Below are 72089 nucleotides of genomic sequence, written 5' to 3' on the forward strand. Positions count from 1 at the left end.
CTAAGTTGACTCTGATACCCAAGACTCTGATACCTTGTCCCTGACTCTGATCACTTATGCGCTCTGATTATTCGTTTTTCATCTATGTCATAAGCTTTTCACTCTGAACTCTTATATTTTTTTAGCTCAGAATCTAGACTTTACTAACGTTTTCATCAAGTATTAGATTCAGGGGGAGCTAAGCTCAGAATCAAGCAGTGACTTGAATTCAGAATGAGCAAGATAAACTATTCACATCAGGATAAGTCTTATTCTATATCTCTAAACTCTGAGTGAATTCAGTTTAATGTTTAAGAATTGTTCATCAAAAATCTTAGTTTTGTCATCATCAAAAAGGGGGAGATTGTAAGATCAAGTTTTGATCTAGTAGTACAACTCTATGTTTTGATGATTACAAGTTAACCTTTTAATATGAACAATTGTTGTACTCTAACGTGTTTTTCTGAGTGTGCTATTTACAGGCTCTGACCTCAACTCAATCTCACACAAATCAGAAGCACTGTGTATAAAGGGTAACCCAAGCAACGCTTTCGCATTCACCATGTTCAGTATGAACAGTGGAAAAGCTTCAGAAGTTCTGAAGCTATACAAACTCTGATGTGGACTCAGTCGCTAGAAGCTCTGAAGATCCAGAAGTTCTGACAACCAAGAAACACTGAAGGTTCAGATGTTCTGATGGTGTAGAAGACTCTGAAGATCCAGAAGCTGAATAGTGGAAACTCTGAAGTCCAGAAGCAAGAAACTCTGAAGGCCATGTTCTTCCCTCTGAGTTCAGAATCAGAAGATACAATGGTCAGAGGATCTGTGCTTTCCCTCTGACTCTGATCAACCGGCTTCACAAGTTCCAATATGAAGTATTCCCCTGATCAGAAGTCTCCTAGGTTAAAAGGTCAAGTCGCTATCCAAGTACAAAAGCAAGTGTACCTTCCTGACGACCTACCTAACGTTCTCAGCCACAGCAGAAGCTGGATTTTCCAGAACTGCCCTCCAACGGTAGCATTTCCCATGCAACGCTCAACCCTAATCCTTGGAGTATATATAGAGGCTGAAGATTGAAAGAAGCGGCTAGAAGCAATACACACGCGCAAGACATATTCAAAAATATTCTAAGCTTTCTTTCATCTTGAAATTCATTGTGTTTACTATAAGCTTTTTAGAAGCACCTTCTTTGTAAACAAGAACTTCATATACAGTTGTATAGTTTGCCTTTAGGAGATCAAGGTTGATCGGATCCTAGAGAAGACTAAGAGAGTGAATCTTAGTGTGAGCTAAGTCAGTGTAATTGTTAGTCACTTGTAGGTTTCAAGTGCAGTCGTAACTCTTACCTGATTAGTGGATTGCCTTCATTCTAAGAAGGAAGAAATCACCTTAACGGGTGGACTGGAGTAGCTTGAGTGATTTATCAAGTGAACCAGGATAAAATCCTTGTGTGCTTTTCAATCTCTTATCTTTAGCACTTAAGTTCTCGAAAGATTTGCCAAAATCTTTAAGGTGGAAGTTTTGTACTGAAAACGTTATTCAAACCCCCCCTTTCTACCGTTTTTCATACCTTCAGGAACGCCTCAGGTCTACTCTTGAAGATAGGCCTCCCAAAAGTCCTATAACCACTAATAAATTCAATCTTAGGGATACTTTCAAGCGTCTTGAGAAATCTACGGTCAAGCCCGTCACTATTCAAGACCTCCAATCTGAAGTCAATTCCCTTAAGACTGAGGTTAAAAGCCTCAAACAAATCCAAAGCAGTCAGCAGCTTATTTTGGAGAAACTGACTAGAAATTATGAGGAAGATGATTCTTCTGTACCTGATTCCAATCCAGCTCCTAACGACAACTGCGAGGACTTTCTGGAAAATATTAACCAGGTCACCATTCAGAAATTCTTCATCCATGTCAAAATCCTTATTGGTGATTTTATTCTCGAAATCCCTGCCCTCTTTGACACAGGGGCAGATTCCAGTTGTATTTCGGAGGGACTCATTCCCACCAGATATTTTGAGAAAACAACTGAGAAGCTCAGCGCTGCCGAAGGATCTAGACTAAAAATCAAGTATAAAATCCCCTCAGCTATCATCAAAAATGGTAGTCTTGAAATCGAAACTCCATTTCTGTTAGTCAGAAATTTGAGTCAAAAAATCATTATAGGGACCCCTTTCATTAAGAAGCTCTTCCCCTATAATACTGACGTAGATGGCATTACTGTCCAGCACCTTGGACAGCCGATTTTATTCAAATTCTCTGAACCCCCCATAGAAAAGACTTTGAATGTCATATCCTACAAGGAGAAGCAGATTAACTTCCTCAAGGAAGAAATCTCTTACAAAACCATTGAGGTTCAATTGCAACAACCTTTTGTCAAATCAAGGATTGAGAATATTTTGGAAGATATTCAATCTCACATCTGTTCTGATCAACCCAACGCCTTTTGGGAAAGGAAGAGCCATATGGTGGAACTTCCTTATGAAAAAGATTTTTCAGACAAACAGATTCCAACCAAGGCTAGGCCTATTCAAATGAATGAAGAACTTCTTCATTTCTTCCAAAAGGAGATTAATGATCTTCTTGAAAAGAAGCTTATTTGCAGGAGTAAGAGCCCTTGGTCCTGTGCAGTCTTCTATGTCAACAAGCAAGCTGAGATAGAACGTGGAACCCCTAGGCTGGTCATCAACTACAAACCTCTCAATCAAGCTCTTTGTTGGATTAGATATCCTATTCCCAACAAGAAAGATCTCCTGGCTAGGCTTCATGAGGCCAAGATCTTTTCAAAATTCGACATGAAGTGTGGATTTTGGCAAATCCAATTACAAGAAAAGGATAGGTATAAAACTGCTTTCACTGTCCCTTTTGGATACCAAGAGGGGGTCGGAAGCAGAAGGAGGGGGATGAGAAGAGGATTAAGAGAAGTAGGACGCCACCACGGAGGGGCTTTTTGCAGAAAATTAAATTGCAGAAATTAAAAACAGGAATTAAAACAGGAGGCTCAACCTTCCATAAACAGAAAAATAAAACTAAAACAGGAGGCTCAGCCTTCCATAAACAGAAAAATAAAACTTGAACAAGATATATATTACATAAACATAGATTACAAAACTGAAACTTAAAAACTGAAAAACTGAAACTTAAAAACTGAAAAGATTGAAAGAAAGGAAAACTGAAGGAGAACTTACAGAAGGAATTCTCTCAGTGTTTCTCTCTCTAAACTCTCTATCTAAGCTCTACCAAACTCTGATTAACAAGGTTCAGAATGAGCCTATTTAAAGAAAAGATTGGACACTGTTTGAATAGTTCCGGTAGACGGTACTATTTGACTGGCACTATTTGCTACAGTAAAAAGTCAATTTTACTGTTGCTACAGTACAAAAATTGAATTATTACAGAATAAAATGATTACAAGACGACAAACTTAGCAGAAGTCATCATCATCTGATTCTGTGGTTTGGACAAAATCTGACGACCCAAGAGAGGATGGCTCGGAGACTTTGTGTTGAGGGGCCTTTGAAGATGAGGCCTGCTCAATTGGCTCCTTCAATAATTGAAGAGCAGATTGAAGATTTCTTAGCAAGTCTTCTTCTGTTGAAGCTCCTGCAAGGGCCGCTGTGATGTGGGCCTTTTGATTTAGCAAGAGGCTGGTTTGCGGACTTGCATGCTTGAGATATTTCTGGTTGTTTTTGAACCATTGAATTACTTTATCCTTGTGAGCTTTGGAAGCATCAAAAGCCTTCCACCACTTGATGAGGGCATGTTTGTTGAGAATTGGTTGGGGTTTGGCTTTAAGACCGTACCTCCAAGAGAATACCCAAGAAAGGGAAAAGATTGTATAAAAGTTTAAACAATCAGGATAATTGTTAAACTCTTTGTCCCAATGTTTCAGGAAAAGATTGTATCCCTCCAGAACTTCAGGGGGAAAGATTTCAGTAGTTGGACCAAAGAAGCTCCACCAGGAATGGAACTGTGAGACCCAAGTTTTTGAGTTGGAATAAACCGAATAAAATTTCTTTTCACGATTAATTTGATGTAACGTGAAGGGAAAACCTGAACAAGGGGTAAATGGATGGAATGAATTTGTGAAGGAGAAAGTTCAAGAAAAGCTAAAGATTGTATCAAAGTCGATAAGAGTTATAGCACGACTAATATTCGCATTTAAAACCTAGGACAAGAACTTTAGGAAACAAAACTATGTTCCAGCTTTGGAACACTATAGGAATATAATTTCCAACAAACTTCCAGCTTTGGAACACTATAGGAAACTTTTCCAAAAATCTTCTAGAGGAAAATAAGACTTTCTCTTATTCCTTTCCAAAACGAGCGTTTCGATACGAAACTCTAGGATGTACGAACGTCTGATTCCGATACTCGGAAGTTTGCCGAAACGGAATCCCTGATAGTTCAGAAACCCTAAAATCGACGGACGATGGAGACTTTTCTACTCGGGGCTTCAAATAAAGATTTCATCCGCGGACGCTCACTCTAATCGACGTTCCAAATCTTTCTTCAGAAGGAAGTTTCTGCATCCGAGGTCAATATCATAAAGTGCATAAAGTGCATTTTTAATGCCGGTAAGCATTAAAAACAAGCCTCGAAAACCAAAAATCATACTGATATTTCTTTGAAGAATTAGAAGATTCAGCGGGAAGAATATTGTGTCTAAAATACGTTGGAATCAGTAGGAAAAATCGGAATCGCGAAATTTTCATTTTTCCGCGTTTTCCATTTCCTATATATAGTATGAAAAATGAAAAAAAAAAACAAAAAAATTGCCATTTGGAGAGGGAGTGGCCGAGAGCTTGGAGGAGAGAAAGAGGAGAAGTGATTTTCGCCGTTTCTTGCCCGATTGCTTCACCGTTCGTTGCTAATCGAAGACATCGAGGTATAGTTACTATCTCTCACTTCTGATCGTCAGATCTGTCGACTTCTTCTATGTCTTTCTGTGCTCAAAGTTTTGAGCTTTTTGTAAAACTGTTCAAATAAGCTGATTTCAGTGTCTAAACTTATTCCCTGCATGCTTCTGAGCGTGTTCTGCGGATTAGATTTTGTCAGATGTCGACGAAATGCCGCCGGAATCAATTTTTGCATCAAATACCCATTTCTGGGCAAAGTTTCGTTCTTTACGCTTAAAACTGACGATTGAGCTTAGTGCTAGTAGGATTAGTCGTCATAAACGTCGTTGTTGACATTCCCATCCAATTTGTTTTTCGAAAATTCAGTTTTGAAATTCTGAGCTAAAAATATTGACCAAAATACCCCTGCGACAGTTTTTAACCCGATAATTTTTCTGAGAGTTTCCCTGGCCTGGATATCGCCTAAGAATACCTAGGAATTGATTTAGATCGAAGAAAAAGTTCGAAAACCCTATTTTCCATAGTGGCCGAAACCTATTTGCTTGGGTACCGTGTCCAAAAATAATTTTTGGGTCTCTATGACCTGAGCCATTGCGTAGCTCTTTCAATTGTCGAAATTTTGGCGCCGGTTTCGTGTCATTCCGAGTTCTGTAGCTCGAGTTATGCACGTTTTAGCGAATAAAGTGTTTTTGCACAAAACTTGAATCGAGTCAAAACTCATCCATTCGGGGAAAGCCCTTTCATTCGTGCCTAAGTGTTGTACTCTGAAGTTTCTTGAGCTTTGTCTAACTCTAGTTAGTATTGTTTCGATTATGTCGACTTAATTTGATTGATTTCTGCTTTGTTTGCTCTAAGGTTCGTTTGTGGAAACCTTGGGCTTGACTGAACAAGCTTGTGAGCGAGACCTGCACCGCGAGACTAGAACAAATCGAGGTTAGGGCAACTTACTTACTAGCTATTTCCTTGTAGGCGTCGATCAATTCGACTGGGTTATTGTGTTGATATTGAATATTGCTTGGATATTGTTTATCGCTTTATGGAAAAATGTTTTCTGAGAGGCTTCGGCCGTTTGCTGGTTAATCTAGGATGTGTTGGAATATGCTGTTTATGCTTATTGATTGTGCTGATTTAGTTATGCTATTCCACTTATATCTGTGATACTGATGAGTGAGGATAACGGGCAAGTCATGCCGAATTTTATGAGATTTTTGAGAGAGTTCGAAAGGACGAACGGAGTTCGGACCTTGTTATGTTTTAATGGATCGAGACCTTCTCAAGGAATTGTTTGGGATTATGGGATCCCTGAAACTTATAGGAAGTATTATAAGATTAAAAGAAACCTATTTTCTCAAGGAAAACTCATAAGACATTAATCAATCTCTAAAACCATTGAATAATGGTAACAACCTTAGATAAGAGCTTGGAGCTTGAATATTAGTTTGAAAGATGAGAAGGGTCGCCGAGTCCAAGTTTAGAAGAAACTTACAAGTTTCCGAGTATGTTGATACTCTTTTGCTCGATGAGCAGTTTATTGTTTGGCTATCTAAAGTTTAGCCGGAAATTATAAGTTTCCAAGTACTTCGGTACTCTTCGCTCGATGAGCAGTTTATTGTTTGGCTATCTAAAGTTTAGCCGGGAACTATGAGTTCCAAGTTCATTCTTTCTTCTTTTGATTAATTCATTTTGTCGCATAATCGACATTATCTTCGGCTTAACGGGCGCGAATCCTTATGTTCAACCCGACGGGTTGGACCGATTCGGCAATAATCGTTTGACACGCGTGAATCCTTATATTCAATCCGAGGGATTGGATCGATTCGGCGGTAGTCACTCGGGCACGCGTGAATCCTTATATTCAATCCGATGGATTGGATCGATTCAGCCATCGCCATATAAACTCGCGTGAGTCCGTGAGTTCAATCCGAGGGATTGGACCGATTCAGCGATAATATTTCGACACGCGCGGATCCTTATATTCAATCCGAGGGATTGGATCGATTCGGCGATAGTCATTAGACGCGCGCAACGTCCGTATGTTCGACTCTAATGAGAGAACCGACTTGGCGTTGTCATTTTTTGCGTGTGCGAGTCCTTGTGTTCGACCCAATGGGTTGGATCGACTTGACATGCCTATTTTTGGGATCAACGTTTGAATTGACATTGCATGCATACATGCGCCCAATATGGAATTGTTGAGATAATGCTTATTGTATTGTTGAGATATTATTCATTGAATTGTTATTAGAGCCTTGATAACATGCTAAGTATATACCTTAGGGTAGGCAATACAGAACATATAAATATATATATACAACATATATATATACATACCCCCTTATTCTTCACATGCTGTTTGTATTATCTACTATATTCCGTGAGTTGACCCTAGCGCCGTGGCTTTGTTTGTATGTTTGTGTTTGGGCGGTCGGCCTGCTGCCAGACGTTCAACAGATGATTCAAGAAGGTTCGTCGTTCGGGGAGGACCCGGAGCGAAATGACTACTACTGAGCCTTCGACGTGGACCCGGACTTCATGGAAGATCAGATGAGGGTCGAAGATAGTGGTGTAGGATATGGGTGGTTAGAGTTACTGATTTTGGTTGTCATGGTCATAGCTCTGATTCATCAGTTGTATTTTGGGGCAGGGTAGGTTCCCGACTATTAGCTTTTTGTGTGATTCTCTTCCATGAGGATCACAGGGAGTTTGTCGGGCGTAGGAAGTCTTTTGGAGGCCGTTTGGGGCTAATTTATTTTCTTGGAGGACTGTAGTTATAAAGCTTGTGACTCTGACTATGAGCCGCACTTATTTGCCCGCGGGCACTACTTTCAATTACTTAATATTACTTTCCGTCACTTGAGGACACTCGTGACGATGTTTTTAGTTGCAGCAAGGGCTGTGCTTATTTTGTATATCAATCGCTGTTAATTGCGATTGGGTTGAGACCTTATTTCGACAAGTCTTTTTATTTAAACAAAACAAAAAAAAAACCTGCTTTTCCGCTTTATTTTATTTTTGAGTTACTAAAGTGACGCCACCGAAATCGGGGTGTTACATTGTGGTATCAGAGCTTGTCGAGTCTTTCGGGAGTCTTTGGGGAATAGGTCTTCTGTGCTAGGTTGTGTGAATCTGCAAAGAGTAAAAAATTGATTGTCTGCCAAGCGATTTTTCGCTTAGAATTGATTGAAGTTAGTACTTAATCATATTGTATAGTTATGCTAGATGCTATCTTATGGTTAGTACTAACTGTTTGTTTAACTAAACAGAACATGGAGAACATGAACCAACTCGCTGGGGCAATGACTGCTATGGCCCAGGCAATGACAAATCAAACTGCGGAGAACGCTCAGTTGCGTGCTGACAAAGCTGAACGTGAGCGACATAAGCGTGAGAGGGAGGTAGCCCTGGACCAGAATAGGGGATTGAATGATTTTAGAAGGCAGGATCCACCCAAGTTCACAGGTGGGACTGACCCGGACAATGCGGATCTATGGATCCAAGAGATTGAGAAGATTTTCGAAGTACTACAGACTAGTGAAGGGGCCAAGGTGGGCCTGGCAACTTATCTGCTGCTGGGCGATGCTGAGTACTGGTGGAGGGGTACCAGAGGAATGATGGAAGCAAATAATGTGGAAGTGAACTGGGCTTCATTTCGTGCTGCTTTTCTGGAGAAGTATTTTCCAGATAGTGCTCGTGACGAGCGTGAGGCACAGTTTCTGACTCTTCGTCAGGGTAGCATGTCCATTCCGGAATATGCTGCTAAGCTGGAATCGTTGGCCAAACACTTTCGATTCTTCCGCAATGGGGTTGATGAACCCTACATGTGCAAACGCTTTGTGAATGGGCTAAGGCCTGACATTGAGGACTCAGTGAAACCGTTGGGAATCATGCGCTTCCAGTCCTTGGTTGAGAAAGCCACAGAAGTGGAGTTAATGAAGAACAAGAGGTTGAATCGTGCTGGAACTGGAGGACCAGTAAGGTCAGGTCCTCAGAACTATAAAGGAAGAGGTAAATTCCAACAGAAGAAGCCGTATCAACGCCCTTTGAGGGAAGGTTTTACCTCGGGGCAGTATAAGCCCATAAATGCTACCGGAGGAACAGGAAACAAGACTTCGGGCCAAGGAGTAACGTGTTACAGGTGCAAGAAGGTGGGGCACTACTCTAACAAGTGTCCAGACGGGGGACCTCTATGTTTCAATTGCAACCGTCCGGGGCATCAAGCCAAGGATTGCAATGTAACCAGGGTTGAGCCATCTGTGCCTACGGTGAGAGGAAGACATCCTGCTGCACGGGGAGGAGTCTATGTCTCGTGCGGCGAGGGAGCTGGTAGACTAGTCAGAGGAGAGCGCACGAACGATGGTAACCTTCTAACTATTCCTTCTCATTCTAGGATAACATGCTTTATTACTCTCGTAGAACGTGCAACACACCTAACTTGCCTTTACTGTCGAGCTTTGACTTTATAGTTATTACGCCTAATAATACTTTATTTGACCGTTGCTCGTGTTTAAACTATAGAAGTTACACGAGGTTTAGAATAACGCGTTAAGCCTAGAAAAGTAGTATGGCACCGATGCGTTTAACAAAGGAGCTAGAAGCTGAAGAATGAATCTCCGAGAGATTCCGTATGGATAGTATACGTATGGTGTCGAGAGTGTGTAGTTCCGTAGCGGCATCATTGAGGATTTAATATCAGGGTAATTGTGACTACTGGATGATAGGAACTCATTGACTGTTCCAGTGGGTTTTTCTAAATTTCACCTTCGATGTATTAGGCTTGATCAACTTAATATTGAGGGGGTGATATTCGGAATCAGAACTGGTAATGGACTTTGATAGAAGGATGTGTAAGATGAATTTGAATTGATCGAGGTTTAGTCGGATTTGGGAGGAAAGTTCGTGTTAAGCACTTGATTGTAAAAGATTAAGATTTAAATCTTTGGAAGTTGATGATTGTCGTATATAAATTAATTGGTTAGTTCGTGTGATTACTCCAAGTAGAGGTAGACTAAGTCAAGAGATTTAATGTTGGAAAAATATTAGGTATTTTCTCGGAAGTTATGAAGTCATAGGTTATGTGATTACTGAGTGGAATTGTTAGAGACTAAATAGGTTGGATTTAATCAGGTTATAGATGATAGCTTGATAGTAGCAAGATTGAGAAGAATTAACTTTGAACTAGATTGTTGTAGTCGAGTTCGAGGAATAAGTTTTGCTAAGTGCATGATTAATTTGTGGAGACATTATAGTCTTAAGAGATGAATTTTCACTTGAAAAGTGTTGAAGGGTCAAAGGACATTACCGATGCAAACTAGATAAAAGTTTAGATTTTAAGCCCATGAAGTTTAACTTGAATGTGTAAGACTTAGAGAATTGTCAGGAGTTTGCTGGAGTGACTAAGTGTTGAATCAATGATTAAGTTAGAAAAAGAAAGTTTTAGCATAAGTTGAATACTTGGGATTGTTGACATGGATTTCAGGAAAACATGCTAAGATTACTAAGTGAGATTTACTAAGTTGGATTGAAATCTTAGGGTTAAGATTGACCTTGAGAGTTGAGAATCACGTACGAGTAGGAGATCTTATGGTTGTAGGTGTGATAATAGGATTTGAATCTTAGAAGATTAGAGATCTGAAGATGAGTTGCGGGTTGAGACCATTGAGGTACAGTATAAGAGAGATCTTGAAGTAAAGGAATTCGGAGTTGTGTAGAGTGTTAAGGTTGGTTATAAGTTGGTGATCGATTGATGTTGATTATGGGATTGCGGACATAATGAACCATGTGATAAGATTTGAATGATGTTAGCATAGTAAGTTATGATTATGGATATCAGGATCAAGTTGTGAGTGTGAAAGCATGACGACACTTATCAGGTCGTTTGTGTAAGCGAAGGAGTTTTAGTTTTAAGAAATGGATATTCACTTAAGAAGTATTGAAGGATTAAAGGCCATTAGAGGACCAAACTTGGTGAAGGTTTAGGTTTTAAATCTATGGATTTCTGTCTAAGGTGTGTAGGACTCGAAGTTTGTCAGAACTTGATTGAGAGATTAAGAAATTGATTGACGAGATGGTGATTGAGATACAGAAAGGAAAGTGCTAGTATTAAGATGAATACTTGAAGTCGTTATATTTGGGCAAGTTTCATAGAGTCTAAGAGTGAATGGAACCTTGTTATGGATTATGATGAGGTATACTAGAGTTAACCAATGAATTCTACTAAGTTGAATGAGGATCCTAGGGCTAAGGTTGACCTAGTGAGCTGAGATTCATGTACGCATAAGGAATTTAGTGGTGTTAGCGGTTACGATAACAGTTAAATCTCGGGAGGTTGAAGGATCGGATGATAAAATGACTAGTTAAGTCCTTTGAGGTATAGTTATGATTTAATCTTCTAGGGGATGAGTTCTGATTTGTGCGAAGTGTTAAGGATTTCAATAAGTGTAAATTAGTTTGAGTAAGGAAAGTTTTGAAGAAAGAGATGTCAATAATGGGTTGTTAGATATTAAGATGAAGATTTGCTTATAAGTTGTTGATAAGTTGATGTTAAAGGGAATGAGTCTAGTGATGCACTAGGTATTAAGGCTCAAGTCGAGGTTTAATTTGAAGGGTGACTAAGTAGAAGATTGATTTCATGGTGCTATATGGGAGTTAGATGAAGAGACCAAGGAATAATATTCGGAGTTTTTGCTGAACCCTAAGTTTCGAGGACGAAACTTTCTTTTTGGAGGGTAGTAATGTGAGACCCAAGTTTTTGAGTTGGAATAAACCGAATAAAATTTCTTTTCACGATTAATTTGATGTAACGTGAAGGGAAAACCTGAACAAGGGGTAAATGGATGGAATGAATTTGTGAAGGAGAAAGTTCAAGAAAAGCTAAAGATTGTATCAAAGTCGATAAGAGTTATAGCACGACTAATATTCGCATTTAAAACCTAGGACAAGAACTTTAGGAAACAAAACTATGTTCCAGCTTTGGAACACTATAGGAATATAATTTCCAACAAACTTCCAGCTTTGGAACACTATAGGAAACTTTTCCAAAAATCTTCTAGAGGAAAATAAGACTTTCTCTTATTCCTTTCCAAAACGAGCGTTTCGATACGAAACTCTAGGATGTACGAACGTCTGATTCCGATACTCGGAAGTTTGCCGAAACGGAATCCCTGATAGTTCAGAAACCCTAAAATCGACGGACGATGGAGACTTTTCTACTCGGGGCTTCAAATAAAGATTTCATCCGCGGACGCTCACTCTAATCGACGTTCCAAATCTTTCTTCAGAAGGAAGTTTCTGCATCCGAGGTCAATATCATAAAGTGCATAAAGTGCATTTTTAATGCCGGTAAGCATTAAAAACAAGCCTCGAAAACCAAAAATCATACTGATATTTCTTTGAAGAATTAGAAGATTCAGCGGGAAGAATATTGTGTCTAAAATACGTTGGAATCAGTAGGAAAAATCGGAATCGCGAAATTTTCATTTTTCCGCGTTTTCCATTTCCTATATATAGTATGAAAAATGAAAAAAAAAAACAAAAAAATTGCCATTTGGAGAGGGAGTGGCCGAGAGCTTGGAGGAGAGAAAGAGGAGAAGTGATTTTCGCCGTTTCTTGCCCGATTGCTTCACCGTTCGTTGCTAATCGAAGACATCGAGGTATAGTTACTATCTCTCACTTCTGATCGTCAGATCTGTCGACTTCTTCTATGTCTTTCTGTGCTCAAAGTTTTGAGCTTTTTGTAAAACTGTTCAAATAAGCTGATTTCAGTGTCTAAACTTATTCCCTGCATGCTTCTGAGCGTGTTCTGCGGATTAGATTTTGTCAGATGTCGACGAAATGCCGCCGGAATCAATTTTTGCATCAAATACCCATTTCTGGGCAAAGTTTCGTTCTTTACGCTTAAAACTGACGATTGAGCTTAGTGCTAGTAGGATTAGTCGTCATAAACGTCGTTGTTGACATTCCCATCCAATTTGTTTTTCGAAAATTCAGTTTTGAAATTCTGAGCTAAAAATATTGACCAAAATACCCCTGCGACAGTTTTTAACCCGATAATTTTTCTGAGAGTTTCCCTGGCCTGGATATCGCCTAAGAATACCTAGGAATTGATTTAGATCGAAGAAAAAGTTCGAAAACCCTATTTTCCATAGTGGCCGAAACCTATTTGCTTGGGTACCGTGTCCAAAAATAATTTTTGGGTCTCTATGACCTGAGCCATTGCGTAGCTCTTTCAATTGTCGAAATTTTGGCGCCGGTTTCGTGTCATTCCGAGTTCTGTAGCTCGAGTTATGCACGTTTTAGCGAATAAAGTGTTTTTGCACAAAACTTGAATCGAGTCAAAACTCATCCATTCGGGGAAAGCCCTTTCATTCGTGCCTAAGTGTTGTACTCTGAAGTTTCTTGAGCTTTGTCTAACTCTAGTTAGTATTGTTTCGATTATGTCGACTTAATTTGATTGATTTCTGCTTTGTTTGCTCTAAGGTTCGTTTGTGGAAACCTTGGGCTTGACTGAACAAGCTTGTGAGCGAGACCTGCACCGCGAGACTAGAACAACTCGAGGTTAGGGCAACTTACTTACTAGCTATTTCCTTGTAGGCGTCGATCAATTCGACTGGGTTATTGTGTTGATATTGAATATTGCTTGGATATTGTTTATCGCTTTATGGAAAAATGTTTTCTGAGAGGCTTCGGCCGTTTGCTGGTTAATCTAGGATGTGTTGGAATATGCTGTTTATGCTTATTGATTGTGCTGATTTAGTTATGCTATTCCACTTATATCTGTGATACTGATGAGTGAGGATAACGGGCAAGTCATGCCGAATTTTATGAGATTTTTGAGAGAGTTCGAAAGGACGAACGGAGTTCGGACCTTGTTATGTTTTAATGGATCGAGACCTTCTCAAGGAATTGTTTGGGATTATGGGATCCCTGAAACTTATAGGAAGTATTATAAGATTAAAAGAAACCTATTTTCTCAAGGAAAACTCATAAGACATTAATCAATCTCTAAAACCATTGAATAATGGTAACAACCTTAGATAAGAGCTTGGAGCTTGAATATTAGTTTGAAAGATGAGAAGGGTCGCCGAGTCCAAGTTTAGAAGAAACTTACAAGTTTCCGAGTATGTTGATACTCTTTTGCTCGATGAGCAGTTTATTGTTTGGCTATCTAAAGTTTAGCCGGAAATTATAAGTTTCCAAGTACTTCGGTACTCTTCGCTCGATGAGCAGTTTATTGTTTGGCTATCTAAAGTTTAGCCGGGAACTATGAGTTCCAAGTTCATTCTTTCTTCTTTTGATTAATTCATTTTGTCGCATAATCGACATTATCTTCGGCTTAACGGGCGCGAATCCTTATGTTCAACCCGACGGGTTGGACCGATTCGGCAATAATCGTTTGACACGCGTGAATCCTTATATTCAATCCGAGGGATTGGATCGATTCGGCGGTAGTCACTCGGGCACGCGTGAATCCTTATATTCAATCCGATGGATTGGATCGATTCAGCCATCGCCATATAAACTCGCGTGAGTCCGTGAGTTCAATCCGAGGGATTGGACCGATTCAGCGATAATATTTCGACACGCGCGGATCCTTATATTCAATCCGAGGGATTGGATCGATTCGGCGATAGTCATTAGACGCGCGCAACGTCCGTATGTTCGACTCTAATGAGAGAACCGACTTGGCGTTGTCATTTTTTGCGTGTGCGAGTCCTTGTGTTCGACCCAATGGGTTGGATCGACTTGACATGCCTATTTTTGGGATCAACGTTTGAATTGACATTGCATGCATACATGCGCCCAATATGGAATTGTTGAGATAATGCTTATTGTATTGTTGAGATATTATTCATTGAATTGTTATTAGAGCCTTGATAACATGCTAAGTATATACCTTAGGGTAGGCAATACAGAACATATAAATATATATATACAACATATATATATACATACCCCCTTATTCTTCACATGCTGTTTGTATTATCTACTATATTCCGTGAGTTGACCCTAGCGCCGTGGCTTTGTTTGTATGTTTGTGTTTGGGCGGTCGGCCTGCTGCCAGACGTTCAACAGATGATTCAAGAAGGTTCGTCGTTCGGGGAGGACCCGGAGCGAAATGACTACTACTGAGCCTTCGACGTGGACCCGGACTTCATGGAAGATCAGATGAGGGTCGAAGATAGTGGTGTAGGATATGGGTGGTTAGAGTTACTGATTTTGGTTGTCATGGTCATAGCTCTGATTCATCAGTTGTATTTTGGGGCAGGGTAGGTTCCCGACTATTAGCTTTTTGTGTGATTCTCTTCCATGAGGATCACAGGGAGTTTGTCGGGCGTAGGAAGTCTTTTGGAGGCCGTTTGGGGCTAATTTATTTTCTTGGAGGACTGTAGTTATAAAGCTTGTGACTCTGACTATGAGCCGCACTTATTTGCCCGCGGGCACTACTTTCAATTACTTAATATTACTTTCCGTCACTTGAGGACACTCGTGACGATGTTTTTAGTTGCAGCAAGGGCTGTGCTTATTTTGTATATCAATCGCTGTTAATTGCGATTGGGTTGAGACCTTATTTCGACAAGTCTTTTTATTTAAACAAAACAAAAAAAAAAAACCTGCTTTTCCGCTTTATTTTATTTTTGAGTTACTAAAGTGACGCCACCGAAATCGGGGTGTTACAGGAACCAAATTGGAAAGGAATATTTGTTGGTCCATTTGAAGTAAATGAGCCAAGAATGCTTGAAATTTTGGTTTTGCAGGCCAAGGATTGTAAATTCCCAAGCTTTGATGTAATCCCAATAATTAAAACCTATAAGGTCAAAATTCTGGGAAAATTTTCTGTAGGTGTTTGGATTAGGTCCAAAGTCAGTGGGACGAAGGACACGGAGAATTTGGAGTGTGGAGTGGGTAATTAGGGAGTTGTCATTTTTATCCCTAAAATGCTTAATATCCACACTGTTTGTATCAACCAAGATAAACTCATAGAATCTCTGGGTTTTGTTTGGGTGGATTGGATCAAGATAACCAGGGAAAAGTTTAGTACCAATTTTATTGGCGAGGTTCCCTCCTGAATGGTCCCACCATTCTGGTTCAATCAAGGTTTGGAATTTGGAGATAGTTTTGGTCAAATATTCCGATTTTGGGTTAGATTGGGTAACTGGGCTAGATTGGGCAACAACAACAGGTTTCTTTCCATCATGAGTTGCTAAGCTTTTTGTTCTTTCAATAAAAGATTGGAGGGATTGGGGATCTAGGTCATCATCTTTATCAGCGATGCTGGCCCAAGATTTATTCGGAAGTTTAGTGAGGCCTTGAGGTATTTCATCTAAGCCTAATTGTTTGAAGGCGAGGAATGTTTCAATGGGCAAAGCATAGTCAGCTTTGGTTTGCTTTGGTTGTGAAGATTGGATTTGAGCAGTGGGCTCAGATTTTTGGACAGTGGGTCCAGATTGGTGGGCAGTGGGCCCAGATAAGATTAAAGAGTCAGAGATTATAATACCTTTGCCTTTTTCTCTGCCTCTTCCTTTTCCTCGGGAGGAGGATCCTCCTCTGGAGGACATCTTAAGATCTTCCCTGCAAATACTCACGAGTAAGAAAATCAGGGAGAGAATTGGTAGATCCTTTTATATATTCAATATCAAAGTCAAAAACACTTAATATAGCTTGCCATCTGGCAAAGATATGTTTTGAAGCTAAGTTTTTGACATCTTTTTGTAAGATTTCTTTCGCAGATTTGCAGTCCACACGGACCAAGAATTTTTGATTGATCAAATCAGATTGAAATTTTGAAATAGATAAAACGATTGCTAAAACTTCTTTCTTGACAGTAGAATAATTCTGCTGAGCAGGATTCCAATGTTTTGAAGTAAAAGCAATAATTTGTTCTTTGTCAAAAACCTTTTGTTTCAAAATACCACCAAAGCCAATATCAGAGGCATCAGTTTCAATAATTTTGAAAGCTTGAGGGTTAGGGAGATAAAGACAAGGGAGATTCTTGACACGAAGTTTGATTTGTTTGACCACATTGGTATGAATATCGGACCAAGGTGGAGGATCCTTCTTGAGTCTATCATGAAGGGGTTTGATTATGGTACTGAGTTGAGGACAGAAGTCCGCAACATAATTGAGACAACCCAGGAATCTTTGTAGTTGGGTTTTGTCAATGATTTGATCAGGGAATTTATCAGTGAACTCGATGGCTCTATTGATAGGAATGATTGTTCCTTGGTGGATATTGTGACCAAGGAATCTAATTTTGGTTTGGAACAAGCTAACTTTGGTTTTGGAAACAGCCAGGCCATTTCTTTTGATAACAGAGATGAAAGTATTGAGATGTTTGAAGTGTTGATCTATGGTTTGAGAAAAGATAAGAACATCATCAATGTAGACAATCGTGAATTTGGAATATGGATTGAAGATTTCGTTCATAATCCTTTGGAATTCAGAAGGGGCATTCTTTAGCCCAAAAGGCATAACGTTCCACTCATATTGTCCAAAAGGGACAGTGAAAGCAGTTTTATACCTATCCTTTTCTTGTAATTGGATTTGCCAAAATCCAGACTTCATGTCGAATTTTGAAAAGATCTTGGCGTCATGAAGCCTAGCCAGGAGATCTTTCTTGTTGGGAATAGGATATCTAATCCAACAAAGAGCTTGATTGAGAGGTTTGTAGTTGATGACCAGCCTAGGGGTTCCACGTTCTATCTCAGCTTGCTTGTTGACATAGAAGGCTGCACAGGACCAAGGGCTCTTACTCCTGCGAATAAGCTTCTTTTCAAGAAGATCATTAATCTCCTTTTGGCAGAAATGAAGAAGTTCTTCATTCATTTGAATAGGCCTAGCCTTGGTTGGAATCTGTTTGTCTGAAAAATCTTTTTCATAAGGAAGTTCCACCATATGGCTCTTCCTTTCCCAAAAGGCGTTGGGTAGATCAGAACAGATGTTAGATTGAATATCTTCCAAAATATTCTCAATCCTTGATTTGACAAAAGGTTGTTGCAATTGAACCTCAATGGTTTTGTAAGAGATTTCTTCCTTGAGGAAGTTAATCTGCTTCTCCTTGTAGGATATGACATTCAAAGTCTTTTCTATGGGGGGTTCAGAGAATTTGAATAAAATCGGCTGTCCAAGGTGCTGGACAGTAATGCCATCTACGTCAGTATTATAGGGGAAGAGCTTCTTAATGAAAGGGGTCCCTATAATGATTTTTTGACTCAAATTTCTGACTAACAGAAATGGAGTTTCGATTTCAAGACTACCATTTTTGATGATAGCTGAGGGGATTTTATACTTGATTTTTAGTCTAGATCCTTCGGCAGCGCTGAGCTTCTCAGTTGTTTTCTCAAAATATCTGGTGGGAATGAGTCCCTCCGAAATACAACTGGAATCTGCCCCTGTGTCAAAGAGGGCAGGGATTTCGAGAATAAAATCACCAATAAGGATTTTGACATGGATGAAGAATTTCTGAATGGTGACCTGGTTAATATTTTCCAGAAAGTCCTCGCAGTTTTCGTTAGGAGCTGGATTGGAATCAGGTACAGAAGAATCATCTTCCTCATAATTTCTAGTCAGTTTCTCCAAAATAAGCTGCTGACTGCTTTGGATTTGTTTGAGGCTTTTAACCTCAGTCTTAAGGGAATTGACTTCAGATTGGAGGTCTTGAATAGTGACGGGCTTGACCGTAGATTTCTCAAGACGCTTGAAAGTATCCCTAAGATTGAATTTATTAGTGGTTATAGGACTTTTGGGAGGCCTATCTTCAAGAGTAGACCTGAGGCGTTCCAAATAGATTTTCTTTTCCTCAGGATCAGGGATAGAATTAATTCAGAGACCTCATAATCCGAAGGATTAGATTCTTCTTCATCAGAAGTTTGAATGAGAAGATTGTTGATCTTGTCTTCGATCTCAGGTTCAAGATGAAGCTCAGAGATTCTCTTTTTGAGTCTGCAATACCTGCTAATATGGCCCGGCTTGCCGCAGTTGTAGCAGGTAACATCTTTTCCTTGAGAGGGTCTAGTCTCAGGAGGGTTCTTTGGAATTTGCGAAGATTGGGGTTTTGATCTAGGTTTGGGTTTCCTATGATCATTCCTGCTAGATCTCTTTCTCCATTGTTGTTTGGGAGGAGGATCTTGCTTTCTGGGTTTAGGTTTCTTGGGACAACCTTGAATACCAAATTGTTCGCAGAAAGTACCCAAATCCCTGCGATTCTGAGACTTCTCCTTAGTGAGTTGCTGTTGGATTTTGTCGTCCTGACAGATTTTGAGAGCAACTCTTTGAATGATAGCTATGAGCTGTCCATAACTAAGGGTATGATAAGGGATTTCTCCCCCCGGATTTTGGCTTCTAAGTTTCTCACGAACTTTGTCGCCAAAAGATTTAGGAAGACCGGCCAAGAATTTCTCTTTCCAGAAAGCTTGTTGGCTGTCTTCTCGGGTGTAAACCCTGGTCAAGAAGGTATCCTTATACCATCTAAAATCACCCAAAGATTTACACTTCAGATTGGACAAAAGATCACCAGATCTATCCTTGATGAGGGAAGGATCTCCAACAAAATGTTGGGCTATGGTAAAGATTAAGGAGTTGACAGCATCAGAGATGAATTTGCCATCTTCCATGATAGGATTACCTTCTTCATCAGTCTTGACAGCAGTCAAGATCTGATCCTTTTCGTCTTGAGTGAGATAATTATCCCACCAACCTTTGAGCTGGCCACAGAAACCAGCAACCAAAACTTCAACTATAAGAGATTCAGGACAATTGTTGGCGGTAACATAGGCAGTGGCTACCATAGTCATATTTTGGAGGATCTTGGTGATACCATACTCATTTTCACCATCAATGTTCCATTCATAGACATTGTTGGCACTGAAGCTTTTGAAGTTTGAAGACTCTTCTAAAAGAAGATCAGGAGCAGTAGCTCTAGGATAATAGAGTTTGGTTTCTTTTCTCCACTGATTCTTAGAATTGTGAATGACAGTGTTGATAGGAACACTTTTGATAGTTTGATCATCAGATTGAATATCAGAATCAGACTCAACCTTACCATCTTCAATATTGTTTAAAGAAGTAGAGGTATTACGAGTAGAAGTTCGGCGGATTAAAGTCTCTTTAGGAGGAGCAGGAGCCGAAACAGTAGGATCGGAAATAGTTTCAGAAGTTGGTTCCGGGGTTGGTGTTGGCGTTTCCGGGACAACTTGTTTGAGAAGCTGAAGTTGCTCAACCACCTTTTGGAGGAGCTCATTGTCAGATTCCTTTTTAGCCCGAAGAGTTTGAGCCGAGTGTCTGGAACGGCTACTGATTTGAAAAGGTTTGAAAAGAGGTTTCTCAAGTTGACATCCTTTAGGGATATCAGGATTAGAAGAGGAAGGTTCGATCTTGACCTTTTCTTTACCTTTCCTGGAAAAGGAATCCTGCGATTGGGATTCTCCAAGAATTTAAAGATACTTATTGGTATAGTTGGATTGTTCCATAAGGTCTTTGATGTCTTTACCAGTGACATCACCTTCTTCTTTCCTAGTCTTGAAGGGAGAAGCTAGGACAGGTGTAGATTGGGCTCCTTTAAGAAGAAAAGGAGTTTTAGGAGGTAGATTTGAAAGGGTTTCTTTTCCATCCTTATGCTGCCATTTAATCATGCCAACTTGGAAGGGGTAAGATTTCCTATTCTTATTGGCGTAATCTTGAAACCATTCAAAAAAGAAGATGTTTTGCTGGGTTTTCTCAAGGAACCCATAGAATTTTTCTTGGATCTTCTTTCTCTTTTCACCCTGATACTTTGCCAAGAACCATTTTCTTTGCTGAGTCCATTGGTCAGAGTAAAAGTCTGCTCGGATACCTTCTTTGTTAATGACAAATTCGGAAGTAATTGCTCCAATGAAATCAGAAGTCTCTCCAGGGTTTTCTAGAGAAGAATACGTTGGAGATAAGGTGGATTGATGATCTTCATTACTCTTGTCATAGGTAGTTTTGACAGGAGTAGTATTGACATATCCAGCTAAATGGATAGTAGATCCGTCATGAGAGAGGGAAGGTCGAGCACTAGACTCAGGCTGGTTCCTTCTAGTCATAGAAAAAGATCTTCTAGACATGGCGGATTGGAAATCATTTGAGGATGTCCTAATAGATCTAGGGATAGAGAAGGAATTTCTCCTATCAAAGATGAGATCTACTTGGCCAGATTGGTGTTGGATGATTTCACGAAACTCAGGAGTTTCAACAGGTTGGGCTGGAGTAGCCTTTTCCAAAGACCATTTTTCTGGAAGGGTGATATCACTCCATTGGATGGTTTTGGGAACAATAACGTTTGCCTTATCATAATATATATATATATATATATATATATATATAACTTGAATGCATCAAAGCATAATTTAGGTTAACTACTCAGCCCTCAGTACAAAAGAACTTAACTACTCATAGCCAACTTATCAACAAAAAAAAAAACTACTCATACCCAAGACGGAAGCAACAAGAAGAGAAGAACCAAGGAGATCCATAGCCACCAAGTGGGGATGAAAACCTGATCCCTAACATAGCTCCAAACCTCTCCAAAATCGCCCCAAATCAGCTCCAAGTGATAAAAGTTGTAGAAAATTCGTGGAAAGTTGGTTTTGGTGCTGGAGGGGATCGGGGCCATGACGCCCTGCTCTTGGCACAATGGCGGCACCTTGAATTTCTTGTTTTGCCCTTAGTGAATGCTGGCGCGATGGCGCTCCTGGAAAAGCGCCTAAAATCACCTAGAAAACATCAACTAATCCTAAAACACTAAAGTGCATGAATTTAGACTAAAGCACATTAAAAGAATTAGATTATGCTAAAATACTCCTATAAATCTCCTAAAAGACCTAACAAAATAGCGTTATAACTCTGGGTCAACACTAGACAACCCTACATTATATGGGGTTGAGGGAAGCAAACCAATTGGAGGAATAGGTTCCTTTTCCACCTCATGCTCAAAAATCTGAGACACTTCTCACTTATTCTCAATAGCATATGAAACAAGTACCAAGGCATCATCATCTTCAAGAACTCCCTAAACTTGTTGAGCAACATCCTTTTGTGTTCTCCATCATAAATTGTTTCTCTTATACCTAAAAGCATCACGAAACTAAACAAAATGAACACATGTAATTGTCAAGTCCATGGGTGACATTAACCTCTCCACCTATGTACTCCATTTATGTCTCTATAATAAAGGACCACAAATGATTGACCACCATAGTGAAAGACATCCTACGATAACATTAATCACCAGTAGAGTTTAATCACCCAATAACATCCATACATTAACATTCTCACAAAATAAACCCACCCCAACTTCATAAATCACAATGAGGATAATTAAGTTGGATTGATTGGGGTTAAGTTAGTGTTAATGAATTGGATATGATGTGTGTAAAAGTATAAGGACTGGAAATGCTAAGTAGGAAAGTACAAGGTTCAGATTGTAATAATTAGTTAGTGACAGTTAGGAATGAGCTGTCAATGAGCTGTCATGCCAGCTAAGATAGTTAGTTAGAGAAACTGAATTTGTTAGAGTAGTTAATCAATGGTTAACACTATAAATAGGGTTCCTCTCTTGTAATCAGATTCATCGAGTGAAAATTGATATTCAGTTGAAGTTTAGTTTCATCTTCTTCACTCTTCTTCTCTGAAATCTTTGATGGTATCAGAGCCCTAACAAGGGTTCTTCCATCTCAAGCTTCCGCTACAGTGGTGCGCCAAGCACCAAACAACAACAATGGAGGAAACCAGATGCAGCATGTGGTTCAAGATCCAGCTCAGAATCCGATTTCACCTTACTACATACATTATGGAGAGAATCCTTCTGCAACCATGGTGAATCCGCCTCTGAATGGAAGGAATTACAATTCCTGGTCAAGATCGATGAAGCGAGCGTTTGTTGTAAAGAACAAGTTCAGATTCATCAGTGGAGAGATACTAGTTGCGGTTCCAGGAGTTGCAAACTATGAAGCATGGGATCGATGCAACAACCTGATTCACTCCTGGATTCTCAATGCGGTAACACCTTCTATCGCTAATAGCATAGTGTTTGTAGAAAATGCATGCGATGCGTGGAAGGATTTGAGAGAGAGATTTTCGCAAGGGGATCATGTTAGGATAGATGAATTGTAGAATGAAATCAGTTCTTTGAAGCAAACACACTTTCAGTGAATGATTACTACACTGAAATCAAAACACTATGGGAAGAATTGGAGCAATATCGCCCAATTCCACAATGCATATGTGCAGTACCTTGTCGTTGTGAAGCCCTAGAGCATGTCAAAATGTTTAGGGAGCAAGATAATGCGATCATTCTGCTAGGATTGAATGAGACTTTTGGTGTTTTGAAGTCTCAGATTCTGATGTCAAATCCACTGCCTCCTATTGCTAAGGTGGTTTCTCTGGCAATGCAACATGAAGACACTCAGAATCTGAAGGAAAGAAATCGTATGGTAAAGGAAAAGCTCAAAACTCAAGCACAAGTTTTGGCTACAAGAACACTGGAAAATACTTCACACATTGCAAGAAACCGGGGCACACAGTGGACATTTGTTATAGACTGCACGGTTATCCCACTACTTACAAACCTAAAACTGCTACTAATGTTGTTAGCCATGCTAATAATGTTTCAGGAAAGTATGATTCTGATGATGATCAGGAAGAAGCTTCAGTATCACAGAAGGATAATGCAGAACTGTTTACTGCAGGTTAGTATAAGAGGATAATGGCAATGATTCAACAAGCTACTGTGGTTTCTCAGAAGCATAATGAACAAGGAAGTGCTTTTGCAAATCATGTGACCAAGGCAGCAGTTTATGGAGCAGAGACTTCACGACAAGGTAAGCATTTGGTCTTATCTTGCTCACAACAGTATGATAGTAAGGACTGGATTGCAGACTCAGGAGCTAGTGATCATATTTGCTTTAACAAAGCATGCTTTAATACATTTAGTAGAATTCATCCTGTTAGTGTGAAATTGCCAATTGGATTATCCATACAAACTTGCTATGCTGGAACAGTTAGTATTACAGATCTGATTCTGTTGAAACATGTGCTCTATGTGCCTGAATTTACATACAACTTAATTTCTATTCACAAACTGGCTAAAGGAAACAAATGTGAAGTTATATTTGGTGAATTCACTTGTTTTGTCCAAGATGTGCAAACCAAGAAGAGGATTGGTTTGGGTAGATTGAAGGAGGATGAACTCTATCATTTAGCAGTCATTGGACCTTCTAGTACCTGTTTTAGTATTCAGAATATGACTAGTAGAATAAGTGAATTTAGCAAAGTGATTCCACCTGGTGCATTGTGGCATTTCAGGTTAGGACATCTTTCATAGGATAGAATACACGCTTTAAATGCTTTGTATACTTCTATTGATGGTAGCAATCATTTAGTTTGTGATGTTTGTCATATGGAAAAGCAGAAAAGGAAAATGTTTCATGATAGTTTACATAACGCAAAAGAGAATTTTGATCTCATACACATGGATATTTGGGGACCAATTGGAGTCTCATCAACTCATCATCATAGATATTTCTTAACTGTGTTGGATGATCATAACAGATTTGTTTGGATTGTTTTGCTCAAACACAAGAGTGAAGTCCAGCAGCAGATTAATAATTTTGTAGCTCTTGTTAAGACTCAGTTTAATCATCATATTAAGGTCATTAGAAGTGACAATGGTCTTGAGTTTCTTATGCCTGACTTCTATTCTGCTCATGGTATTATACACCAGAGGAGCTGTGTCAATACCCCTCAGCAGAATTGGAGGGTAGAGAGAAAACATCAGCACATACTTAATATAGCTAGAGCTCTCCTTTTTCAATCAAACTTACCTAAGAAAATGTGGAGCTATGCTGTTTCACATGCTGTGTTTCTCATGAATAGGATTCCAAGCAAGATACTGGGAAATAGATCACCATATGAGATTCTTTTTGGTGAGAAAGCTGATTTACAGATGATAAAAGTTTTTGGTTCATTATGTTTTGCTAGCAGCCCAAGTTCTAATAGATCTAAACTAGACTCAAGGGCTAGAAAATGTGTTTTCTTGGGATTCAAGCAAGGAATCAAAGGCTATGTTCTGTTGGAATTAGATTCACACAGTATCAAGGTTTTGCTGCAAAACAGGACATGATCAATATCTTTAGACCTTCAGCTTGTGGGAGGGTGTAAACGTATAAGGACTGGAAATGCTAAATAGGAAAGTACAAGGTTCAGATTGTAATAATTAGTTAGTGACAGTTAGGAATGAGCTGTCATGTCAGCTAAGATAGTTAGTTAGAGAAACTGAATTTGTTAGAGTAGTTAATCAATGGTTAACACTATAAATAATGTTCCTCTCTTGTAATCAGATTCATCGAGTGAAAATTGATATTCAGTTGAAGTTTAGTTTCATCTTCTTCACTCTTCTTCTCTGAAATCTTTGAATGTGGAAATGAAATAAAATAAAGGGCAAAAAAAAGAAAATCAAATTCAACTTCATTAAACACATGTCCTCCCAACAATGATATATCCACACCTCATCTTTTATACACTTCATTTCCACCTATTTTTATTTCTATCTCTCTTCTCTTATCATCTATCACATTTTATACTTTCTTTCTCTTATTTTTTCTTTTCTTCCTATCTCTCTCCTCCTCCACCTCTCTCCACCTCATTTTAGAGGTGTGAACCTATAATTATTCTATCCATGTTCGTGCCACAGAGGACCGGCGGTAGCACTTGGCAAAGTCGCTGAGCTCAGCCTCCGACGAGGACTAAAAGTGGAGAATTTCTTAAAATAGAGAGATGTTATCCAACTTTACGCCGATGATGAACTAAAATCACACCTCGCTTATTTCACAAGTACTAAAAACATAATTAATCCAAAAAAAAGCTGAATAAATGCAAGATTTTTTAGAAAAAACCTCAAAATTAAAAATCATAGTGATTACCGAGTCCTCAATAATGGTAAAATTTTGAGAACATAACCAAACTAAAAAGATTACTACATCATTTCATTTTCTTATTAATTGTCTACTTTAAAGAAAAAAAATGCTCCTATATAATTATTCACTTAGTATTTCAAGAGAACATTAAATTGAATAGAATCTTACGTTGTACTAGTATTTAGTAAAAAAACATCCTTTAGAAAAGCATCGACATCATTGATCATTCCCATCATTCCCATGGATCTAGGAGCCATGTCAGAGACCGTTGAAACTGAATCAGCTTGGAAGTCTCTGTGTTGGTTTTCCATGGCGGAAAATGTTTTATTTACACCTCATTTTGAGGTGGAAGGAGGTAGAGGACGAGAGAGATAGGAAGAAAAGAAAAGTAAGAGAGAGAAAGTTTTAGATGTGATAAATGATAAGAGGAGAAAGATAGAAATAAAAATAGGTGGAAATGAAGTGTTTAAAAGATGAGGTGTGTACATATCATTACTCTTTCCATGGCCATGCCTTGCAACTACTCGTACAACAGACAACACAAGGGACCAAGACCAACCAAGCTGCACCTGTTTCATTCAACATCACCATCATCATCATCTTCTTTTCATCATACAGAGTGGAAAGTGAACAACTAGAAAGTGACTTTTGTGGGGCCCCCTCACTAGCTGGATGGTAAAGATATAAACGTTGCCTTTTATTTTGTTTTTGCTTTAATTCAAGTCACTTTCTCTACCAAACGCTGATCTCATTAAATATAAAAATTCTCCATTTCTTTTGTCTCAGCTCTTACTCTTCAATGTGCCAAATGGGAATATCCAAGTTTTGTTCTTTCCCTGTCTGTTCAAGCATCAGTATCATCATCAGCTTCACTTGTTAGCTTTTGGGTCCTCCTGAATCTGCTGTGGAACCAAGGTATGATCCATCAGTTACCATCATGTTTGGACTGGTCAACTGTAATGCTCTTAGACTTTGTTCCTACATCATGTTTACAGATTCTGAATTTTGACCTTCCATACTTCAGAATTCAGATCATATTTTTTCTTTTGTTTTTACTTTTTATTGCATTGTTACTATTATTGTGTGTTTGTCCTAAGGCTCAAGAAATGACCTTTGTGGCTGATATCATACCTCAGTGATATGTAGATTTCTGAGACTTAAGTGTGAAGATCTTGAGGTAGACAGAACTGGGTTTTCTTCCACTGAACTGTAGCTATTGACTGCTACTGAATCCTAAAGTGTTAGGCTAGTTTCTTATTAAGTTTTCTGAAAATTTGGAAATTTTTTTTTTGACTCAGTAGTTTAGATTTCTTGCTATTATTAGATTTCTTCCCATTTCCAATTATATGTGGAAGTTCGAATTTTGAAGTGTGCAGTATGGAAGTTATAGATTGATTCAAATCTTAAACTTAAGCATATTGCAATTAGTATGGAGGTTTAAGATTAATTGCATTGATGGTTGAATGTATTTCCTTACCTTGATTTATTAACTATAACACTGCTTCTAGATTATATATGAGCAGAACATCAGGCTGTTAATATAAATCCTTAAGTTTCTTTCTTCGTTCTTTAATTGCTTTATCATTACCTCTTAAACCCTAACTAGAAATTCTTAGTACAAAACTCTGAATTGTGTAATCTCATTAATTAGTTACATTTTTCTTAGATTATGAGGACTAACATAACATAAATCCTGGATTGCAGAACAATCTAGGGTTGAGTTATTTCAGTGGAGTAGTAGAGCCATAGAGACAATGCCTATTCTCAATAAAGACTTGGATTCCGCATTCCAAACTGCCGGAGCAAACCCGTATCCTTTCAATAATTTTCTTTCAAGTTGTCTTATAATTTGTTAGTCTATTTACTAGGTAATAGTTATCTTCAGGTTTTTTTTTCTTATGCCAGAGAAAATAAGTGGTCAACTTGCATTAGTCCAACCTCAGTCATTGTATGAATGTGTTATCGCTTATAAGAGACAAGAGATCAAGAAGCAATTTCATGTATAACATTGAAACACATATCACATTTCTTTGTTCAAGTTCTCTCCTTTACACTTAGCTCTATATTCTTAGAGGCCTAGAAGTTTGGTGTATTGAGAACCAGCTGTTAGTTCCAGTGTCAAAGTCAAACCATGGAAAATTCTATACTGGAAGTGCATACATAGTTTTGAATGTAAGATATTGCTCACTTTATTTCCCTGTTGATCTTTTTAAACACATTATGAAGTTGATGACTGCATCTTAATTAAAGTCCAAAATTTCAAGGAATATCATCATCATCTCTTTTAGAGTTACACTATCCACTTTTGATGTTGATCCTGTTACTTTTGGAGCCACCTTCACCAGAATAGAGTTTTAGTAATTCCCTATCAGTATGAGCTTCATTTTCATCTAAATTCTCTTGACGTACAATTGATCTAGACATTTTTACATGTTTGTGGAAACAGGCCGTTTTTCCCAAAAATAGCCCTCCTCAGTATGACATACATTTTTGGTTGGGAAATGATGCAAATAAGGTTAGTATTATTTCTTGTTTTACTGTCTTGATTGCGGTGGTAACTGTTTATTGATGCTAATTCTCTACAGCAAAGTTTTAAGCTTCATATTCCATTAGTCGGTTAGTCCATTACTTTTTTTTGTCCCATTTGGTTCCCTGTTTTTTGTACTCCTAATGTGGTCCTCCAATTTCCCTAAAACCATTTCATGTCTTATTTTTCCTCCCCTTTATTCTAGTTGTGGTCTAGTTTTTTCCCCTTTTTGTTCTCTCTTGTATTTGGGATTGGAGTACCCCTTGTACTCCCCTTTTAATATTACTTTGGCTTACCCAAAAAAAAAGTCTTATTTTTCCTCATGTTTATTGCAACCGATTTTCCTCTAATTTGAGAAGCAAGTGGAACTGCATAGAACTGTTGCCTATAAATTGAAGCACATGAGACTGAAATGACTAATTTATTGTTCTTAGATTTGTAAAACTAAACTTGCTTGATGTGTAATTTCTTTTCATCCAACAGCAAAACAAACATTATGGTTGTGGGTTTGTATTGGCTTATCTAAGAATTGCTTAACGATTTGAATGTTGTTAAATAGACCAAGGAAGGGTGCTTGAAATATCGGAACAAATATCTATCCACAACATTTGACTTAAGAGATACATTAAACAATGAACATATATAGTATTTGGTAAAAGTATGAACATTGAAAAATATGATCTGCATTGTTTCACTGGTGAGTTCTGTATTTGCAGGTGGACTCAGGCTTGGCATCAGACAAGGCACTTGAGTTGGATGCAGCCTTAGGATCATGCAGTGTTCAATATAGGGAAATTCAAGGCCAAGAATCACAGAAGTTTCTGTCATACTTCAAGCCTTGTCTTATACCCATTGAAGGAGTGTTTACTTCAAAGCAAGGAAACTTGAATGGTGAATACCAAGTCATCCTGTACACATGCAAGGGAGACTATGTTGTCCGTGTGAAAGAAGTTAGTTGTCTCTATGTTTAACTGCTTTTGTTATCTGATAGTATGAATCTCCTTATCTTTATACTTCTCTTCCAGAAAAGTATAGTTATAAACTAGAGCTTATTGTATCTCTGCATAATAGTGTATGCCTTTCTAATATTTTCAAATGTTTTTTTTATGCCCTGATTTTTACAAAGGGATGGAAAGTTATTGCAAATTTTAGATGATGATGATTTTTTTATGCCAAGACATCAGCCCACATTGTTCTTTTTTCTAGACTTAGCTTTTGGTTGTTTGATATATTACATGTGTTTCTTATAATCTGTGTCAATGTGTCTTTATGTTCGATTGAAGTTTATCAGTGTAGTATGCCTGATGTGCTTGTATACTTTATTAGGTTCCTTTTCTGAGGTCATCATTGAATCATGAAGATTTATTCATACTTGACACTGCATCAAAAATATTTCTCTTCAGCGGATGCAACTCTACCATTCAAGAAAGAGCCAAAGCTTTGGATGTTGTCCAGTATATAAAGGAAAATAGGCATGGTGGAAAATGTGAGGTGGCCACAATAGGTTGGAACATGTTCTACTTTTATTAGTTCATATACCTGTTTTATGAGGTAAAGATGTTGCTGATCACAATTATACTATTGTTGTAGAGGATGGGAAATTTGTAGGCGATTCTGAAGTGGGTGAATTCTGGAGTTTATTTGGAGGTTATGCTCCCATTCCTCGGGAGTCGCCTTCTGTTCAGGAATCTGAGGCTCCATCCATAAAGCTATTTTGGTGAGGCTCATACATCTGTCTTTGTAAATGCATCACGACATGTGTTGATATGATAATCCATTTTTGCCCAACTTTATTTCTCTCTTCAACATCCAGGAAATTTGTATTTGATCAATAATTTAAACTGATTTTTTTTAATGATTTAAAATCTAACTTAATAGCTTCACGATTATTTGACTAACCTAAGTTATTTTGTTAGTTGGTATATGTTGAGATCCCACATCAATTCGAGTTAAGGTCAAAGTTGAGCCTATACAGACTTTGACAATCCTCACCTTACAAACTAGCTTTTGCTGTTAAGTCAGACCCAATCCAAATCAAGATTGTGTCAAAGCTTATCCTAGATCCGATATTGGGCCACCCACCATTAAGATCCCACGTCGATTAGAAATAAGGTCATAGTAGAATTTATAAAGGCCCAAGCCAAATTCAATAGTATAAATGGAAAGTGATTTGCTTCAGGCAATGTGTGAGGGAGATATAGCCAAATAGATTTGTTTATCCCAAGAAATACTTTAGTTCCTCTTAGCTGAGGATTTATTGTTTTCACTTCCTTCACAGGATAAATTTACAGGGAAAACTTTGTCAAACTGGAAGCAATGCCTTGAGCAAAGAAATGCTCGAGACAGATAAGTGTTATATGTTGGACTGTGATGGTGAGATTTTTGTCTGGATGGGCAGGCAGACTCTGTTGACGGAAAGAAGAACAGCAATCAAAGCTGTAGAAGTAAGATTCTCTTGTTTCCTTATGTTTCATGGAAGCTGAGCTTCAGTAAATATCTTAGCTTTACATAGCTCCAAAAGAATGAGCCTTATGCTGATCTACTTATCCCAAACTTTGAGTTATTAACCAAGATCCCACTTACAATCTTCCTTAGAAGTTTTTCCATATGCTTTGAAGCCAAACTTCTTTCTAGTTTATAGGAATGAAGCCCATTTAATTCTTAGAAAACATAACTGTATAAAAGGGCAGTTACAGAAATTCATGGATTCAATTGTGCTTGTTCATAATGATAGAATAGGATATGCATATATTCATTTCCTGTAATTAAGCAGTTAGATCCCTATAATTATGCATAGATCCCTATACAGGAAATGAATATATGCATATCCTATTCTATCACATAAGAATTGCATTAAGGGCAATGCCTATGCTCACTACCATCTTCCATTTTATAGGAATTTGTCAGAAATGAAGGCAGATCAATCAAAACTCATTTGACATTTTTATCTGAGGGATTAGAAAGTACCATCTTTCAGTCATACTTTACTAATTGGCCTAAAACAGTGGAGCCTAGGCTTTATGAGGAAGGGCGTGAAAAAGTGGCAGGTTAAATACCTTGTACAAAGTTTTGCTTAAGAAGTGTACAATAAAAAATCATTCATAGTTCATTTCTTTATATTTGTTTTTTCTGCCTCAGCAATATTCAAGCATCAGGGTTATGATGTGAAAGAGCTTCCTGAAGAAGAGAACGAGCCATCTATAGACTGCAGTGGCACAATAAAGGTAGCTTGCTCGAAACCTAGCTGTTTCTTGTTGTCCTTTGAAAATATTTTCCTTTACCTCTGTTACCTATTGGCTGACTACTGCAATTTCAGGTTTGGCGGGTGGATGGTGAAGAATTCTCCCTTCTTTCTATTACAGAATCTACAAGACTTTACAGTGGAGACTGCTACATAGTACAGTATACATTTCCAGGAAATGGAAGGGATGAAACTCTGTTATATGCTTGGATTGGCAGTAGATGTGTAATGGTAAGCACTTGACAAATATTCTAACATTTATCTTCCATGTTGTACTAGGTTGTTCAATTTTTGTACTCATTGATAAACTCATATTCTAATCTAGTGGGATTAGGCTTGGTTGTTGTTGTTTATAACTTTGAAGTCTCAACACATTACTCCCTTTTTCTCTATGATTTTGGCTTGCAGGAGGATAAAACAGCTGTCATTTCTCACGCGAATACCATGGCTGATTCAGTCAGAACTAATCCAGTTGTGGTTAGTGCTGTTCTTGCTATATACCAACTCTTTCATAATATGTTGATTGAATGTGTGCAATTATCAAATTACTGGTTTAGGAAATATCCGTACAATTTTTATCTTCTCAATATGTGCTAGCTTCTTATTTCCACATTTTGCATCTTAAGCACATTATATAAATGATATTACATAACTTTCCTGCTTTACTCAATTTACCTCTCATGTATGTCTGTTCAGGCTCAAATTCACGAGGGTAAGGAGCCGGCTCAATTTTTCTCAATACTCCAAAGACTAATCATATTCAAGGTATGTTTCTGTTATAATCTCATTTAAAGGTTTGCATTTAATATTAAAAAAGTAGCATGTTCAAAACCCTTTCATTTTCTTCTTGATGTAAGGGGAGAAACAGTCCACAGTATAGGAAGTTTATAGAAGAAAAAGGTATGGTGGATGAAACTTACAATCAAGACCAGGTTGCTCTGTTTCGAGTTCAAGGTACAAATCCAGATAATATGCAGGCCATCCAAGTTGATCAAGTATGTTTCACGATTCTGACATTTTATCCGCGGTGGAGCACTTTTTACCTTCATTTTATATTGTCTCTAATTACAAGAAATATGGACACCACGGCTTTTAGCAAAGCTGTTGAAGCCTTTTAAATATTTTTAATTAATTGGATCAGTAATTTGTAATTACTGGAAAAATGAACATTCAAACCTGAAAAAGCTCTTGCCACAGTTGGAGTTCCTATTATTTTTCTTTACTAACTGTTTCTGATTGAATATGAATTAAATACTGAAGTCCAACCTATTTTTTGCTACTGTTCTCTATTACGGAAGATCTATTGGCAGTAATATATTCAAGAAATCCTTAGTAATCTTCAATTGTTCATCTATTGGCTGGAAAAAAATAGATGATAATTAGAATAATCCCTTGAAAATAAAATTTCCCATCTGTTTTAGTTGAAACAGTTGGTTAATATTAAGACATTTGTGTTGTGTGTATCCCATTTTACTTTTTGATGTACATTTTTGTATAGTTTGTAAGCTTTTATTGACTACGAATTTAAATTGTCATAGGTTGCCACTTCTCTGAATTCATCCTATTGCTACATTCTGCAAACCAAAGAATCTATTTATACTTGGATTGGGATCCTATCTTCAGCTAGAGACCATAATCTTCTTGATAGAATGGTGGTGCTGCTTAATGTATGTCATTTCAATTGATGCCTAAAATTTTTATGCAAATGATGGTCTCTGTGAAGAAAGCATTTAATATTAATTTTGGGTATTTGCATTCATATTAAATTATATGATAGGATGTGAATGCTTTCTACTTGAGATATTTCTTCTAAAAATTTTAAATTGTATATTATTTCTTCATGCAACTTGCAGCCAACATGGCTACCAGTATCTGTGAGGGAAGGGAATGAACCTGATATTTTCTGGGATGCTCTTGGTGGAAAGGCAGAATATCCAAGAGAGAAAGAAATTCAAGGATTCATAGATGATCCACATTTGTTTGCATTAAAAATAACCAGAGGTAAGAAAAACACCCTTTTCAGAAAAAGGAATCTAATTCTCACTTGGTTTAGTATTATCCTGGGTGAAATGACAGGAAAGCATGTCTAATTGATGGTTCTGTTTCTCATGCAAATTTATTGGAATTTCAACTCAGCAGACTTCAAGGTATGTAATAATTTAACTACCTACTATATTCTAGCAACCTTTTAAGAGTCTGTTAACAAAAGTTTTATTGATGATGAAGACAAAGATGAGCTCCAATGTGTGTAGCAATCATAAAAAACATTATCTGCAATGAAAAGCCAAAAGCATCAAGTAGAATTGAGGCCCTTGATTGTTTTTCAAATAATTTTATGAACTTTGTATTTTGGCTTTTAATTTAACTTTTTCAAGTGCATATATGTGTTGTTGAAAGGGATCAGTTAACTGTGCTCTTAAATTAATATTTCAGGTGAAAGAAATATACAATTATACACAGGATGACTTAATTACTGAAGATGTTTTATTGCTTGATTGCCAAAGAGAGATTTATGTTTGGGTTGGCTTACATTCGGTTGTCAAATCAAAACAAGAAGCTCTCAATCTTGGCTTGGTAAATCATCTGCTTTCCTCCTATATTGATCTCCCTAGCCTGTACACTAATTTTCTCATCATGATATCATCAACACTAGGTCATTTCGCTCATACCGTCCTCATGCCATTTTTTTCAGTATGAGACTTTTTCACTCACATTTGAATTCTGGGCACTATATATGTGATAACTACTTTGTAGTTTGTACTTTTACTTTTTTTTTTTCCTGCATGATTGGATCTCAGACTCTCTAGAACTCTTTTTTTCCACTGAATCCATTGTTGTTTAATCACTTCACTAGAAATGCCTCTACGCATGTGAAAAAGTCATTGTTTGTGGGTCTAACTGTAATTTAAGAAGAATCAAGTTTGATGATTATTTCTCCATAATTCAATATTCACTAATGGTTTGATAGCAATATGTTTTTTGCTACAATATGTTTTTTCTTACAAATGAAAATTTTAATGAGCAGAAATTTCTGGAAATGGATATCCTCGTTGAAGGTCTATCCCTTGAAATCCCTATTTATGTTGTGACGGAAGGTCATGAGCCACCATTTTTCACTCGTTACTTTTCATGGGATCACTCAAAAGCAAAGGTACTTCTCTTCTCCCTTCAAAGTATTAAAAATTGATCACCATTCTTTGATGCTTAATTTCAAGAATTATTCAGTGTGATAGTAATGGAATTTTTTAGAGACTAGATTCAAGCCTTTGCCCCCACCTTCCCCAAAAAAATATAGATTGATAGAAGAACTTCTGTCAATAAATTTTTGTTTTGTTATGTCCATCATTTGTTGATTTACCTGTATCTGTTGTGTAACTTGTGCCTTTTTTCAGTTATTGTGTTGTTTGGCTGCCTTTTTGTCACTTCATTTTATAGCACATAATGCATTAATGCTTTTAAATTAATATGGTAAGTGGAATTTTGTTTAATATAATTTTGCTTATCTGTGATATGAATATTTCAACATGCTGTATCACATGGATACAAAATCATGCCAAAGAAATTTGGAGGGGGATTTGTCACCTTTCTGGTGTTCCCACTTCTCAATTATAATTGTCATCCATCTTATAATCTATTTTAAGTGAAATGGTATTGTTGCAGATTCTGGGTAACTCCTTTGAGAAAAAGCTTGCAATTCTGAAAGGAGAATCGAAAATTCTAGAAGTAAGTGACTACCTTGGGAGTATTGAGGTTATTTTGAAGTGGCCTATACATGGTTTATCATGTTTCTGGGTGGATTTTGGTCTGATTATTAGAATTTACACAATAATAGTTTCAGAAAGTTTTCAGTTTTGTTCCTTTGTCTTCCATCATATTCTGATCTTTTTATTCAGGGACATAGTAGAATCGCATTGAAAGCAAACTCCAGGGACTCAACTCCTAATGGTCCCAGAAGCTATTCTGTTATGTTCAATGGCCGTGGAAGAAGTAGTTCACCTGTACCTAGTAGTGCAGGCTCAGATTTTAGGCAATCAGGTGATCGGCTTCTATCGAGCCCTTCTCCAGTTGTCAAGAAGCTCTTTGATGGATCTCCTGCCAATAGCAGTGCTGGTAATAAGATTCCTTTTCATCAACTTATGATTTGAAATTTACTTAGTTGGACAGTTAACTATAGATCTGTTAATGAGTTCCTCTTTGGAGTTATCTACTATAGAGTTAGGATAGTTGGACAATGTATTCCCCTAGCTCTTGTATCAGTTTGGAACCTAAGTAAGATTGCAATATTAGTCAATGATTCTCTTCGATATCCAAAGTTTAGGGCTAAAATAACTACCTGAAAAATGGAACTTAATGTGGAGCACTGGATTCTGTTAAGTATCTAGAGTACTGGGTATTGTTTTCTTCAAAGTCGTTCAGTTTTTCATTCTTTTTATAACCTGATCACAGTGGTTCTTTTCATCATTTTCTTGTTATTTTTCTTTAACACCTTTTTTTTCCCAGAACAAACATTGCCACAAGCTGATTCTCCAGCAACAGAACTGAGTTCATCAAATGAGCGTGAAAGTTTCACTCAGAAAGATAGAAATGTGGATGGTGAGAATTTGTTGGTATACCCTTATGAGCACCTGAGAGTGGTTTCTGCTAATCCAGTAACTGGCATCGATATAACCAGAAGAGAGGTACTTCCTGAACTGAAAAAAATCTATCCGCCAGTTTTCTCTCATTCACTTTGATTTTTCTTTCTGCTGGATGATCATTGAGTAAGACCAATAAATGAAATTGCCAACTCTAGGATAGACAATTATATTTATGGTCAAGCACCAAACTATGATTTGATAGTTACATGATCCACAAATGTCAGCTACAAACCACATGTAAATTTGATTCTTAAACATAAAGTCAGTGTTTTAGGTCCTATAAGAAGTTTGAGTGGTTTGGTTTATCCTAAGCCTCATTAAATCCATAAGATTACATGTTGAGTCTGAATCTCACTATATTTAGTTTCAAATTTAATTCTTAACAAACAAATTAAACATCAGATAGAGAAGAGTTCCACATGCAATTGTCGCTTTCTTCTCATGGTGGTGGCTTACTCTCCCAGTCTCCCTTAAGAAACACGTAAGCAAACACAATCTAACAACTGCAAGTAGTGAGGTTAATTTCATTGCTTCATCAAAATTAAAGAAGTCTGTAATTCATAGATGTTCTAATCATTCCAACATCTTATTTATGTTACTATATATAATATTCTTTCTTTATCTGTACATTTGACTGGAATCTGCACTTTCTGATGAAACCAGACATATTTATCTAATGAAGAGTTCCATGAGAAGTTTGGAATGCCAAAATCTGCCTTCTACAAGCTTCCCAGATGGAAACAAAACAAGCTAAAGATGTCACTTGATCTATATTAGAGCAAGCCTATTTTCCTGTAATTAGTGGCACTATATTGCAACAATGCAGCTTGATACAAATTTTAATTATTTACCTCTTGAGTGTATTAAGTGTTTGAGCTCGAGTGGCTCTCTTTTGGTGAAATACATGCCATGTTTAATATTCTTGACTACTGTACTACATATTTGTTCTTTCATTTCATCTCATAATATAGGCATGCATGTGGAACTGTATTCTGTATCATAAAATATTCAGGACAGAATTGGCCATAGATATTTCATGGGAATTTCAGGTGAATGAATGATATGTGGTTCATGAAACACAGGATATTGCGACATACCACAGTACCCCTATTAATTCGTGTACAACTTTGCAACAATGACTCAATGAGCATGAATGTGGAGTATGGCCATAGCAAGATCTTTTTTTCTTACAATAAACGTATGCACAAGTGAGAAACGGTGCTATTTGAGTCGGGACATTCATTTCTTCATGGGACAAGCTCTTTTAGTAATGATTGTTTCCATTCACAATACTCGAACTGGACTGGAATGGGCAAGGTGATGGCATAGGCAATGTGAATGACGTGACTGTTTAAGAAGACACAGTTCTTCTTCAGGCGAGATGTCTTGTGGACTAGAATGAGACGACCTGGATCACTGGTCGCCTAATTAGATCTCATTGCTAGTAAACAGGCTGGAGGGCATTTGCTTGATTTGAGCGAGGTGATGTGATATTCTTAATGTTTCATGGGCGATGTCATGTTATGGGCCTTTGGCAACCTCAAGTGTTTTACGATCTCAACACTTGTTGCAACCCCTAGCTATTTAAAATATTTTATTGATAATGTAATTGTCTACGTTCCTGAATCATGACAATTGTTAGCTACTACCTACATGATTATGCATAAAATGTCTTTATAAATTACATGTTCACTCTGAATTCCAAGAGGCTTAGTCTTGAACTTTCTCCTCTAGTTTTTTACTTAAACACAAGCTAAAACATTACTTAAAAAAATAAACATGTATCACTTAAATTACTACTCACTACTGAGTACTGACTATATAGTAAGAATATAATAATATTCATTGGATTTTGATTCACACAACCGCATATCAATTTTTCTTCCATCTTGTTGATAATATTATCTTCTTATCACTATTCTTTTTCTATTGATCTCATCGCCTGTCATTTCTTATTTTTCTCTCTTTTTCCCTGGACTGGGCGAGCCCCTAGTAGGGCAACGCCCAGGGTCTGCCCGCCCAGTGGCGGGTCACTAGACCATCAGGTTGGGCCCTAGCCAGCGAGGCCCAACCAGCCCATTAGGGACATTAGCATATGGGGGCCCAACTCCCACCCTCATAAATAGGTAGCGGTTACCAATTGTATGAGACTCTTGGCTCATTGATCAAAACACTCTTGAAATCCAATGACTTTCTCTCTTTATTCAGTTACTCTCTCTCTAGTGCAATCCCTCCCTCACTCTAGGCACTCTCTCTCACAATGTTCATAACCGGAACACTCCCTATTTACCTATTTATTGATGAGATTTGAGTGTGAATAACAATATTTTCATTACAGGAAGTCAAATATCATATTTTCAAGCAAAATATTACACGGCTCGCCTGTATTGCACTTGTACCTGTACAGGATGATGTGCACTCACCAAGTAACTCGACACAAAAATGTTAAAAAGTGTGGCGTGCTTACACCTGCACAAAATGTTAATAGAAAAATTGTTATAATGAGCAGTCCATCTGTTTGAAAAATCATACTATAATGTAGCAATGATCAGCCGAAAGTAAACATATAATTAAAATATGGTAAATTCTGTTTTTTTGGGTATCATACCCACTTTAAGTTATTTAATAGATTATTACTATGTTGTCCAACGTAAATTTTACATTTTCAAATTTTATTTTACTTTTCAATTAACTTCATTCCATATAATTCATTTTTTTGATGAAAAATGGATGAGTAGTGAAGAGGAACAATGATGGTGGCGATGCGCGTCAAATCACCTATTTGACGGAAGAACAAAGGTTAAAAAATACAACAAACAAATTTCACATCTCTGACAATGGAATACTACATTACTATGATATAATAAAATCAAATTTTTAATCGATATATAAATTTTTACAACTAATTTAACTCATTTTGGGTACCACGCCTTGAATTGACTCAAGGTACCACAGTAAGCACCTTAAAATATTTACAGAAACATTGTATTCATTGATGGTTAAATATGAAAATTAACATTCCACATAAAAATATATTTGACGATATTGGTATGCCTTTCATTCTCACACGATCGAGTGACTAACCACACCAAAAACCAAAGAAGGAATTATGCCATTAGGCCATATAAAATGTTCCAAGCGATATTGACAGATTAGTTTGGAATCTAAAGAGCATTTTGGTTTATCCAATTTGGATTGCAACATAGATATTCCGGCACTACACCCATTTAGCTTGGGGACCGACAGTAAAGGTTGCGATTGGCCGGGGACCACGTACTAAGTCCCTCTTGAGTCTTGACCTGACCTTTTTTTTGTGATTTCTTACGGGCTAGAGCCCAAAACTAAGGAGGGTCACCTTTAAAATAGATTGTATTACAGGAATCAAACATTAGAGCAATAGAACTAAAAGCAAGAATAAAGTCATAGATCTTGCTAGTCGTTAACAGCCTCATCCCATTCTTTGCGAATGAGTCAGCTACTGAGTTGGCTTCTCGGAACACATGCTTGATGTGGACTTGTTTGAAGGTGTTGAACAATCTGTTAATGTCTTTGACCAGAGAGGTTGCAGGCTTTGTGGGAAGACAACCTTTGTTGATTAGATTGACATCAAAACTAGAATCCGACTCAAAAATGATCTTTCTGAAACCTCTTGCATGGGAAATTCTGGCTCCATGGAGGATCCCCCATAGCTCCGCAAGGTTTATCGAGCAGAAACCAAGGTTGACTGAGAAGCCAACAATGAATTTACCATCATGATCCCTCAACCCCCCCCCCCCACAAGCGGCTCGATTAGACTATGGAGAGAAAGATCCATCAGTGTTGACTTTAATCCAACCCTCCATGGGTGCTACCCATCTTAGTGAGCTAGTATTGGTCGCATAGTGTGCCAGAGTATCTTCCGTCACATCAACAAAAGCCAGATTATATTCCTGGATCATCTTTGCTATTCTGCTACTAACTACTGTTGCTGATAGGCCAATTCCTTCAAAAATCAGCTCGTTCCTAGCACGCCATAGCATTTGGAGCATAATTCCAAAGGTAATGTTCCACGATGTGCTGTTGCTAGACTGGGTCTCATTGAAGAGGTTATCTGCGAACCACTCTTGACCTGACCTAAGGCTATTGATTAAGAACTTTGAAAAAATATCCAACGGTTCAATCGAAAACTCAAGTGGTAAGAGTTATGAGACATATGAATTGGGTGCGAGAGGTCCAGGGTTCAATCACTGTAGGGTGCAATTTATCTTTCCGATATACAAAAAGAAATCGAAATTTTAGTGGCAAAAATATAGTTATGATTATTAATTTGTCTTTTTTTAATAATGTGAAAATAAAAAATAAGTAAAAGAGGGTGTAAAAGTTTATTTAGAGATCTGAGGCAGTTTTGGCCCGCTTGAATGATGAGGTGACTAGGCTATTTAAGATTAAGAAAAAAGTTGTGAATATTGGTCAAAAAGTGGTGGGAATCTTGTGGGTGTTTGGTAGGAAGGAATTTGCGCCTTTCCAAGGATAAAGCAGTGTGCATCAGGAGATAGGAGGGCAGAGTCAATGATTCGTGTAAATTCATGTGAATCCCTGACTGGGTGACAGGGGGGCAATGTTAGGTTGGGGAAGCACAAGGGTGGAAGTCGAGTGGAAACATTCAATGGTGTCAGCAATGCAAAAAGAAGAGGAAGTATCATTTGAGGTCCAAGATTAGCGTCGGAGCCACCCTCTACGACTATACCAGATGAATCACCTTCGTCTCACATTCTTTCATTTTCATCATGGTCACCTTCTAAAATAATGACGTCATCATCCATATTATGAGTGTCATGGTAGTCATAATCGTCAGACAACTTAACCGTTGTACCCAAACAAGTGGTATTTGGTTCCACAACAACCTTCTCAATATCATGGCTACCACCACCTTCATCAGACAATGTCTGCTGCGTATTCATCTGATACATTGACGCTGGTATTAATAAACTTCTAGCCTCAGCAATATCAATGTACAACTCCAACATTGTCATTAAAGACTGCTGACTAAATGCATCCATCATGACATTCAATCTTCATTATCATATATCTCAAGAGATGTAAAAAAAGTATTTGGTGTAGCCTTAAATCTACAGGTTTAAGCTTGTCGTGAATTTTCCTCTTCAAACGCTTGAAGATAATGTTGCGTGTTAGATGCATGGACATTTTCTAACCTTCAAACACAACACATTGGTTGCCATTGAAAGCTCTACCGTTGTAATACATGAAAGGAGATTATTTGACTAATCATAGAGGTTTCTAGAGTTACCAAAACGTGTATGAGAGGGTTATAGAACTTGCTTCTGCAGTGTGAAGGTTGTGAAGCTGGAGTGGGAATTTATAGTGTTCTGGTTTCGAGGAAAAGAAGGAGAATCCGAATGGGACTCACTAAAAAAAACAGAGAATTCTTCTCCTCATGCTTCCCTCAATAGAGATTCAGAGAAAAACATGTAAACTAGGGGTGTACAAGACCCGGCCCTACCCGCCAGCCCGTCTCGGCCCAAGCCTTTAGGGCCAGGTTGAACCCGGCCCGATCATTAAAAGAGACCGGGTTCGGGTTGATCTTTGTGTTACCCGACTTCGGGTAGGGTCGGGTTCGGGTTGACACTCGGGGTCACCCGGCTCGTCCCACATATATATTTTATAAAATTTTAATTTGTTATAATGATTAAAATGTGATACACGGTGCTCAAATTTATCTTACCATGTAGATGAAATTAAAATGTTTAACATCTACCTTATGAATTAAATAAACGTTGGTCAAACTATTGACACTTTCATGCTCTAACAAGAGAAAATCATGTGTGTGTATTATGCATATGTGAGACAAGTGAAGAAATGATCAAACAAAATGTAAACCTCTCAAGTGCAATAGATTATGAAAGAATTGGATTCTTTCAAGTTATTTCTTCTAAAAAATAGTTCCAACTTATAACTCTTTTAGTATGTTATTATCTTTAAATTTTACAATTAGTATCAAATAGTCTTAAACTTATTGTCCATCGGGCCAACCCGGTCCCGTCCTACATAGACTCGTCCTAAATTGGACCCGCATAATGTCGGGTTACTTCGGGTGTAGGGACGGGTTAGAGTCTATGAATTGACCCGATCAATATTTAGGGCCGGGTTAGGGTTAACCAAAACCCGTCCTAACCCGTCCCTTGTACACTCCTAATGTAAACTGTGTCTCTTGCCACCCAATCAGCAACAACCTTGGGAAGGGGCAGAATCTCTCGTCCATATTCTCACGTTATTTCTCCTTTTTCATTAGCATTCGCAAGTTTAATGCTAATTTCTCTGTTTTCACTAGCATTCGCAAGTTTTTCTTTCAATGCTAACTACTCTAGCCACCTCATCATCCAAGCTGGTCAAAACTACACCAGAAGCGAAAATAAATTTTTTACACCATGTTTTGCTTTTATTTATTTATTTATTTATTTTGTCACTAATTATCTATTAACTATGACCATTTTCTATTTCATTACTAATATTATTCGTAATTGTGACCAAAAGTAAAATTCGCCACTAATACTGTTCATAATAGTGATCAAATTATGAAAATACATATTTGTAGTTTTCTTCCAAGGTCGGCATGCTGCCTTCAGTTCCTTTTTAGTGACCTTGATCATAGGGCCTAATAGTTCACTCACTTGTTCTTCCACCATTATCTCATTGACTTTCACTGAACCTCAAAACTTACCCATTTGTCTCCCGCTCTCCCTATCCATTGTTGGGAAGTCTTCTTCTGACAGCTTGTCTCGGCCATCAATGGCAGAGTAGATATCTTGTAAGACATTGATTTTGGTACCAAATTGCGACCAATGACGTCTCCAACTCTCCATGACTCCTTTCAAAGAGGCCCCTTCGAATGAGTATGTGTTTCGCCTTAAACGTACTTTGATGTTGGAGGCCCCGTTCTTCCAGCGTCGCTGTCATCATCATGACTTTTCACCACGCTTAGCGCCACTCATGGGATATTACACATATTAAAATTTGATTAGGTACTAGGTAGACGGTGTAATTATACGTCATAACTCATGAGTGCATTAAAAATGAAACTCATAATTAAAACCTAAGTATTACTTTCAAAATACGAAATCCTGATATTGATATTTTGTTTGCATCATGGATCCATATTCATAAATACATTTGGGCGTTTGGTGAGAAAAGAAAAAGTGAGACAAAGACAAGAAAAGATCCTTAATTTGAAAGTATATACCGTGTTCTCTTGTGAATCACTTATTATAAGTGCGCTTTCAAGTTACTTCCACCAAACAAACAAACAAACAAACCCCACTCACTACTAACTTTATTCACCGGTCACCGGAGATGCATCTCCGGCGAGTCCCAGTTTTCCTATTCCTCTACCTCCTCCTCTCCCCCGCCGCCACCGCCGCCGCAGAAGACAACCTCGCCGTTTTGTTCCCCCACAAGAAGCACAAAATCAATGGCCCCATCAAAACCATCGTGGTCATCGTCATGGAGAATCGCTCCTTCGACCACGTCCTCGGCTGGCTCAAGTCGACCCGACCCGACATCGACGGCCTCACCGGCACCGAATCGAACCGAATCACCGCCTCCGACCCAGCCTCGCCGGAGATCCCTGTCTCCGACGAAGCCGTCTTCATCGACTCCGACCCGGGCCACTCGTTCCAAGCCATAAGGGAACAGATATTCGGGTCCAACGAAAGCTCCGCCAACCCGGCTCCGATGAACGGGTTCGCCCAGCAAGCCGAGAGCATGGTTCCGGGCATGGCCCGAACCGTGATGAGCGGGTTCAAACCGGAGCTCCTCCCGGTCTACACCGAGTTAGCGAACGAGTTCGGCGTTTTCGACAAGTGGTTCGCGTCGGTTCCGGCGTCGACTCAGCCGAACCGGTTCTACGTCCACTCCGCCACCTCTCACGGCGCAATGAGCAACGTTCGCAAGGACCTCATCCTTGGCTTCCCGCAGAAGACAATCTTCGACTCCCTCAACGAGAACGGTCTCACGTTCGGTATCTACTACCAGAACATCCCTGCTACACTCTTCTTCAAGAGCCTGAGGAAGCTGAAGAACGTGCCGAAGTTCCATAGCTACGCGTTGAAGTTCAGGCGGCACGCGAGGAAGGGGAAGCTGCCGAATTACGTGGTGGTGGAGCAGCGGTACTTCGACGTGGAGGTTTCTCCGGCGAACGATGATCACCCCTCGCATGATGTGGCGATTGGGCAGAGGTTTGTGAAGGAGGTGTATGAGGTTTTGAGGAAGAGTCCTCAGTGGAAGGAGATGGCGGTGTTGATTACATATGATGAACATGGTGGGTTCTATGATCATGTGCCTACACCTGTTGTGGGTGTGCCTAACCCTGATGGGATCATTGGGCCTCACCCTTATTACTTTCACTTTGATAGGTTGGGTGTTAGGGTCCCCACGTTTGTTATCTCGCCTTGGATTGACAAGGGTACTGGTATGTCTCGAAAATTTTCCATTTTTAATTTATGTCCCTTTGGGTGTTGTTTATTGCAGATAGTTTTGAGATTTTGCTGGTTGAGGTTGCCTTATTTAAAATGGTATAATTCAATGCATGTTGTTTTGATTATTGTTTTCAAAAGTTGTATATCTGAGATTTTGATATAAGCTGTTCTGGACTCACATGGAATGGCAGCCGAAACCATAAATTCTCTAGATTTAGTTCTTGGTTGCGGTCCTTGATTCATGGTCGCGGTCCTGTATTGATTGGTCATTTCGAGTTAAGCTTGTGCATGCCCTGAACTTTGTTGTTCTCTGCTGCCCTTTTAATTTCATGTTTTGGTGGAGGTGGTGGAATGGAGAGTTTGGTGAATTAAGTGCTTTGTGGACACCCCCAACTTTTGATTTTCTGGATTGAGTTTGTTGAAAATCATTTGGCTTTGTTGGGTTTAACTTGGAGCTTTTGACTTCTTTGTGAGTTTTATTTTACTGTTAAGTCTTCAAAATTTTGTATATTTTGGATAGTTGTACCGGTAGACTTGGTTGGACTATATTTCTACTTGAAGCTGTACATACACTCAGGTTTATTTGGTTGGTGATGATGGTATTTTGAAAACATTATTATTTGATAACTTTTATGGGCGTTGTACATGTTTGCTGAAGTCATTTAGTCTTTCGTGGGGTATTTAATTTTGGACATGTGTTTCTAATCAGGCATGAATCAAGTCAATTATGTACATGATGGGGTTACACTTACATGAACTGTTTTGCTTATTTTATGGGAACTTTTTTGCATCACTTCAAAATCATGACGTGGACTTTTTAATTAACTGTACTTATGTATTATACTGAATAATTTTGGTCATCTTGTGTATACTGTAGTTCTCACTAATCAAGTAATCTGTTCCTGTAGGTTTGAGTGAGATATAGTAAACTAGTTTGAACATTTGTATGCTGAATGAGTTGAAAGAAAGCAGCTTATCACTTCACACTCTTAGAAGAAAATATGTGCTTATGCTCAGAAATATTTCTACTCCGTTAATATGAAAATTGTGCACATAGTCATGTATTTGAACTTTGAAATTGACTCATTTAGTTCTTCTTGGCTGTTTTACTCCAGCAAAGACTTGCTCTAGTTCAACCAGTTCCCTGTGTCAACCCAAATAAGTATCGTGTTTTAGACTTTTAGTCCTAAAGTTGATGTGCCGTACCTCTCAGTTGGTCTTGGATGTAAGAGGTCAATATGTCCTGATATAGACCAATTAGTTGGTAATATGTTATCTGAATGAGAAGCTCTTCATCTTTTCTTATTACTTTGTTGTACTTGTGCAGAAGGGTCCATAGGCGGCGACCTTAGAATGTGTGGGGCCATAGATATTAGATAACATCAATTAGTTTATCCCTTGTAGAAAGTTGTTACTACAAACGGATGGTTCATCAGTTTTAGTTTTCATTGTGCTACTGTTCTTGACTTCTTGTTGTTACTTCTGTTCATGGTCTATCTAACTTCTTGTACATCTTTTAGTGGTCCTCCTAGTGATTTTCATTCTCTATCTGATTGAACCTGCCAACAAGGTTGAATTTTTCCTGAAACTCTGTGCTTGAATGGTCATAAGCTGTCTTATTACCCAAATTTATTACCTTATCATTTCAGTATGTATTTGATGGCCTCATGTTTAGATATCTTTTTCAGCATGAGTTTGGCTCTTGATTAATTTTTTTTTTTTTTTTTTTTTTTTTTTTTTTTTTTTTTTTTTTGCAGTGATTCATGAACCAGATGGACCAACACCATATTCTCAATATGAACATTCATCTGTTCCTGCCACTGTAAAGAAGCTGTTCAACTTAAAATCCAATTTCCTGACAAAGAGAGATGCATGGGCTGGTACCTTCGAAAAATACTTTTACGTTCGCGATACTCCTCGTGATGATTGTCCAGGTTTGCCTCTACTTTTTTTGTTATACAGCAATTTGGCCATTTGTCATGGTAGAAAATTCATCTGTGGGCTCTAGTCTGGAACTCTAAATAAACATTTTTCCCTGACCAATCATAGTTATGTGTTGAAATTCAAATCCTAAAAAAAATTTAACTTCAAATTGATCTGCAGAAATACTACAACACTCATCTGCGTTTCTTTTTAACAAAATGAGCTCTAAGATACTTGTGCATACTGTGTTAATGTGCTGAATATCTTAGTTCTCTCTGATCTTGTTCTTTGGCCTTTGCTGGGAGAGTGGGATACATGGGCTATATATGTTAGAATGGTCAGACTCCAATTTTCCCACTTTTTTGTCTATCTGGTCTTGTGACCAACAGACTCTGATGTTACCATCCATGGCAATAAATCTCATATAGACACTCTAGTGCTAGGTAAGCCATGCTTGAATGCAGTCCTAGAAATTTCCTGTATCTAGTTTACCAACTGCAATAAGAAATGAGTAAGTTTCCACTCCTGTCTCTATCTTAAAAGTAGGTTTGGAAGTACATTGAAATGCCAATAGTACACTATACATATAAAGGTCCAAAATATATAACACAAAGCTCTTTGTCTCCTTGTCTAATTAGAAGCATTTTGAATTTGATGCTATTGATTTATTCTCCAGCATATTATGTATTGACATTATTTCCAATACCTTTTATAGAAACACTTCCAGAGGTCAAAACTGATCTAAGACCATATGGACCAAGAGAAGATTCAACTCTCTCAGAATTCCAGATGGAATTGATCCAGCTTGCATCTCAGCTCAATGGTGATCATGTTCTCAACTCCTATCCGAATATTGGGGAGAGCATGACAGTGGGAGAAGCAAACAGGTATGCAGAAGATGCAGTGAAGAGGTTCTTGGAAGCTGGAAGGGCAGCTATTAAAGCTGGGGCCAATGACTCTGCATTTGTCACAATGAGGCCTTCCCTCACCAGCAGAGTTGCTGTGAAAGATTCACGCAAACATTTGGAATCTTACTGATTATTTAACTATACAAAGCTATGTAGAATGTAAATATAGTATATATTTAGTATTTTCCATATTAAATGTAAGGAAAAAGTACAAATGCATGTTTTCAGTTGAAGAACAGTTAACCGTATAATTATTTATATTTAAAATGGATAATCAGTTGTTCTTAATTAGCCATAACATCCGCTGGAGCATTGCCCATTTCCCCTCCCTAAGAATATGTTCCAGAACCACACGCCAATGAGTTCAGTATGGCGTGGAAGGAGGATTGATGGGATTGATTGTTGGCGTTGGAAGTTGAGATTCCGGGCAAGTTGAGATTCCACAGACAGGATATTTTCATATACCTTCACTCATGAGTATATGTGAAATGTGCTGGATTTATATGTGATACCTATATGTGTGAATGCGTGTAAGTTTTTTCTACAACTTCGTCCTGCTCCTCCTGGCGGAAGAAATCAAGCTGTGCCTGCAGATGTTCATTCCGCTGCTGTGTATCGCCTATGCTGCGCATCATTTGCTGCAATTCCCCATGTGTAACCGTCATTTGAGGCAGTGGTGACAGAGAAAGTGACAGAACAGGTGAGTGTACTGGTGTTCTTGGTAACGAAAGTGATGGAGGTGGAGGTGGCAGTGGTGTAGAAGATGGTGGAGGTGGTGGTGGAGGCGAAGGAGTTGGTGGTGGTGGCTGGTTCCCGTCCTCGAACTCTGGAGCACGAAAAACCTGCTCTCGCTGCACCTCTCGCTCCGGCTGGCCGACACGTTGCGGAGGTGAGACACGCCTCCGCTCCGGTGAGTCGCGTCGTCGACATCGACGAGTTTCCATCAAATCGTCAGAAATCAACAAAAATCGAAGGTACAATCAATGAAAATCATAGGTAGAATCAGTCGTGCAATCAATCCACGTGATCCGCGAATCAAACGTTTATTGATCCCCACAGTTGGTGCCAAATGTTCTTGCTATGAACACTAGAAGAGAGGGTAACCCCTAAAGTATAGAGAGATTGCACCAGAGAGAGAGAGAATAACTGAATTTCAAGTGTATATTGAGCAAATGAGCAAAAGTCCCTTACAATTGATAACCGCCTCTGTGTGCAATTGTCCTCAGTGGGCCGGTTGGGCCTCGCTGGTCGAGGCTCAACCCACTGGCTTAGGGACCCGCCACTTGGCGAGCAACCCTCTGGGCGCAACCCTCTAAGGGCTCGCCCAGTACAAAAGCTACATGTACAAAGCCCTCCTAAAAAAGTATGTTCCAGCAAAACAATAACTGCCCACAGATAACTAGACCATCCAAAACACACACAAATTCCTTTTAAACAGCCAACATAATTGCTACAATAATTAATGTTGACTCTATTACAACTATTTTATACCAGAAGTGGTAGAAATTGGTTGGGCCGAAGTAGGCTTTGCATAAATAAGCCTGACCAATTTAAATATTTAAAGGCCTAAGTCTAGCTTGTTGGTTGTTACCTATGATGATTTGTTTTTGAAGTCTGCTCTAGCCTTCATAAAAACTTGATTCGTCCTGGTAGTCTATTTAAAGCCATGTATCATGATAAGATTATATATATATATATATATATATATATATATATTGGTACAAAGCTGCTAAAAGAAAAACAAAAAGACTACAACACCAGAGCCTCAAGAAGGAAGTTCCACGATAGTCATCCGCCAAAAGAGGAATGACAGCCACATGAGGGGCCTCAACGCACTCAAGACAATGATCCTAAAGAGCATCCTCCTTCGCGAATAGGTCCGCCACAACATTACCCTCGCGAAGAATGTTCTCAAACTTGACAAGCCAATCACAAGCAAGAAGAGCCTTGATCAAACCAAGCACAGAAGCATGTGAAGGTATGAAAAACGATAGAAAGGGGGGTTTGAATAGCGTTTTATAACTAAAAACTTAACCCACTTGAGATTTAAATAAATCTCTTCAATCACCAATGATAAAAGTGTAGAGATAAGAGATAAGAAAAGCACACAGATGATTTTATCCTGGTTCACTTGATAAATCCCTCAAGCTAATCCAGTCCACCCGTTAAGGTGATTTCTTCCTTCTTAGAATGAAGGCAATCCACTAATCAGAGTTTTGTTACAACTGCACTTGCTACTTGCAAAGTGACTAACAATACACTGACTTAGCTATCACTAAGATTCACTATGATAAACAAGTATTATGCAACACATAATGAAAACGATAATTAAATAAACAGAAAATAGATAAGGAACATAGTTCAAAAGGAAAACAGATAAACATAGTAAAGAAAAACATAGTTCAAGAAGAAAATAAATAAACATAGATAAAGACAGAAGAGAAGAGAGTTCCTAAAACTAGGGTTTATGTGTCCTTCTTAGAAGCTCGGTGCACATTTCTTTCAAACTCTGAAGAAGAACTTCATGAGAATCAAGCCTTTATTCAATGATATCAATCCTTGAATCTGACTGAGGTTGAGCAGACGTTGTAGCTTGATCAGAGTGAGGAACTTGAGCAGATGTGGAGGCAACATCAGTAACTGGAACAAGTCTAAGTGCTTGATTTCTGAGTGCCTCAGCTTCAGCTTGTAATTTAGCTGCTTGTTCCAGAGCTTGCAACCTTGCAGCTTCACGTTGTTCTTCTTCAATCCTTGCAGCTTCTTCTTCTTGTTCCTTCTTCTTTCTGGTTTCTTCAATAACAGTATAGAGCTTTTCTTCTTCTGAGGCGTTGATTGGCAGCTTCAACACACTTATTCTTTTCAGCATTTAGAAACCCAACCATCACTGGAACTTGGTCAACCATCCAAGAACACAAATGATCCCAGTCCTCAACAACCTTGTCTGGATGCTCACTTAGGTCAGTGCGACCATGCTCATTGCGAACCCTTAAAGATGCTTCACGATTAAATGAGTTGATGCAATCAAGGAGGGTGTTTGGTCCAGAGTAGGTGTAGGGAACAAGTGAGAGGTTTGGTTCAGGTGATGAAGAGTGATTGCTACTAGCAACCTCAGAGGGAGATCCAATCTGCAAAGTCTGATGTGCAAATATGTTGGTCTCAGGGTTTTGATGAGAGGTTTCAGTCTCAGGGTTTGATGATTTGTCTGGAGAATTATTTGAGACTGATTCATCATTCTCTGGAAGAGGAGAATGAGGATGAGGAGGTGGAGGAGGCATTGAAGCCAGAGGGACCGCTTGGATTGGGAAATCTGGAGCAACCAGAGGTTCTGACCTGGGTCCAGAGGAGCGGTTTGGACTTGGAACATTTAGAAAATGTGCAGGATTTTCTGAAACTCTTTCTCTGACGAGTTGAAAGAATTGTCGAGCAGCTTCAGATTTATTGGAAGGAGAAGAAAAATGTACATTGGTACGATTGGAAATAGTGGGACAAGGAGAGAGATCTTCTCTTTCAGAGTGTTCCTCATCTGAGTGATCAGAGGGTTGAGTCTCAGAGTTGGATTTCTCAGGGTTTGGCATCTCTTGAGCTTGTATCTCAGAAATTATTGGTTCAGAGGGTTGTGGATTGTATGAAAGAATAATGGGTGAGGTTGAAGCAGAGGGTTTGTTAGCTTGGAGCATTTTCCAGAGGGGTTCTTCCTCAATGGAAGGTTGAAAGAATGAGGCCCTAGGTGGTGAAGTATGAGAAGTTGGTTGATTGATTGGTGTGGGTTCAAGATTGGTTTCATCATGAATTGTATCAAGCAAATTTAAATCATCATCTGAAAGAACAACAAACTTACTTGAAGCTCTAGCTGCAGATCTTGTGATTATGGTAGAAGGTGCAGTTCGAGGCTCCTGAGTTGGTTGCAGATGAGTGACTTGAGTCACAATCCTGACCTTCTTGGCCTTCTTCTGAGGCGGTGGTTCATCATCATCATTGTCATCACCATCAGAGGGATCATTCTCCTCAGAGGCTTCAACTTGCTTTCTCTTAGTTGTAACACCCCAATTTCGATGGCGTCACTTTAGTAACCAAGAAGAAATTAAAGCGGAAAAACGTGAATATTTTTTTTTGATTTGTTTAACTGATAAAACTACGAACTTAATGAAATAAAACTCAGATAAAAGACAGCATGACTAATGTACAATATATAATTACAGCCTCCGCTGTAAGTAGCGAACCACGTCACGAGTATCCTCTAGTGACGGGAAGTAACAGAAAGTAACGCCCGTAGGCAATATGTACAATCCAAAAGGAAAGGTCAAGTGTCCGCAACACAATCCCTCAAAAATGAGAATAAGTCAGCCCAAACGGCCTAAAACAAGACCCCCTAGTCCAACCAACTCTCTGTGATTTCCGTAGAGAAACCACACAAAAAGCTATCGGTCAGGAAGCTACCCTGTCCCCAAATGAAACATGACGGTCAGAGCTATGACTCTACTCCTACACTAATCCTGTCTAGAGGAGCTCACACCAGCACTCACAACTACGTGCTAGCATGATCATCGTCCGAATCAGAATCCAGAACGACTAAGTCAATGTACACCATCCTCCCTCCTCTCGCTACCGCGACACGCTCCTGTGCTGGCCTCACGGGCTTAGGGCCCGAGCCATGGTCATCAATGACAGCAACAGTGGGTGAGCTAGACTCAGCAGAAGTCCCTCCCACAGGCTCCTCCTCTGAGGGGTCCTCATCATCCGAAGATGACGGTGGTGGTGGTGCTTCTACACCGGGTCCGCAGTGCACGCCGGGTGGCAGGTTGAAGCTCATAGTGTATCTCCTCAGCACTCCTTCCGTCAAGTGTCCCAGACGGTCGACACGGTCCTCCATAATCCTCCCCGAGTAAGTCGCTCGGTGGCCAGCGGGATCGACCACCCATGAGCCGGGGTCATCCTGATCGAGCATCTCGAATCTAGTCCCCCCCCGAAGGGTGAACCATCGTGAACCAGTCCGACATGGACATCTGACAAAGGGCGTAGTCCGCCAAAACACACACAGAAGACGCGAGGGTCAACTCCAAAGAATTATGTAAGTAATAACTCCAATAGATATAGTTAAAGGGATAGCTACTTAGGCTTAGTAGTTAGTGATAGCATCATAACATTGTATATCTCCCAATGAATATAAATGACAATAATAACAATTAACATGCATCAAGTAAGATTAACAAGTATCAATCACACTCGGCAACTAAGTCAGTATGCATGTTGCATGAATGAGATGCCGGTTGACAAGATGCATTCCGGAGGGATGGGCATCAACGGATCAGCCCTAACACCAGCCACGGTGGGACCATTTCGCCCGCGTGCCTCTTACACCAACAACAACGGTAGTCAGATCAGCAGTAAACCCGAAGGTCTGCCATTTCGGTCTGCTACTAAGAATCACCGCAGTGTTCTTACGTGGAAATCCGGTCTAATGACCATTTTGGAATCCACCGAGGTCCGGCATCCCACCGTGTATTAACCTCTTAATGTGTGCATGAATGCAAAGTGATTAGCCAAACAACGTCTCCGACCTCACTCGACACGTCGCCACGTGTTCTAGCTAACTTATTGTCTCTAAAAGCATACCCTAAGGCAAATGTCGATTCTGCGACAAAAGACAATTGATTATAAAAACATTATCTCATGATGATTTATCGAATCATCCGACTCATCTCCATCCGATGGTCAAAACTGCTTAGCGAGCAAAGAGTATCAACATACTCGGAAACTACCCGTTTCCCGGCTTATCTTTTAGATAGCTCAACAACAAAACTGCTCCTCGAGCAAAAGAGTATCAACATACTCAGAACTTATTAGTTTCCTCAACACTTGGACTCGACGACACTTCTCATTTTCCAAAACTAAGATTTGAATCCTAAGCTTTCCTTCGAGATTGTTATCATTATTTAAAGATTTAGAGGTTGTTTAATGTCTTATGAGTTTTCCTTGTAAAACAGTTTCCATTTAGTTTTATCGCAAATCTTATGAGTTTCAAAGATCCCATAATCCCAAATAACTCCCAGAGAATGTCTCGATCCACTAAAACAATAACAAGACCCGAATCTCCGTTCGTCCCATCAAACTTCCCAAAATCTCATAATAAATTTGGCATAACATGCCCGTTATCCTCACTCGGTAGCACAACAGATATATGTGTAATTGCATAGTCAAATTAGCGCAATCCAACAGTCATGTCACATATATCAACACATCCTAGATTAACCATGTAGCACTTAGCATATAGGGCAAATATCACACATCCTAGATTAACCATTTAGCACATAGCATGTAAATCAATCTAAAAAACAATCAAGAGATGAATAATCATCATTGTCAGCCGAAGCCTCAGAAAACATTTTCCCAGTCAAACACAAACAAGTGCATGAATAGTAAATCAAGTCGAATTCGTTGACACCTAAAGCATTTACTAATAGTTCAGTGAGTAGCCCTCACCTGCAGTTCCTCCAGCGTTATCCTCAAGCGTTCCTTCACACTCTACGCCTTTCTCTTCTTGAAACTCCTCAAGTGAACCTTAGAGCAAAAACCACAGAATTCCATCATAATCAGTCAGAAACTCAGCACTCAATACTCACTAAGGTTACACGAAGTAGCATATACTCCGAAGTACGATAATCTAACGCGATCGGACAAGTTTTCGAAAAAGGAATTTTCTCCTCTCCCTTGGAGAGCTCACGGCCACACACTTTAATTGTGTGCGCCGATTTTTCTTCGATCAAACTTGGTTCCTAGGTTATCATTAGTCGTAACTAAGGCGAATCTAAACTCGGAAAAATTATCGGATCGAAAACTGTCGCAGGGGTATTCTGGTCAATATTTTTAGCTCAGAATTTCAAAATTGGAAATTCGAAAAAAAAATTGGATGGGGACGTCAACAACGACGTTTATGACAACCAATCCTACTAGCGCTAAGCTAAGTCGAGAGTTTTCAGTATAAAGGATGAAACTTTGTCTAAAAATGGGTATTTGGAGCATAATTGAAACTCGGCGGCAATTCGGCGAGAATCGGCGAAATGTAATCCGCTAAACATGCTCTTGGTCACGTAGGGAAGAGGTTTAGATAGAAAGGTGAAGTTATTTGGACAGTTTTGCAAAAACCTCAAAACTTAGAGCACAGAAAGACATAGTGAAAAACGACGGAATTGACGATCAGAAGTAAGGATTAGCATCTATACCTCGATACCTTCAAGTAGCAATTTTCAGAGCAACGATCAAGCAAGAAACGGCGAAAATCTTCTTCTCCCCTCCTTCTCCTTAAGCTCGCGGGTTTGTGGGTGAAATGGTGAAGAGTTTTTTGGTTTTTCTCATATTTATAGGGGATGGGAAAATGCGGGAAAATGAAAATTTCGCGATTTCGATTTTTCCGGCGCCATCCTCCGTGAATTCTAAGATAGGTTTTGGCGACAGAATTCCAAAACTCAAAAGAGGTTTCTTGGAATTAAGGTAAATAATCCAAAGTCGGTGTAAATCTATTTTACCCGAAAAACTACTTTTTGCAGTGGATGTCGGAAGAGAAAACTTCCTTCTGAAGAAAGATTGGAAACATCAAGAGAAATGGGTGAACGCGTGTGGAATCTTCATTTGAAGCTCCGAATAGAAAAAGTCTTCATCAACCGTTCATTCTAGGTTTCTTGAACTATCAGGGTTTTAGTTTCGGCAAACCTCCGAGGATTGGAATCGGACGTTCGTATATCTCAGGGTTTCGCATCGAAACGCTTGTCATGGAAGGATTAAGAGAAGTTCTATCATTTCTCTGAAGATTTTTGGAATTAGTTTCCATCGTGTCTTTAAGTGCAAATTAGCTATTTACTAGCTCTCTTGCCCTAGGTTTAAGCGTATACTAATCGTGTTATAACTTTTATCGACTTTGATACAATCCTTAGCCTTTTCCTGAACTTTCTCCTTCATAAATTTATTCCATTCAATAAACACTTGTTCAGGTTTTCCTTCACGATACATCAAACCTAATCGTGAATAGGAATTTTATTCCCTTATTCTAAACTTAAAAACTTGGGTCTTACATTACTACCCTCCAAAAAGAAAGTTTCGACCTCGAAACTTAAGGTTCAGTAAAAAGTTCCGGATACTGTTCCTTGATCTTTTCCTTCCGCTCCCATGTCGCATCACCGGTGTCTTGGTTCCAAATGACCTTCACTAACACAATCTCTTTTCCTCTCAACTGTTTTATCCTTGTGTCACCAATGCTAATTGGCGGTGTCTCGAAAGACAGATCATCCTTCAAGTCAATGTTATCAAGTTCGATAACATGCGTCGGATCCGCAATATACTTCCTCAGTTGTGACACATGGAATACGTCATGAATGTTCGATAGAAATGGTGGTAGTGCAATCTGATAAGCTACTGGTCCTACTCGACGAGTAATCTGATAAGGTCCAATGAACTTTGGCGTAAGCTTCCTTGACTTAATTGCTCGACCAACTCCCGTAGTCTGTGTAACTCGCAGAAATACATGATCTCCTTCTTCAAATTCTAGAGTTCTGCGCCTCTGATCGGCATAACTCTTCTGTCTACTCTGAGAAGTCTTCATTTTCTCTCTGATCTGCTTGATCTTCTCGGTTGTCTGTTGGAGAAGTTCTGGTCCTACTAACAGATTCTCTTCATTTTGATACCAACACAAAGGGGTTCGACACTTGCGACCATACAAAGCTTCATACGGTGCCATACCTATGCTCGTATGAAAACTGTTGTTGTAAGTGAACTCAATCAATGGCAATAGGTTATCCCAACTGCCCTTGTTGTCTAATACGCAAGCTCGTAGTAAATCTTCCAATGATTGGATAGTTCTCTCAGTCTGTCCATCAGTCTGTGGATGATAAGCAGAACTTAATCTCAGCCTTGTCCCCAAAGCCTTCTGAAGAGCTCCCCAAAAATGTGAAGTAAACTTTGGGTCTCGATCGGAAACAATACTGGTCGGTACTCCATGAAGGCGTACAATCTCAGCTATATAAATCTCTGATAGTTTCTCCACGTTGTATGTAGTTCTCACAGGTATAAAGTGAGCCGACTTAGTCAATCGATCCACTATTACCCAAATCAAATCATATCCCTTCTGAGTTCTTGGCAAAGCCACGACGAAATCCATCGATATGCTATCCCATTTCCATTCTGGTACATCCTAGCTTTGTAGCATACCTGAATATTTCTTATGTTCCACCTTTGCTTTCTGACAGGTTAAACACGCAGCTACATACTCAGCCACTTGTCTTTTCATTCCTGGCCACCAAAAATTCATCTTCAAGTCTTGGTACATCTTTTTCATTCCAGGATGAATGCTCAACTTGCTCTTGTGACCTTCGTCCATAATCAACCTCCTCAAGTCAGGGTTGTTAGGTACGCAAACTCTATCCTTACACCATAGGATATTGTCACTTCCTATCTTGAATTCCGGGTCCTTACCCTGAATTACCAAACTCCTTTTTCCAAGTAGAATTTCATCTTGTAACTGTTGGTCTCGGATTTCTTCCACCAATCCATTGACGATTCTGATCATTCCGAACTTCAGTTCTCCCTCGGACAATCTCACATCCAAGCTCAAATCTCGAAATTGTTCCAGCAGTTGCAGCTCTTTAACCATCATTGACGAGATATGCATCTTCCTGCTCAAGGCATCAGCAACAACATTAGCCTTTCCAGGATGATATTGTAGGGTAAACTCGTAATCCTTGAGAAATTCCATCCACCGTCGTTGTCTCATGTTCAGCTCCTTCTGCTCAAACAAGTACTTCAAACTCTTATGATCACTGAATATGGTGAAATTGCATCCATATAAGTGATGTCTCCAAAATTTCAGTGAGAATACGATGGCAGCTAGTTCTAAGTCATGAGTCGGATAATTCTTCTCGTGAACCTTCAGTTGTCGTGAGGCATAAGCCACTACTTTCCGATGTTGCATCAGCACACATCCCAAACCTTGATGCGAAGCATCACAATACACCTCATACGGTTCCTCTGGTTGCGGTAGAACTAGTACATGTGACGTCGTCAAACGTTCCTTCATCGTCTGAAAGCTAGTTTTGCACGCTTCGGTCCATGCAAAAGGTTGATCCTTCCTCGTAAGTTGAGTCAAAGGTCCAACAATCTTGGCGAAGTTCTCGATGAAACGACGATAATATCCCGCCAAACCGACCAAACTCCTGATCTCAGTCATAGTCCTTGGCCGTTCCCATGCCAATACGGTCTCTACCTTTGCTGGGTCCACAACTATACCCTCTTTAGAGATCACATGGCCTAAGAATTTGACTTCTTCGAGCCAAAATTCGCACTTGGAAGGGTTGGCGTATAACTCCTTCTCCCTCAGCACTTGTAAAACCTGACGCAAGTGCCCCTCATGATCCTCAGCATTCTTTGAGTAAATCAGAATGTCGTGGATAAACACCACGACGAATCGGTCTAAGAATGTATGGAAGGTCCTGTTCATGTAGTCCATGAATATAGCAGGTGCGTTCGTCACCCCAAATGGCATTACCAGATATTCATAGTGTCCATAACGAGTTCTGAATGCCGTCTTCTGGATATCCTCAGCCTTTACTCTGATTTGATGGTAACCCAACTTCAGGTCTATCTTTGAGAATATCGCAGCTCCTCGAAGTTGATCCATCAAATCATCAATTCTAGGTAACGGATACCTATTCTTGACGGTTACTTTGTTTAGTTGTCGGTAGTCGACACATAATCTAGATCTCCCGTCCTTCTTCTTCACCAATAAGACTGGCGCTCCCCAAGGTGAAACGCTTGGTCGGATAAATCCCTTCGACAGAAGATCCTCTTGTTGAGACTTCAATTCCACTAACTCCGCAGGTGCCATACGATACGGTGCAATCGAAATCGGCCTTGTTCCCGGTACGATGTCAATAGGAAACTCAATGTCGCGTACATGCGGCAATCCAGGTACATCACCAGGAAAAACATCCGTGAAGTCTCTCACAACTGGAATATTGTTCACTTCCGGGTTCCCTTTACTCTCTAAGCTTAGCAATACGGAGTACTCTTGAGATCCTTCGTTCAAAGAGACACTAATGTGATTGGCAGATAGATACTCAGAAAGATCCGAGTCAGGAAATACCACTCTCTTTCGGTTGCAGTCCAAAAGACAATGATAGTGGGACAACCAATCCATTCCTAGGATAACATCTAGGTTCTTGAGAGTTAGGCATACTAGGTTAGCATGATAGACTCTATCTCTATATGTTACTGGACAATACATACATGCAGCATTAGCAAGTAGAGTTTTGGCAGGGGTGGTAACTATAAGATCGAAGCTCAAAGCAGTAATAGGAAGTTTCAATCTGGTCACACATTCTCTAGAGATAAATGAGTGCGTTGCACCGGAATCGAAAAGTACAGTTAGGAGATTACCGTCAATCTCGCAGTCTCCTCTGATCAGACCGTCGACTCCTTCCGTATCTTCACCATCCATGGTGTAGACTCTCGCTTTAGCAGCAGGACGCTTTCCACGAGCAGTGTTAACGGTTGGTTCCGTCTTGGGTGCCCTGCACTGAGCGGCAGTGTGCCCCAATTTGTTACAATTAAAGCATTGGGGTCTCGTGTCGGGACAAGCACGAGCGTAGTGCCCGGCTTTCCACACTTGAAGCAGGTCACCTCCCTGTTCACGGTCTGGTTCCCAGAACCACCAGCAGTACCCGCCATGGGTCTATAAGATCCAGAGGCAAACTCTCTCCCAGCAGGACGTTGATACGGCCTCCTGCTCTGAAATTTCCCTTTGCCTTGAAAATTTTGAGAGCCTGACCTCATCGGCCCTCCAGTTCCAGCACGGTTCAACCTCCTATTCTTCATCAGCTCCACTTCTGTGGCTTTCTCAACCAACGACTGAAAACGCATGATTCCTAATGGCCTCACCGAGTCCTCGATATCAGGCCTCAGTCCATTAACAAAACGCTTACACATGTAGCGCTCATCAACGTGATCGTTGAAAAATTGGAAATGCTTCGCCAGAGATTCCAACTTGGAAGCAAATTCAGGTACATACATACCTCATTGACGCAGTGTCAGAAACTGTGCCTCCCGCTCATCCCGAGCACTAGTTGGAAAATACTTTTCCAAGAACGCAGTTCGAAAGGAGTTCCAGTTGATCTCCTCATGATTGGCTTCCATAATCCCCCTAGTGCCTCTCCACCAGTACTCAGCATCACCAAGCAGCAGATAAGTTGCCATGCCCAACTTGGCACCCTCAACAGTTTGCAATACACCGAATATCTTCTCGATCTCCTGGATCCAGAGATCCGCTTTGTCTGGGTCAGTACCACCCGAGAACTTTGGTGGATCTTGTCTCCTGAAATCATTCAGGCCCTTGTTCTGGTCCAGTGTCACTTCTCTCTGACGCTGATGCTGATCACGTGCCTCCTCAGCAGCACGCCTCATAGCATTATCATTTGCCTGTGCAGTCACAACTTGGGCCATAGTAGCCATCATCTCAGCTAGTTGGTTAGTGTTCACCATGTTCTGTTAAGTCAAACAAACAGTTAGTACTCATTATAAGATAGAATCTAACATAACTATACAATATGATTAAGCAATAACTTCTGTGAGACCCAAGTTTTTAAGCTTAGAATAAATCGAATAAAATTCCTATTCACGATTAGTTTGATGTAACGTGAAGGAAAACCTGAACAAGTGTTTATTGAATGGAATAAATTTGTGAAGGAGAAAGTTCAGGAAAAAGCTAAGGATTATATCAAAGTCAATAAAAGTTATAGCACGATTAGTATTCGCTTAAACCTAGGGCAAGAACGCTAGTAAATAGCTAATTTGCACTTAAAGACACGATGGAAACTAATTCCAAAAATCTTCAGAGAAATGTTAGAACTTCTCTTAATTCTTCCATAACAAGCGTTTCGATACGAAACCCTGGAATGTACGAAGGTCAAATTCCAATACTCGGAAGTTTGCCGAAACTAAATCACTGATAGTTCAAGAAACCTAAAATCAACGGACGATGAAGACTTTTTCTATTCGGGGCATCAAACGAAGATTCCACGCGCGAAAACCTATTTCTCTTGATATTTCTAATCTTTCTTCAGAACGAAGTTTTCTCATCCGACATCAACTGCAAAAAGTAACTTTTCGGGTAAAATTGATTTACACCGACTTTGGATCGTTTGCTTTAATTCCAAGAAACCTGTTTTGAGTTCTGGAACTCTGTCGCCAGAACCTATCTTAGAATTCACGGAGGAATGCGCAGGAAAAATCGGAATCGCGAAATTTTCATTTTTCCGCATTTTCCAAAACCTATAAATAGCTAGAAAATGAAAAATTTTCAAAACCCTTCACCCATTTGAACCCAAACCCGCGAGCACCATAGGAGGAGGAGGAAGAAAAAGTTTTTCGCCATTTCTTGCCCGATCGCTGCACCGTTCGTTGCTACTCGAAGACATTGAGGTATAGATGCTATCTCTCACTTCTGATCGTCAATTCTATCGTTTTTCTCTATGTCTTTCTGTGCTCAAAGTTTTGAGCTTTTTGTAAAACTGTCCAAATAACTCGATTTCTCTATCTAAAATTATTCCCTGTATGCCCAAGAGCATGTTTAGCGGATTACATTTTGCCGAATGTCGCCGAAATGCCGCCGAATTCCAATTCTGCTTGAAAAACCCATTTTGAGCCAAAGTTTCATCCTTTAGGCTGAAAACTCTCGACTTAGCTTAGCGCTAGTAGGATTAGTTGTCGTAAACGTCGTTGGTAACGTCCCCATCAAATTTGTTTTTCGAAATTCCAATTTTGAAATTCTGAGCTAAAAATATTGACCAAAATACCCTTGCGACAGTTTTCGATCCGATAATTTTTAAGAGCTTTAATTCCCCTTAGTTACGACTAATGATAACCTAGAAACCAAGTTTGGTCGAAGAAAAAGCGGCGCACACAATTAGTGTGTGTGGCCGAGAGCACCCTCCAAGGGGGAAAAATTCTTTTTTTGAAAACTCGTCTTATCGCGTTAGATTATCGTACTTCGGAGTTTATGATGCTTCGTGTAACTTTAGTAATTTTCGTCTGCTGAGTTTCTGACTGATTGTGATTGAATTCTGTGATTTTCGCTCTAAGGTTTGTTTGAGGAATTCCAAGGAGCGGAAGGAGGAGATTGTGAAGGAACGCTTCAGGATCACACTGGAGGAGCTACAGGTGAGGGAAACTTACCTGGGTAGCTAATGTTGTAGGCGTCGATCAATTCGACTTGGTTTATTGTTTATGCACTTGATTGTTGATTGACTGGGAAATGTTTTCTGGAGGCTTCGGCCGAGTGAACTTATATGAGGCGTGTGTCTCCGTTTTCTGAGAGACTTCGGCCGTTTACTGGTTTCCGTCTTATGATTTCCGCACTGAGTTATTGTTATATTGATATCGATATTGAACTGAGCTATATGCCATTTTTTCTGCTGAGTTTATGATGTTTTGCATATGCTCGATTGAATTGTACTGATTTGAGATAATACTTGAATATATGATTTCGGAGTGTGGGGAAAACGTGATGTTATACCATGCTAATGACGAGGATTGGGAAATGTTAGGCAGGCATTGACCGGAGGTCTAAGCCATAGTCATTTTAGGGTCGAGACCATCTCGGGAATTATTTGGGTTTATTGGGATCTTTCGACTTATAGAGTTTTGAAACAAACGAAACCAGAACTTGATTCGTAAATGAAATTCATAATACATTAATCAAAGATAGAACACTTTTAAATAATGATGATAACCTCTTGGAAAAGACTTAGGATGTGAAAATGGTTTGGAAAACGGGAAGGGTCGACAATCTAAGTGTAAGACCCAAGTTTTTAAGCTTATGCTTAGTGAATAAAATCTTATTCACGATTAGGGTTGATGTATTGTGAAAGGAAACCTGAACAAGAGTTTGTCAAATGAAATAGATTTATGAAGGAGAAAGTTCAGGAAAAGTCAAAGGATTTTATCGAAGTCGATTTAAGTTATAGCACGATCGTTATACGCTTAAACCTAGGTCAGAAACCCTAGTATATAGCTAGTTTTCACTTATAGGCCGATGGAAGTTAATTCCAAAAATCTTCAGAGAAATGTTAGAACTTCTCTTTTTCCATATATCAAAATCGTTTCGAGGCGAACCTCTAGGATCTACGAACGTCCGATTCCAATCATCGGAAGTTTGCCGAAACCGAAACCCTGGTATTTCAAAACCCTAGAATCAACCGACAATGAAGACTTTTTCTATTCGGAACATCAAATGAAGATTCTACACGCGTACACCCATTTCTCTTGATGATTTCAATCTTTCTTCAGAAGGAAGTTTTCCATTCCGACATTCGATGCAAAAAGCAACTTATCGGGTAAAATAGTTTTACACCGACTATGCTTTAGTTGCCAAAAATATAAGGAGACCTCATTTTAGTTTTGGAATTCTTTCGCCAAAACCTATCTTAGAATTCACGGAGAATGACGCCGGAAAAATCAGATTCGCGAAACTTTCATTTTCCCGCGAATTTCCATCTTCTATATATAGCAAACAAGTGAGAAAAAAACACAAAACTCCTCCATTTTCTCTCCTCAAGGCCGCGAGTTCATCCAAGGAAGAAGGAAGAAGAATTTTCTTCATTACTTGCTTGATCGTTGATCCGTTAGTTGCTGCTTCAAGGTTTCGAGGTATAGTCGCTAATCCTTACCTCTGATCGCTTTTTCCATAGCTTTTCTGTAGACTTTTCTGAGCCGATAGTTTATGGGTTTTTGCAAAACTATCCTGAATCTTTCATTTCTGATTCTAAACCTCTTCCTTATGTGCCCAAGATCACTTCTGCCGGGTTAGATTTTCCGTTATGTCGCCGGAATTCCGCCGGAATCAATTTTAGCCTAAAATACCCATTTTTGGAGTTTTTGGAGTAAAGCTTCAACCTTTAGGCTGAAAACTATCGCCTTAGCTTAGTGCTAGTAGGATTAGTTGTCATAAACGCCGTTGGTGACGTCCCTGCAAAATTTGGTTTTTGGGATTTCAGTTTTGAAATTTCTAAGTTAAAAATCATGACCAAAATACCCCTGCGACAGTTTTTGATCCGATAATTTTTCCGAGTTCAGAATAACCTTAGTTACGGCTAATGATAGTATAGGAACCAAGTTTGATCGAAGAAAAATCGAGTCTCCTAATTACCTAAAGTGGCCGAACCTATTAAAGGGGGAGGAGGAAATTTCCTTTTCCGAAAACTTGTCTTTTCGCGCTAGATTATCGTACCTTAGAGTATAGATTACTTCGAGTAACCTTAGTAAGTATCGATAGCTTAGTTTTTGATAGATTCTGATAGTATTTCTGTGACTTTGTTTTAAAGGAACTTTTGAGGAATTTCCTGAGGAACAACACTTTGATTGTGAGGAAGAGTTGGAAGTTCATCCTGGAGAATCTGCAGGTGAGGGCTACTCACTGAATCTCTAGTTAATGCTTAGGGTCGATGCTTTCGACATTGTTTACTGTTTATGCACTGGATTGTGTGTGATTGGAAAATGTTTTCTGAGGCTTCGGCTGACAATGTAGATGATTCATCTACTGAATGTTTTTGAGATTGACTTACAGGCTATGTGCTATGTGGGTAATCTAGGATGTGTGGTGCATGCTTTATATGCTAAGTGCTAAGTGTTTATGATGAGATGTATTGATATATGACATGTTGTTGACTGTGATGAGTTAATTATGCTGCTGCTATGAAATCTGAGATTCTGAATCGTGAGAATAGCGAGCAGGTCATGCCGATTTTATTTTGAGAGTTTTGAGGAAGCTTGATAGGACGAACGAGGTTCGGGCCTTGTTTTTGTTTAGTGGATCGAGACATTCTCTGGAAGTGATTTGGGATTTGGAGATCCTGAAAATTTATAAGATTTGCGATAAGACAAAATGTAATCTATTTTATAAGGAAAACTCATAAGACATTAAACAACCTCTAAATCTTTAAGTAAGGATAACAATCTCGAAAGGAAGGCTTGGAAGTCAAATCTTAGTTTTGGAAAGCGAGAAGTGTCGTCGGATCCTAAGTGTTGAGAATGTTAAGAGGTTTTGAGTAGGTTGATACTCTTTGCTCGTCGAGCAGTTTGTTTAGCCATCCAAGGGATGAGCCGAGAAGCTTCACTGAGGCGTGAGACCATGTGAATGCGGGATACTCCATTGAGGCGTGAGACCTTGTGGAAAGCATGGATCTTCACTGAGGCGTGAGACCTCGTGAACAACATGGAGCTTCACTGAGGCGTGAGACCTTGTGAAAAGCATGGAACTCCACGGAGGCGTGAGACCTTGTGAGAGCGTGAATCTTCACTGAAGCGTGAGACTTCGTGCAAGTGTGTAAATTCACTGAGGCGTGAGACCTTGTGAAAGCATAAAACTTCACTGAAGCGTGAGACTTTGTGAATGTGTGAGACTCCAATGAAGCGGGAGACTTCGTGAGAGCATTGATGACTCGAAGAGTTATCGTGAGTGGTTGCACTCATTTTATGATTATTGTATTTTGTAACACCCCGATTTTCGGTGGCGTCACTTTAGTAACCAAAATAAACTTAATGCGGAAAAACGTGAATATTTTTTTTTTTGATAATAACTAAGGCAAGACTGAATTAAATAAAACCCAACAATAACAAAAATCAGAACTAATATACAATATATAAACAGCCCCCGCTGTAGTAGTAACCTCGTCACGAGTAAACCTCCAGTGACGGAAAGAAAAGTGTAACGCCCGAAGGCAATATATACAAACCAAAAGAAAAGGGTGAAGTGCCCGCAACACCATCCCTCAAAACTGAGATCAGCTGACCCAATGGCCTGAAAATAAGACCTCCTAAGTCCAACCAACTCTCTGTGATTCCCGTAAGGAAACCACACAAAAAGCTATAGGCGGATCTACCCTGTCCCCTAAGTAACAAATGAAGCAAGACTGTCAGAGCTAAAACTCTACTCCTACACTAATCCTAACTCGAGGAGCTCATACCAACACTCAAAACTATGTGCTAGCATGATCGTCGTCTGAATCAGAATCCAGAACGACCAAGTCTACTAACCCTATCCGTCCTCCCCTCGCAACCGCAGTACGCTCCGATGCTGGACTCACGGGCTTAGGGCCCGAACCCTGATCATCGATGATCGCAATAGAGGGTGCACTAGACCCTGCCGAAGGAACTCCCACTGGAATCTCCTCTGAGGGATCCTCCTCCTCTGAAGATGACGGTGGCGGCGGTGCTCCTCCGAATCCTGGTCCGCAGTGAACGCCCGGTGGCAAGTTGAAGCTGATAGAGCATCGCCTCAACACTCCTGACCTCAAGAGTCCTCCACTGTCCACGTGGTCCTCCATGATGCGCCCCGAATACGTCGCTCGATGGCTCGCAGGGTCAACCACCCACGACCTGGGGTCGTCCTGATCGATCATCTCATACCTAATCCCCCCCGAAGGGTGGACCATGGTGAACCAATCCGCAATATTCATCTGACAAAAGGCGTTGTCCGCCAAAACACACACAGAAGACGCGAGGGTCAACTCTAAAGAACTATGTAGATAATAAACCCAATAGGTACAAATAATAGATAGCCACTTAGGCTTATAACTAGAGATATCATTCCTAGGGTTGCATGTTCCACAAAATCACAACGACAATAATAACAATTAGCATGTTCCAAGTAAGTTTATCAAATAGCAACCACACTCATCAACTAAGTCAGTATGCATGTTGCGTGATATGTATGCAGGTTAACCCAGTCAACCAATATGCAATCCGGAACGGATGGACATCAACGGATCAGCCCTTCACCAGCCACGGTGGTGCCATTTCGGCCCGCGTGCCTCTTACTCCAACAACAACGGTAGTCAGATCAGCCGTAACCCGTAGGTCTGCCATTTCGGTCTGCTACAAGAGACGTCTACAGACGCTCTATCACGGAAATCCGGGTCTTATGACCATTTTGGAATCCGACGAGGTCCAGAGTACGTCTTGTGTTAATACCCCATTAATGTTGCATGAATGCAGGATGATTAGTCAACCAACGTCTCCGATCTCACTCGACACGTCGCCACGTGTTCTAGGTAAATTAAAGTTTCTAAAAGCTTACCCTAAGGTAAAGTCGATTCTGCGACAAAAGACACACTTCACAACACACATCGCTGCTCCAACAGCACAAGAGTATCACATACTCGGGAACTAACGGTTCCCGGGACTTATCCCCAGGATAGCCCAACAACATCGCTGCTCCAACAGCACGACAACAAACGCTGCTCCAACAGCACAACAACAAACGCTGCTCCAACAGCACAACAACAACAGACTCAACACTTGGATCCGACGACACTTCTCGTTTTCCAAAACTATGATTTTCATCCAAAGCCTCCTTTCGAGATTATTACCCTTACTTAAAGATTTAGAGGTTGTTTAATGTCTTATGAATTTTCTTTTCAAAATAATATCCTTTTTAGTCTTATCGCAATTCCCATAAGTTCTCGGGATCTTCGAATCCCCAAATGACTCCAGAGAATGTCTCGATCCATAAACCCTATACAAGGCCCGAACCTCGTTCGTCCTATCAAACTTTCTCAAAACTCTCAAAATAAAATCGGCATGACCTGCCCGCTATTCTCACCATTCAGAATCTCAGATTCCAGTACAGAGCATATTTAAATCATCACAATCAACAACATGTCATATATCAATAAATCGCATCATAAACACTTAGCACTTAGCATATAAAGCATGCACCACACATCCTAGATTACCCACATAGCACATAGCATGTAAGACAATCTCAAAAACATTCAGTAGATGAATCATCTACATTGTCAGCCGAAGCCTCAGAAAACATTTTCCAATCACACACAATTCCAGTGCATAAACAGTAAACAATGTCGAAACATCGACCCTAAGCATTAACTAGAGATTCAGTGAGAAGCCCTCACCTGAAAGTTCTCCAGAATGATCAACTAGTGCTTCCTCGCTCTCAAAGTGTTGTTCCTCAGAGAAATCCTCAAAAGCACCTTTACAACAAAATCACAGAATACTATAAGAATCTATCGAAAACTAAGCTATCGATACTTACTAAGGTTACTCGAAGTAATCTATACTCTAAGGTACGATAAACTAGCGCGAAAGGACAAGTTTTCGGAAAAGGAAATTTCCTCCTCCCCCCCTAAATAGGTTCGGCCACTTTGGTTAATTGTGGGGTTCGATTTTTCTTCGATCAAACTTGGTTCCTATGCTATCATTAGCCGTAACTAAGGGTATTCTGAACTCGGAAAAATTATCGGATCAAAAACTATCGCAAGGGTATTTTGGTCATGATTTTTAACTTAGGATTTTCAAAACTGAAATCCCATAAATAAAATTTTGCAGGGACGTCACCAACGACGTTTATGACAACTAATCCTACTAACACTAAGCTAAGGCGATAGTTTTTAGCCTAAAGGTTGAAGCTTTACCTCAAAAACTCCAAAAATGGGTATTTAAGGCTAAAATTGATTCCGGCGGAATTCCGGCGACATAACGGAAAATCTAATCCGGCAGAAGTGATCTTGGGCACATATAGAAGAGGTTTAGAATCAGAAATGAAAGATTCAGGATAGTTTTGCAAAAACCCATAAACTATCCACTCAGAAAACTCTTCAGAAAAGCTATGGAAAAAGCGATCAGAGGTAAGGATTAGCGACTATACCTCGAAACCTTGAAGCAGCAACTGATTAATCAACGATCAAGCAAGGATTGAACAAAATCTCTTCCCCTCCTCTCCTTAGCAAACTCGCGGCCTCCTTGGGAAGAAATGGGTAAGATATTTGTTTTTTCTCATTTCTTGGCTATATATAGAAGGTGGAAATTCGCGGGAAAATGAAAGTTTCGCGAATCTGATTTTTCCGGCGTCATTCTCCGTGAATTAATAGATATGTTTTGGCGAAAGAATTCCAAAACTAAGATGAGGTCTCTTTGTATTTTTTTGCAACTAAAGCATAGTCGGTATAAAACTATTTTACCCGATAAGTTGCTTTTTGCATCGAAAGTCGGAATAGAAAACTTCCTTCGGAAGAAAGATTGAAATCATCAAGAGAAATGGGTGTATGCGTGTAGAATATTCATTTGAAGCTCTGAATAGATAAAGTCCCCATAGTCGGGTGATTCTAGGGTTTTGAAATACCAGGGTTTCGGTTTCGGCAAACTTCCGATGATTGGAATCGGACGTTCGTAGATCCTAGAGTTTCGCCTCGAAACGATTGTGATATATGGAAAAAGAGAAGTTCTAACATTTCTCTGAAGATTTTTGGAATTAACTGCCATCGTGCCTAAAAGTGAAAATTAGCTATATATTAGGGTTTCTGACCTAGGTTTAAGCGTAAAACGTTCGTGCTATAACTTTTATCGATCATAATAAAATCCTTGAACTTTTCCTGAACTTTCTCCTTCATAAATATATTTCATTTAATAAACTTTCGTTCAGGTTTCCCTTCACATTACATCAACCCTAATCGTGAATAAGAAGTTTATTCACTTAGCATGAACTTAAAAACTCGGGCCTTACATTACTACCCTCCAAAAAGAAAGTTTCGACCTCGAAACTTAAGGGTTAGTAAAAAGTTCTGGATACTGTTCTTGAATCTTCTCCTTCAGCTCCCATGTCGCATCACTAGTGTCTTTATTCCAAATGACCTTCACTAACTCGATCTCTTTCCCTCTCAACTGTTTTATCCTGGTGTCACCAATGCTAATTGGCGGTGTCTCGAAAGACAGATCATCCTTCAACTCAATATCATCCAGCTCGATAACATGTGTCGGATCCGCAATATATTTCCTCAGTTGTGACACGTGGAATACATCATGAATATTTGATAGAAATGGAGGTAGTGCAATCTGATATGCGACTGGTCCAATTCGACGAGTGATCTGATACGGTCCAATGAACTTGGGCGTAAGCTTCTTTGACTTGATTGCTCGACTAACACCCGTCGTCTGAGTAACTCTTAGAAATACATGATCTCCTTCTTCGAACTCCAGAGTTCTGCGCCTCTGATCTGCATAACTCTTCTGTCTACTCTGAGAAGTCCTCATCTTCTCTCTGATCTGCTTGATCTTCGCAGTGGTCTGTTGCAAAAGTTCCGGTCCTACCAACAGATTTTCTCCGTTTTGGTACCAACACAAAGGTGTTCTACACTTGCGGCCATACAAAGCCTCATACGGTGTCATACCAATGCTCGTATGAAAACTGTTGTTGTATGTGAACTCAATCAATGGCAATAAGGTATCCCAACTGCCCTTGTTGTCCAGAACGCAAGCGCGTAGCAAATCCTCCAACGACTGAATAGTTCTCTCAGTCTTTCCATCAGTCTGCGGATGATAGGCAGAACTTAGTCTCAGCCTCGTTCCCAAAGCTTCTTGAAGAGCTCCCCAAAAATGTGATGTAAACTTTGGGTCTCGATCGGATACAATACTTGTCGGTACTCCGTGAAGTCGTACAATCTCCGCTATATATAACTCTGATAGTTTCTCCACGTTGTACGTAGTCCTCACCGGTACGAAATGAGCCGACTTAGTCAGTCGATCCACGATTACCCAAATAGAATCGTATCCCTTCTGAGTTCTTGGCAAAGCCACGACGAAATCCATCGATATGCTATCCCATTTCCATTCTGGCACATCCAAGCTTTGTAGCATACCTGAAGACTTCTGATGCTCCACCTTCGCCTTCTGACATGTCAGACAAGCAGCTACATACTCAGCCACTTGTCTTTTCATTCCTGGCCACCAAAAATTCACCTTCAAGTCCTGATACATCTTCTTCATTCCAGGATGAATGCTTAACTTGCTCTTGTGACCTTCATCCATAATCAACCTTCTCAAGTCAGGATTGTTAGGTACACAAACCCTATCCTTGCACCGTAGGATATTGTCACTTCCTACCTTGAATTCCGGGTCTTTACCCTGAATTACCAAACTCCTTTTTCCAAGTAGAATTTCATCTTGTAACTGTTGGTCTCGGATTTCTTCCACCAATCCATTGACGATTCTGATCATTCCGAACTTCAGTTCTCCCTCGGACAATCTCACATCCAAGCTCAAATCTCGAAATTGTTCCAGCAGTTGCAGCTCTTTAACCATCATTGACGAGATATGCATCTTCCTGCTCAAGGCATCAGCAACAACATTAGCCTTTCCAGGATGATATTGTAGGGTAAACTCGTAATCCTTGAGAAATTCCATCCACCGTCGTTGTCTCATGTTCAGCTCCTTCTGCTCAAACAAGTACTTCAAACTCTTATGATCACTGAATATGGTGAAATTGCATCCATATAAGTGATGTCTCCAAAATTTCAGTGAGAATACGATGGCAGCTAGTTCTAAGTCATGAGTCGGATAATTCTTCTCGTGAACCTTCAGTTGTCGTGAGGCATAAGCCACTACTTTCCGATGTTGCATCAGCACACATCCCAAACCTTGATGCGAAGCATCACAGTATACTTCATAAGGTTCCTCCGGTTGCGGTAAGACGAGTACAGGTGACGTCGTCAACCGTTCCTTCATCGTCTGAAAGCTAGTCTCGCACGCTTCAGTCCATGCAAAAGGTTGGTCCTTCCTCGTCAGTTGAGTCAAAGGTCCAACTATCTTCGCGAAGTTCTCGATGAAACGACGATAGTATCCCGCCAAACCGACAAAACTTCTGATCTCCGTCACTGTCTTCGGCCGTTCCCACGACAATACGGTCTCTACCTTTGCTGGATCCACAGCTATCCCCTCCTTAGAGATCACATGGCCTAAGAATTTTACCTCTTTGAGCCAAAATTCGCACTTAGAAGGATTGGCATACAACTCCTTCTCCCTCAGCACTTGTAAAACTTGTCGCAAGTGCTCCTCATGGTCTTCAGCATTCTTTGAATAGATCAGAATGTCGTCGATAAACACCACGACGAATCGATCCAGGAATGTATGGAAAGTCATATTCATGTAAGCCATGAATATTGCCGGCGCATTTGTCACCCCAAATGGCATCACTAAGTACTCATAGTGTCCATAACGGGTTCTGAATGCCGTCTTCTGGATATCCTCGGTCTTGACCCTGATTTGATGATAACCCGACTTCAGGTCGATCTTCGAGAATATTGTAGCTCCTCGCAGTTGATCCATCAAATCATCAATCCTAGGTAACGGATACCTATTCTTGACGGTTACTTTGTTCAGTTGTCGGTAGTCGACACATAATCTCGACTTCCCGTCCTTTTTCTTCACCAATAATACTGGCGCTCCCCAAGGTGAAACGCTTGGTCGTATGAATCCCTTCGACAAAAGATCTTCGAGTTGGGACTTCAGTTCCACTAGCTCCGCAGGTGCCATACGATATGGTGCAATCGAAATCGGCCCTGTTCCCGGTACGATGTCTATAGCAAACTCAATGTCGCGTACAGGCGGCAATCCAGGTACATCGCCAGGAAAAACATCCGTGAATTCCTTCACCACTGGAATACTGCCAACTTCCGGGTTCCCTTTGCTCTCCAAGCTTAGCAAAACAGAATACTCCTGAGATCCCTCGTTCAAAGAGACGCTGATGTGATTGGCAGATAGATACTCGGAAAGATCCGAATCAGGAAATAC

At 39.6% G+C, this 72089-nt stretch overlaps 3 protein-coding genes across 3 annotated transcripts; 2 read left to right on the forward strand and 1 right to left on the reverse strand.

The window, feature by feature from the left end:
• The first annotated feature begins 26504 nt into the window (after positions 1 to 26504).
• Positions 26505 to 37119, forward strand: LOC130722308 (villin-1). Its single transcript, XM_057572994.1, has 23 exons — positions 26505 to 26676; positions 27466 to 27571; positions 27834 to 27933; positions 28208 to 28276; positions 29005 to 29238; positions 29615 to 29792; positions 29879 to 30005; positions 30567 to 30732; positions 31185 to 31335; positions 31427 to 31512; positions 31605 to 31760; positions 31938 to 32006; positions 32226 to 32294; positions 32387 to 32524; positions 33068 to 33196; positions 33383 to 33530; positions 33666 to 33676; positions 33963 to 34103; positions 34555 to 34680; positions 35190 to 35252; positions 35423 to 35639; positions 36030 to 36208; positions 36830 to 37119. The coding sequence occupies exons 2-23, from the start codon at positions 27516 to 27518 to the stop codon at positions 36941 to 36943; spliced, it is 2727 nt and encodes a 908-aa protein (XP_057428977.1). The 5' UTR covers positions 26505 to 26676; positions 27466 to 27515; the 3' UTR covers positions 36944 to 37119.
• Positions 37120 to 43382: 6263 nt separating this feature from the next.
• On the forward strand, positions 43383 to 47756 carry LOC130722675 (non-specific phospholipase C1). The gene is made up of 3 exons (XM_057573487.1): positions 43383 to 44630; positions 46395 to 46571; positions 47276 to 47756. Exons 1-3 carry the CDS (start codon positions 43514 to 43516, stop codon positions 47596 to 47598), a joined length of 1617 nt encoding a protein of 538 aa, XP_057429470.1. The 5' UTR covers positions 43383 to 43513; the 3' UTR covers positions 47599 to 47756.
• Positions 47757 to 47980: 224 nt separating this feature from the next.
• Positions 47981 to 48412, reverse strand: LOC130725162 (extensin-like). The gene has a single exon (XM_057576414.1). The coding sequence runs from the start codon at positions 48410 to 48412 to the stop codon at positions 47981 to 47983; it is 432 nt and encodes a 143-aa protein (XP_057432397.1).
• Positions 48413 to 72089: the final 23677 nt, after the last annotated feature.

Source organism: Lotus japonicus, chromosome 6 (assembly GCF_012489685.1).
Source record: "Lotus japonicus ecotype B-129 chromosome 6, LjGifu_v1.2".
Lineage (NCBI taxonomy): Eukaryota > Viridiplantae > Streptophyta > Magnoliopsida > Fabales > Fabaceae > Lotus > Lotus japonicus.

Coding starts and splice junctions, on each gene's coding strand:
- LOC130725162 (XM_057576414.1), bottom strand. CDS start 48,412: ATGGAAACTCGTCGATGTCGACGACGCGACTCACCGGAGCGGAGGCGT.
- LOC130722308 (XM_057572994.1), top strand. CDS start 27,516: ATGCCTATTCTCAATAAAGACTTGGATTCCGCATTCCAAACTGCCGGA. Junction 27,572..27,833: donor CAAACTGCCGGAGCAAACCC/GTATCCTTTCAA, acceptor CTATATTCTTAG/AGGCCTAGAAGTTTGGTGTA. Junction 35,253..35,422: donor GAGAATCGAAAATTCTAGAA/GTAAGTGACTAC, acceptor CTTTTTATTCAG/GGACATAGTAGAATCGCATT.
- LOC130722675 (XM_057573487.1), top strand. CDS start 43,514: ATGCATCTCCGGCGAGTCCCAGTTTTCCTATTCCTCTACCTCCTCCTC. Junction 44,631..46,394: donor TTGGATTGACAAGGGTACTG/GTATGTCTCGAA, acceptor TTTTTTTTGCAG/TGATTCATGAACCAGATGGA. Junction 46,572..47,275: donor TCCTCGTGATGATTGTCCAG/GTTTGCCTCTAC, acceptor TACCTTTTATAG/AAACACTTCCAGAGGTCAAA.